The sequence below is a fragment of the Lathyrus oleraceus genome, chromosome 1 (genome assembly GCF_024323335.1).
Source record: "Lathyrus oleraceus cultivar Zhongwan6 chromosome 1, CAAS_Psat_ZW6_1.0, whole genome shotgun sequence".
NCBI lineage: Eukaryota > Viridiplantae > Streptophyta > Magnoliopsida > Fabales > Fabaceae > Lathyrus > Lathyrus oleraceus.
The window spans coordinates 449,416,628-449,472,695 of record NC_066579.1 but is presented as its reverse complement, the minus strand read 5'-3'; the positions used below and the strand labels follow the sequence as shown (position 1 = coordinate 449,472,695).

General features: G+C 36.0%; 2 protein-coding genes, 1 non-coding gene and 1 pseudogene across 4 annotated transcripts; 2 read left to right on the top strand and 2 right to left on the bottom strand.

Moving 5' to 3' along the window:
* Positions 1-10,976: 10,976 nt before the first annotated feature.
* LOC127116257 (uncharacterized) lies at positions 10,977-11,076 on the bottom strand (annotated as a pseudogene).
* Positions 11,077-24,275: 13,199 nt separating this feature from the next.
* On the top strand, positions 24,276-25,119 carry LOC127082892 (uncharacterized). Its single transcript, XM_051023120.1, has 2 exons — positions 24,276-24,608; positions 24,725-25,119. The coding sequence occupies exons 1-2, from the start codon at positions 24,351-24,353 to the stop codon at positions 24,890-24,892; spliced, it is 426 nt and encodes a 141-aa protein (XP_050879077.1). The 5' UTR covers positions 24,276-24,350; the 3' UTR covers positions 24,893-25,119.
* An 82-nt stretch (positions 25,120-25,201) lies between these two features.
* LOC127082873 (external alternative NAD(P)H-ubiquinone oxidoreductase B2, mitochondrial) lies at positions 25,202-31,175 on the bottom strand. Of its 2 annotated transcripts, XM_051023105.1 has the most exons (10): positions 30,957-31,175; positions 30,372-30,621; positions 27,397-27,603; positions 27,062-27,312; positions 26,743-26,965; positions 26,524-26,628; positions 26,017-26,289; positions 25,808-25,929; positions 25,560-25,679; positions 25,202-25,474 (listed from the first exon to the last, which is right to left on the bottom strand). In XM_051023105.1, exons 1-10 carry the CDS (start codon positions 31,046-31,048, stop codon positions 25,387-25,389), a joined length of 1,731 nt encoding a protein of 576 aa, XP_050879062.1. In that variant the 5' UTR covers positions 31,049-31,175; the 3' UTR covers positions 25,202-25,386. The 2 variants fall into 2 exon arrangements, with proteins under 2 accessions (XP_050879062.1, XP_050879069.1); XM_051023112.1 differs by lacking the exons at positions 30,372-30,621; positions 30,957-31,175 and adding an exon at positions 28,175-28,318.
* A 19,479-nt stretch (positions 31,176-50,654) lies between these two features.
* LOC127116276 (small nucleolar RNA R71) lies at positions 50,655-50,761 on the top strand. The gene has a single exon (XR_007801235.1). It is a non-coding gene; the product is annotated as a small nucleolar RNA R71 (small nucleolar RNA).
* Positions 50,762-56,068: the final 5,307 nt, after the last annotated feature.

The window sequence follows — 56,068 nt, the reverse complement described above, 5'->3', positions numbered from 1 at the left end:
GAGAAGCCAAGCTCATGCAATTATATTAAGAAGTGGAACGGAAGTGGAAGGACCGTCTGACCCAAGGATAGAAAACCAAAACCCTAAGAAATCAACTGAGGAAAGTGAACCTAAGGAAAAGGAAGAGAGTAATAAGGAAACCCTAGAAAAGAAGGAACCTTATGTACCTCCACCACCTTACAAACCACCCATACCCTACCCTCAAAGGCTTGTTAAAACCAAAGATGTAGGCCAATTTAGAAAATTTGTTGATCTCCTTAAACAATTAAACGTTACAATTCCGTTTACCGAAGCTATTACGCAGATGCCCTCATATGCTAAATTCTTAAAAGAAATTCTTTCTAATAAGAGGAAACTTGAGGATAGCGAAACCGTTACACTCCCTGCCGAATGTAGCGCTATAATCCAAAACATGCCCCCTAAACTCAAGGATCCGGGTAGTTTCTCTATACCCTGTCACATAGGAAAATTTGTCATCGACAAAGCCTTATGCGATTTAGGAGCCGGAATTAGCGTTATGCCTTTATCCATATGTAAGAAACTGGAAATGGGAGAATTAAGACCGACCAAAATGTCTGTGCAATTAGCAGATCGTTCCATCAAATATCCTGTAGGAATCCTTGAAAACGTTCCCGTACGCATAGGTCAGTTTTACATTCCCACTGACTTCACAATTATGGACATTAGAGAAGATGATACTACACCTATTATACTAGGAAGACCATTCTTAGCAACTGCCGGTGCAATCATAGACGTAAAACGAGGACGACTCACCTTCGAAGTAGGTGAAGAGAAAATTGAATTCATTCTTTCCCAATTCTTGAAAGCACCTGCAATAGAAGATACATGTTACTTCATGGATATCATCGATGAATGCATAAAAGAAGCAGAGTCAGGAGAAGACAAATCATCAGACTATCTTTTAGAAGACAAATCTAAACAATGCCTAGCAATAACACCGGATCCTACGCAGTGTCTTAACAAACCAACCCCTGATTTGAAAACACTTCCCAAAAATCTGAGATATGAATTCCTAGACTTAGAACTTGAACGACCTGTGATAGTTAATGCAGATCTAGGAAGACTCAAAACAGAAAAACTCCTACATATCTTAAGAAAATATCCAACCGCACTAGGATACCACATCACCGATCTTAAAGGAATAAGCCCTTCTATTTGTATGCACCGCATCATGTTAGAAGAAGACTGTAAAACCTCTAGGGAACACCAGAGAAGACTAAATCCGATCCTAAGTGAGGTAGTAAAGAAAGAAATAACCAAGTTATTGGAAGCAGGTATTATATATCCTATATCCGATAGCAAATGGGTCAGTCCTGTACACGTTGTACCAAAGAAAGGAGGCATAACCGTTATTGAAAACGAAAAAGGAGAAACTATAACTAAACGAATCGAATCGGGATGGAGAATGTGCATTGATTATAGGAAACTAAACAAAGCAACCCGAAAAGATCATTTCCATTTACCATTCATTGACCAAATGTTAGAACGATTAGCAAAACATTCACATTTCTGTTATCTAGACGGTTATTCAGGCTTCTTTCAAATACCAATTCACCCTGATGACCAAGAAAAGACAACATTCACATGCCCTTTTGGCACCTTCGCTTATAGACGAATGCCGTTTGGTCTGTGTAATGCCCCTGCAACTTTTCAAAGATGCATGATGGCAATATTCGCCGACTTTCTCGAAAACATCATGGAAGTATTTATGGATGACTTTTCTGTATACGGACAAAGTTTCGAAGAATGCCTTGAAAACCTAGAAAGAGTTCTTGAGCGATGTGTAAAAGTAAACTTAGTACTTAATTGGGAAAAGTGCCACTTTATGGTACAAGAAGGAATTGTTTTAGGACACATCATCTCGAACAGAGGAATTGAAGTAGACAAAGCCAAGATAGAGGTAATCTAAAATCTTCAACCCCCAAGAACCGTGAGAGAAGTACGAAGCTTTTTAGGACACGCCGGTTTTTACCGACGATTCATCAAAGACTTCTCTAAGATAACTAAACCCTTAACCGGACTGTTGATGAAAGATGCTGAATTCATATTCGACGATAACTGTTTAAAAGCATTTCAAACTCTTAAACAAGCATTGATCTCAGCACCCATTATGCAGACACCAGACTGGAATGAACCATTCGAAATAATGTGCGATGCTAGTGACTATGCTGTAGGTGCTGTTCTAGGACAAAGAAAGGATAAAAAGCTTCACGTTATATATTACGCTAGCAGAACCCTGGATGAAGCGCAAATGAATTATGCCACAACCGAGAAAGAACTCCTAGCAGTGGTATTTGCGCTAGATAAATTTCGTTCTTACTTGGTAGGAGCCAAAATAATAGTTTATACCGATCACGCTGCTATCAGGTACCTTTTAACAAAAAAAGATGCTAAACCTAGACTCCTAAGATGGATCTTGTTGCTACAAGAATTCGACTTAGAAATCAAGGACAAGAAAGGAACTGAAAACGTAGTAGCAGACCACCTCTCTAGACTTGAGAACCTTGAACCGGAAAGAACATCAATTAATGATGATTTCTCGTACGACAAACTTATAGCTACTTTGGAAGAGAACAACTCCGACATACAAGTAGAAACCACCTTAGCTATATCTGTCACACCATGGTACGCTGATCTAGTCAATTATTTAGCTGCCGGAATAGTTCCACCTACTTTATCTTACCAGCAGAAGAAACGATTCTTCCACGACATAAAACACTATTACTGGGATGATCCCTTACTTTTCAAAAGAGGCCCCGATGGTATTTTCCGTCGATGTATACCCGAAGAAGAGGTAGGAAATATAATCCAACACTGCCACTCCGCTCCTTATGGTGGACACACAAGTACATCCAAGACCTGCTCTAAAATCCTGCAAGCTGGCTTTTATTGGCCAACTATATGGAAGGACGTACATGCGGCTATTAAGGAGTGTGACAGATGTCAACGCACGGGAAACATATCTAGACGCGACGAGATGCCACAAAAAGGTATTTTGGAAGTAGAGATTTTCGACGTGTGGGGGATAGACTTTATGGGACCTTTCCCATCCTCTTTCGGTAACAAATACATACTCGTGGCAGTTGACTACGTATCAAAGTGGATCGAAGCTATAGCTTCTCCAACCAATGACACCCGAGTAGTAACTAGACTCTTTAAAAATATAATATTTCCGAGATTTGGCACCTCAAGAATAGTAGTCAGTGATGGTGGATCACACTTTATATCCAAGGTACTCGAAAAACTACTACTTAAATATGGAGTGAGACATAGGATAGCAACACCTTACCACCCTCAAACCAGTGGACAAGTGGAAGTATCTAACAGAGAAATCAAGCAAATACTAGAAAAAACGGTCGCCACTTCAAGGAAAGATTGGTCATTGAAATTACCAGAAGCCTTGTGGGCATACCGAACTGCTTATAAAACTCCCATAGGGACGACCCCATTTAAGCTCATTTATGGAAAATCCTGTCACCTCCCGGTAGAATTAGAACATAAAGCCTATTGGGCTATTAGAAATTTAAATTTGAATTATAAAGCCGCCGGTGAAAAGAGAATCCTTGACATAAACGAATTAGAAGAACTCAGAAGAGACGCCTATGAAAATGCCAAAATCTATAAAGAAAGAACAAAACAATGGCATGACAAGCGTACATCAAGGAAAATCTTCAAGCAAGGCGACGCAGTACTTTTATTTAACTCTAGACTAAAGTTATTCCCGGGAAAACTACGATCCAGATGGTCAGGACCTTTTCATATCACTAAAATCTTTCCCAGTGGAGCAGTAGAAATAAAAGGACAATCTACAGAACCGTTCACCGTAAACGGGCAACGTCTGAAACACTATCACTATGCGGAAACCAACGAGGATTCGCAAATTCTACACTTAGACGAAACGCCCCCAGGACTCATAGACTATATTTAACAGTTTCTTTGTCGAGCTTGCGACATTTAAACAAAGCGCTTAGTGGGAGACAACCCACAAATTAATTTGTTATTTTATTATTCTATTATTATCATTTCCCTATTTCTTTCTTAATTATTCTTTTAATTTCTGTTTAGTATTCATTCTTGATTTATTTAAAAAGAAAAAAAAAATTTATAATAATATTTTTTCCTTCTTTCGGCATTTGGCCAAATCCTGACTTAAACTCATGTTTTCTTTTCTCTAGCTAACACTAACCAGATGGGACATTTTGATCGTATGGGTATCAAGTTCAGAGGAATGGCTCAGAAACAAAAGTTTGAAGAATTAGCCGCTAGAGAGATGCTACCTAGTTTATATGCTGATGATTGGGCTATGACTGCCCTTGGACTGAGACAGAGTGTCCTGTATTTGCTGAGTCAGATAGGATGGGAGACATCCCCTATCCTGAGACATTTCACCACCTACCGGAGACTCACACTAGAATTCCTTAGTTCACTAATCTATCTACCCAGCCATGGAAAAGGAATTAGCAGAGGTTTTATCCAGTTCAGAATGTTCAATATGGAGTACCAATTTAATATTAGAGACTTTACCAACCTTTTGGGTTTTCCTACCTCCTTTGATACATTCACTGTAAGCCAGGAAGAACTTTTTGAATATAGAGAGCTTGAACACTTTTGGGGTAAGCTGACTGGAAATGATGAACCCGAAGAACATGAGTTTCTCTCTGGAAACATACACAACCCGGCTTTTCGCTATTTCCATAAGATCCTGACCCACACTTTATTTGGGAAGAAGCCAAATAGTACTTCAGTTTCACGTGATGAACTCTTCATCATATTTTGTGCTTCCCAGAACCGTCCAGTAAACGGTGCTACTTTTATGTTAGCTAATTTGGACCACCTTATCCAGGATGAGCGAGCACCCATTAGAATAGGCAGTTTGATAACTATGATAGGTAATGCTATTGGATTACGTCAGCCTATGCTTGACCTTAACCCTTTTTGTGGCATTACTACTATGAGTATACCTTTCCTCTTCAACACTATGTTTATAGCAAACATAGGGTCTGATGAGTTTGAGCTTATTATTGATAACCAGGTTCTCTGCCTATTCACCATGCCCGATCCTAGGACTAGTGTTCATAACCAAAGGAACTGGCTCTATAACCTGAATGAAACCCCAACTCCTGCTGGATCCACTGAATCCATCCAGGATTATGAGATTTGTGATGACTATGAGAATTATGTTGACCAGATCTCCCTTGCTGAGTCTGACCCTCAGACACCATCCGGCTATCATGATATTGACCCCCTCCTCAGCCTGTTCCGACCGAAGAATCAGCCATACCTGACCTCCGGCATCATATGCCCGGAACTGATTATAACACCGCCATTGAAGCTTTGATGTCAGAACAAGACGCCCTTAGAGGAGAATTTACTAACATGAGAGATGAAGTTCTAGGATACATGAGCAGCATGACGAATCAGTTTCACGAATTGCTACATCATGTTAACTCTTTTGCTCCTCCAGCCAGAGATCGTACAGAGGGATAGAGTTTAGTTATTTTCCTAAGTTATTTAGTTTTAAGTTAGATTTATTTATTAATGTTATTTGAATTCATGTTTATTTCTCTTTCATTTCATTGTTTTCCTTCCCTGTAATACATTATGATCATTTTTATTGAAGCTGTTTAGTTAATTTTATTATGCAATGGCTATTATGCTCTACTGTTGTTACCTATTATTATTATTATACAAAGCAAGTAAGCGTGCGCAATAAATTAAATTGCAGACTAAACTGATCATAAACAGAATGAAACATTAAAATACGCTACCAAAGTAATTCTGTGAAGCGCCACTAAGCCTTTCCAAAAAGGAAGTGTGACGAGCGTCACACTACCCATAACGGACGGCACGCCTATTGCCTGTTACGAGCGTCACAGCCCTGTGACGAGCGTAACACTCCTCAGACTAGTGAACGTTAAGGAGCCGTTGGAGACGAACGTTACACTTTAACTTTTTATCTTCCCCATTCACTTTTCATTTAACCACACTTAATTACTTTTCAACCACTTTTTCTTTCCACCTTCCAAATTCTTCTCCTATAAATACCCACCAAACCTTCCTTCATTCACCGCAAAACAATTCTCTCATATCAAATACATTTCTTTTTCTTTCCAAATCATCCCTTCAAAAATTCATCACAATGGCGGGAAATCAGAATTTCGGAAATATCATCTTCCGATCCGTAGATGACGATTATCAGAGGGAGCAATTCGAGCGTTTCCAACAGCGAGGCGTCGCCTCCACCAGGTACCCCGATTTACCTTGTTTACAACAATTAGGCCTACTCCAAGGTATCGAATGGATGCTCCGTCAAGCCAACTTAACCTTCCTTTGCACTCATAACCAACCCCACCTACCCATCCCTAACCTTAGAATTCTTAAGTTCATATGACTACACCACTCCCGCCGGTGAAGACGAATTTCTAACCGGTACGGCAACCTTCCGTATGTTTAACACCGAGTACTCTCTAACCCAACACCAATTGAGTACCATGCTACAATTTCTCACAGAAGGTCTGCTGCATGCCAGAATCCCTCCAACCTCAAACTGGAACACAGTTGGTGTTTTCGGCCTTTTTAAGAAAATTTCCGGTATAGAAACCTACAACTGGGAAGAGCTCCTTCTCTCCCATATACATAACCCCACTATCCGGTACTTTATCCGCATCTTGCAAAACACAATTTTTGGAAGGCCAAACAACAGCAAGGTCAACTCAAAGGAGCTATTTTTCCTCCAGTGCGTCTTCGCACCAGATACTCAGGTAAACGCCGCCTCCTTTCTCTTTCATCATATCCGCACCTTATGTGCTAGAGGCAGGCAACCTTTTATAATTGGTGGATTAATCACCACCATCGCACTTGGCCTAAACCTAGGGGATAAACTCCAAACTTTAGAATCTCTACCTCCCCTATCTATGGATATCAGCTACTGTCGATCCAGCCGCCTGATTAAGAACAGAGTAGGCGGAGGATATTATCTTATGGTGAACAACCAGGCAGTCCCAAGCGTTGTTCTACCAAATATCGCCCTCACTGATGTCACAAACCCCAACCGTCACCTCTATGATCTAAACGCTCCTGAAACCACCGAGCCTTCACAAACAAACCCGCAAACAGATGAGTTTGAAGAAATGGAACAAGGTGATCATCCGCCTACACAACAGTCAGTCCCGCTCAACCCTTCCGGCAATACAACTGGCCCATCCTCCCAACGTCGTCGACGAAGAAGGCCTGCAACCAACGACGACATTATGGATGCTATCGATGGAATGCAGGCACAGAATGTCGAGATGATGCAGATGATGCATCAAATGCAACAGCAACAGGACGCTAGGAATGCCATAGTCGACCAGCGGTTTACTGAGTTGTTCAGCAGGTTCGACAACTTAGACTTACGTCAGAGATCACCAGGTCCAAGAACCAGAGGCGGAAGACAACCTTAGTTGTAGTTTCTTTTTCCTTTCCATCTTGTATTTCATTTCCTTAAAACATTGGGGACAATGTTTAATTTAAGTATGGGGGGGTAAACTTGTTCCTTCCATTTCCATTTTTCAAGTATGTTACCTTCCCTTTCATTGTTATTTCCCTTTCTTATTATCTGAAAAAAAAAAAAATTTATTATAATTTTAAGTTAAGTCCCTAGTGTGAAATATTTCTATTATCTATTCCCCTCAATTTTCTTGAGCCATAACAAAAAAAAAATTTCAACACACCCAATAAGCATAAAGGTTGCTTACTTTATAAAACTTGAGTGAAATCAAGACAAAAAAAATCATTACCATAACAACGCTCTGAGAACCTCAACATGTTAGATCAGGATAAGTATCTATTATACAAATCCCTCGAACTTTTAGCTTTAGAGTAACCCCCGAGTAGTTTATACGAGAAGTCAGCACCATCTTAATAGCAAACTACGTGGAGAACCGATGAATATAAGTGAATGACTCCCAAAGTAACATAAAATATATGAATATATCAGGAAATGCACTGATTAAATTAGGTGATCCTTACCAGATCATTTAATCTAAAGGTTGCAGATCATGCAAAAACACAATATGAAAAATCCATTATGAGTTGGTTCAGTAGGTATCTGGTACTGAACTCGGTAGGGCGGACTACGGTTCGATCCCCCACAATTTGCAATGGACTGAATAACGAAGTTATCCGACTTATGTACCAGAACTTCTAGCTAAAAGCGGATCATAATCACTAACCGGTTACTCCACTATGTGCGCGAAAAGATAAAGGGCTTAATGTGATTTCGCTAGAATGAAAGCGGGTGAAATAAAAGTAAAGGAACTAGGATAGCTATAATGGCAGTACTTGAACTGATTTGCATAAGGTAGGGTTATCTAAGTTGTAACGGTAGTTGTTGATGTCAAGACTAAACTCAAAATTGCTTCTAAACAAAATCCATTTGCAACCTATTACGAATTGATGTGTGTTTTGAAACTTCGCCGGGCTAAATTTTTGAAAATGATTTCTATACTGAATTTTTGCTTGAGGACAAGCAAAGATCTAAGTATGGGGGAGTTTGATAACACGAAATTATATCATATTTTAGGACTTAATTCCATTAAATTCTATGACTATTTATTTCGGTTTACTGCATTTTATGAGATATTACGTGGTATTTTCTTCCTAATTGTCGCAGGTAGTCTATTTTGAAGAACAAGTGAAAATGGAAGAAAAGGAGGTGCAAAAAGGAGAGAAAAGGGACCAAATGCCAAAGCCCAGCCCAAAGCGCACAAGTCACCAACGATGTGCCTGTGACGGACGTCACAGGGTGCGTGACGAGCGTCACGCAAAACAGCCTTGTGACGGACGTCACACATAGTGTGACGAGCGTCACACAATTCCACTACCTTTTTGGCGCAAGTAACGCCCTCAGAAAGACTTGAAGAAGAACGTTGAGAAGTTGGTCTCCTATATCCACGCCGTGCATGTAGCCACGTTGAAGAATGGGAGAAACGGAAAGCAGTTACCAACACTATTATAAATAGCCATCTCAAAAACCTAAAAGTCTCTCCGGTTTTTCCACGCTCATATTGCCGAAGCTCTGCCAAATTTTCTTTTCACGCTTTTGCTTATTTTTTCCTTTCCAGCAACTTAACATTGTTTATTTTATTTATTTCTTTTGCAAGTTCTGCATTCTTTTTCCCTTGCAATTTATCTTTCCCTTTTTAGCATTTAGATATTTTTCGCATAATAGTTTCTACACCGGAAACTATTGTGCAACTTTTTATCGGATCTAACCTTACGTTAGATTCTAGTTCTATTTCCTTGGTTTAATTTATTATTTAATTGAAGAATCGAAGAACAAATCCTACCGGCTTGTGGTGGAGTGTTCAAGACTATTGTATTGCGCATTCAGGTTCTTTAATCATTATTTAATATTTTGTTTTATTATTTATCTATATTATCTACCTGGAATGAGTCTGTTTATGCATGATATGTATTCTTGTTTATTTAGCATGTCTGGCTAATTCGCCTAGGTATCGGTATGTAAAGTAAGCAGAATAAGGGATCAAGACTGAGTCGGTCTATCTAAACTTAAAATTAAAATCAATCTTTTTTACGGTCTCAACTTACAGGTTTAATAACAAGATTTTTTACAGAAGTAAAGGACATAAAGAAGTTAAAATCAATAGAGCGAGAGTTTGAGATTTTAACTGGACAGTGTAAGTTAGGCATTAATTCTAGATCAGGGCGAGAGCAAGTTTTAGAGTTAATTAAATTCTGACCTTTTCCAAAAAGTATTTTTAAAGATTGAATGTGAGGACGAGAGTTAAGCATTTGGATTTGATTATATAACCTAAGTCAACAGAGCGAGAGTTTGAGATAAGGGTGTTTAAAACGGTCAGTGTTTTCTTAAAAAGAGTTTCTGCAACTTTATTGTTTTCAAAATATGGTTTTTGACTTAATTATAAGTGACAACTACATTAATATAAAATCATGGTTTATTCAACAGAGCGAGAGTTTGAGATAAAACCTTTAACCAATAAAGTTAACTGAAACGATTCATTTTAAAACCAAGAAACCGACAAAGACTTGATTCCCTAGTTTTGACGAACTACACACCGATATCCGTTTTATTAATATTTAATCTAGATCTTAGTTTAGCTCTTAGTTTTTCCCCAAACAATCAAACATTTTCACCTTAGATTTACGTAGTAACCTTAGATAACGGTATATCGATTCATAAGTCCCTGTGGGATCGATATCTTTTAAAACTATGCGATAGAACTGTGCACTTGCAGTTTGTATCCCATTCTCGACGCACACAGTCGAGCGATCAAGTTTTTGGCGCCGTTGCCGGGGACTTCTATTTAATCGATATCGTAACTCTTCCGTTACGCTGTAGAGACTAAGGTTTCTTTTTCTTCTATTCTTTCTTTCGTTGATTTGTATGCCACGCACTCGCTCTCAAGGCAAACCGCTCTATTTACGAATCAACGATATCGAACTATATCTCCGAGTCTTACGACGAATTCGGGAATATCGTGCTAAAAACAATCTCCCTCCTATAGACCTTCCTGATTTCAAAAACATTTTTCCTTCGATACCCGAGATGGCAGAACCAGCTCGTGCTCTTAGAGATTACGCCGCTCCATCGCAAGATGAACCGCATTCAAGTATTGCTCCGCCCGCAATCGAAGCAAACAACTTCGAACTTAAACCTTCGCTGTTGCAAGCTGTGCAACAGAACCAATTCTCTGGAAATCTTACCGAAGATCCAAACCTTCATTTATCCGTATTTGTCCAATACGCTGATACTGTTAAAGCTAATGGTGTCACTTCAGAGGCAATTCGACTTCGTCTTTTTCCTTTCTCATTAAGAGATAGCGCTAGAAGATGGCTTCAATCACTTCCTTCCAACTCAGTCACCACATGGAACGAGTTGAAGAAAGTTTTTCTTGCCCGATATTTTCCGCCAAGCAAAACAGCTATGTTAAGAGCCCAGATAAACGAATTTAAACAGAAAGACAACGAATCTCTTTTCGAAGCATGGGAAAGATACAAAGACATGATGAGACTTTGCCCACACCATGGTTTGGAAGACTGGTTAGTAATTCACACATTTTATAATGGTCTCTTATACAACACAAGGTTAACAATAGACGCCGCTGCAGGTGGTGCACTAACCAACATAATTAACCAACATAATTTACTTTTAATTATAAGTTCAACAAGATAATTAAATTTGAAAGGTCCTAAGAAAAGCACTTAAAGTATGAAAAAAAGCAATAAATGGTGCAAGCTCTTACTTGTTTTCTGCTTTAGACTTTTCAATTTCTTCTTTCAACATACACTCTCTTGTTAGACGCTTACAAATTTCAGAGTTATAAGAAAAGTTCCTGTAACAATACAATATACATCTCACAAGTCATAACCATAAAGCTAAACTATAACATTACAATACAATAAGGACATGCCATTTTGAAACTGAGTAGAGTAAACAAAATATACTTTATAGAACAAAATTTAGGTAATTATACATGAATTAAAGGAAAAGCAAGTTGCAAAATTTAAAATAGAAATCAAGTAAAAATTGACTATTTGAAAAAAGTCATTAACAAATAAAATAACATGAAAATAGATGATAACTATTTGAGTTGAAAATGAAATGTACTGAATTTCTACAATGACTTAAGAATGTTTGGATTAACTTACTTCAGCTTATTAACCAGCATAATTTACTTTTAATTATAAGTTCAACAAGATAGTTAAATTTGAAAGGTCCTAAGAAAAGCAATAAAAGTATGAAAAAAAGCAATAAATGGTGCAAGCTCTTACTTGTTTTCTGCTTTAGACATTTCAATTTCTTCTTTCAACATACACTCTCTTGTTAGACGCTTACAAATTTCAGAGTTATAAGAAAAGTTCCTGTAACAATACAATATACATCTCACAAGTCATAACCATAAAGCTAAACTATAACATTACAATACAATAAGGACATGCCATTTTGAAACTGAGTAGAGTAAACAAAATATACTTTATAGAACAAAATTTAGGTAATTATACATGAATTAAAGGAAAAGCAAGTTGCAAAATTTAAAATAGAAATCAAGTAAAAATTGGCTATTTGAAAAAAGTCATTAACAGATAAAATAACATGAAAATAGATGATAACTATTTGAGTTGAAAATGAAATGTACTGAATTTCTACAATGACTTAAGAATGTTTGGATTAACTTACTTATGCTTATTAACCAGCATAATTTACTTTTAATTATAAGTTCAACAAGATAGTTAAATTTGAAAGGTCCTAAGAAAAGCAATAAAAGTATGAAAAAAAGCAATAAATGGTGCAAGCTCTTACTTGTTTTCTGCTTTAGACATTTCAATTTCTTCTTTCAACATACACTCTCTTGTTAGACGCTTGCAAGTTTCAGAGTTATAAGAAAAGTTCCTATAACAATATAATATACATCTCACAAATCATAACCATAAAGCTAAACTATAACATTACAATACAATAAGGACATGTCATTTTGAAACTGAGTAGAGTAAACATAATATACTTTATAGAACAAAATTTAGGTAATTATACATGAATTGAAGGAAAAGCAGGTTGCAAATTTTAAAATAGAAATCAAGTAAAAATTGGCTATTTGAAAAAAGTCATTAACAGATAAAATAACATGAAAATAGATGATAACTATTTGAGTTGAAAATGAAATGTACTGAATTTCTACAATTACTTAAGAATGTTTGGATTAACTTACTTCAGCTTATTAACCAGCATAATTTACTTTTAATTATAAGTTTAACAAGATAATTAAATTTGAAAGGTCCTAAGAAAAGCACTTAAAGTATGAAAAAAAGCAATAAATGGGGCAAGCTCTTACTTGTTTTCTGCTTTAGACTTTTCAATTTCTTCTTTCAACATACACTCTCTTGTTAGACGCTTGCAAATTTCAGAGTTATAAGAAAAGTTCTTATAACAATACAATATACATCTCACAAGTCATAACCATAAAGCTAAACTATAACATTACAATACAATAAGGACATGTCATTTTGAAACTGAGTAGAGTAAACATAATATACTTTATAGAACAAAATTTAGGTAATTATACATGAATTGAAGGAAAAGCAGGTTGCAAATTTTAAATTAGAAATCAAGTAAAAATTGGCTATTTGAAAAAAAGTCATTAACAGATAAAATAACATGAAAATAGATGATAACTATTTGAGTTGAAAATGAAATGTACTGAATTTCTACAATTACTTAAGAATGTTTGGATTAACTTACTTCAGCTTATTAACCAGCATAATTTACTTTTAATTATAAGTTTAACAAGATAATTAAATTTGAAAGGTCCTAAGAAAAACACTTAAAGTATGAAAAAAAGCAATAAATGGTGCAAACTCTTACTTGTTTTCTGCTTTAGACTTTTCAATTTCTTCTTTCAACATACACTCTCTTGTTAAACGCTTGCAAATTTCAGAGTTATAAGAAAAGTTCCTATAACAATGCAATATACATCTCACAAGTCATAGCCATAAAGCTAAACTATAACATTACAATACAATAAGGACATGTCATTTTGAAACTGAGTACAGTGAACAAAATGTATTTTATAGAACAAAATTTAGGGAATTTTGAAGGAAAAGCAGGTTGCAAAATTTAAAATAGAAATCAAGTAAAAATTAAAAAGTCATTAACAGATAAAATAACATGAAAATAGATGATAGCTATTTGAGTTGAAAATGAAATGTACTTAATTTCTACAATGACTTCAGAATATTTGGATTAACTTACTTCAGCTTATTAACCAGCATAATTTACTTTTAATTATTAGTTTAACAAGATAATTTATAAAAACAATTTGAAAGGTCCTAAGAAAAGCACTTAAAGTATGAAAAAAAGCAATAAATGGTGCAAGCTGTTACTTGTTTTCTGCTGTAGACTTTTCACTTTCTTCCCACGCTTTGACTAATGACAGTCTCTTTTCTATTGCAACTTTTTCAAGCACCGCATCTGAACAGGAATGAAATGTCATAACTTGTAATGTTAACATATGAAGCACATATAAAAGGAAGAATCGAAATCATATAACTGATCCTGATGGTGAAAAACCATAGAGCCCTCTTGTGGTTTCTCTTCAGCAGATTCTTCAGTTTCTGCCGCTGGTGCGGTTATCGTGAGTGATTGTTAAATCTAGGATTTCATGGTATTGAGAGTTGAAGGTGGTGGGTGGTGAATGATGGTGGTGGAACGATGTTGAGAATTGAAGCTAGAAGATTTTCATGGAGGTGCGGTTGTGAGTGATAGAACAAGAAAATGCTTACTGATATTGGATGTGAGTGAGAGAACAGGAAAAAAAGAATGAACTTTGACTGGAAAGAATTACTAATCCTAGGAGGGTATCTCAATTGGGCGGGTTAGGGTATCCGCGGTTCAGAATTTTGAACCCGACCCGCCCATATAAACCCAATTGAAACCGTTAAATTTAATCACTGACCCGATAGACTGTTTGAACCCGCCCATTTCGATTTTCTTTTTCGGTTACAGGTGGATTTGGCCGGGTGAACGGTTCCTGGCCACCCCTACACGGGGATCTCTCAAAATTATGAATATTAAAATATATTTTTTTCTCTAACCAACTACTGCCACGTGTCTCAATGGAGAAAGTAAAAATGATTTTTATGCTGATTCAAACGTGTCCCACCAGACTACTCTCTCATTGGCTATGAGAAAATGGGAGAAATCAACAAATTTTCTCTCTCACGTGAATTAAAAAACGACCCTCTCTCTCTCTCTGAGACTTTTTGAGAAATTGTTCTCCCTCTCCCAAAACCACTCACTGACATTACTCCTCCCTCATATCCATTTCATCTTTTTCCAGGAAATCACCAACAAAAACCTTCATCATCACCAACGAAGAACACATTGTCACCTTCCTCCAAAACCGTGGTTGCTTCATCGTGTTTCTTCCCACTGTTACACTCTCACCACCACCCATAAACAACCTTCCCATCCCTCTTCTGTACATTAGAACAAGAACCACCATTAAAACTTCATCAAACTCCATAACCCTCTCCGATATACACCCTTCCACGCTTAACTTTCAATCTTGTTGTGAATAATTCATCACCCACCACCAAATCCTACCCCTCTCTTGTCATACATACCAACCATGAACCACCACTTCACCTCTGTCACAAAAACAACAATCGACCTTCCATCACTAAAACAATGCTAAAAAGAATGGACGAAACTTGTCTGCACCATGAGATCTGCCATGTGCGGGTTTTAACAGCTTGAAGTATTTGTCATTGGAGGAATGAAGGTTGCTAGTATCATTATGTGTCATGCTACTAGAGAATGGCACAAACTGTTATCGATAGTACTTGAAAACTTAACCTTGAAAAGGAACTTACCGTTGTGATCATGTTGGATACACAAGAAAGTGAGATTCATATGATTGATCTTGCTAGATTTTTATTTTGCCAAAGACTGAAGGCGTCCAAATCTAGATTTTTGGTGATAAGGCATCTAATTCTTCGAAGTTCACTTTCCTTCCAACAACTCCGATTCCAAAACTTGCAGCAGCCTAGACGCATCGAATAGAGTCAAGATTCATTTTGCACGATGTTTCAGTAACTCTTCGACTTCGAGTAATTTGTTTAAGGTGTTGTTAGAATCTTAGTTCATTTGTCGCATTTAGTTTTCGATTCAATTTCATGGTGGTGTTAATGCTTCTTATTATTTGTGATTTGATTTCATGGCGGTGTTAATGCTTCTTATTGTTTGTGATTTGATTTCATGGTGGTGTTAATGTTTCTTGTTATTTTGATTTGACTTCATGGCGGTGTTAATGCTTATTGATGTTTGTGATTCGATTCCGTGGCGATGTTAATGCTTCTTACTGTTTGTGATTCAATTTCGTGGCAATGTTAATGTTTCTTGTTGTTTGTGTTTTGTATTGTAATGAACAGTGTTAATAAATCATGTATGTTGCTAATGTTTCTATTGATTATGCTGTGTTGTGATAAGTCGCATTTTGATCCGCGTTATGTTGCTGAAATTTCTATACATTTATAGGTTGTTTCGCTGCGTTATGATTTTTGCTTACGACATTTCACTCATGTTGTCATTACGCACAAAACGGTTTTGAGCATATTTCTATTTTATTTCAAATCTATTTCTATTTTCATTCCATTTCAAAATTCAATAAATCATTTTCAATTAAAATCACTTTATTTTAGTTAATAAAATTAAATGATTAATTTTTGTTAATTAATTAGTTTCGTTAATTATATTAAATTAACTCGGTTATGTTGATGGAATAACTCTTTTTTATCAACTAAATCTTGATAATTATTTTTAATTATCTTAATTAGTTAATTTGATTAAATCTAAATTGGTTAACTTGTTTGCTTTTTGTAGTCATGCATTTTTTTGTTAATCAAGGTTTAACCATGCATCTTTGAGATCAACTTTGCAATTAAGTAATAAGATGACTTAAAATAGATTTTTTCTTCAATAAGAACATAAGAACCATCATTTAAAAACGAGAAAAACTTGGTAAACCTAATTCACCTCCCCTTTTAGATTACAATGTATACCTTAGGCCTGACAGGACAAGTTGGGTAATGAGCCTCGTGTTATTTGGACATTTGACCGATACAGAGCAGTGAGTCTTGGGTCTTTGGCCGACACAGAACACTATTATAAATAAAATTAATGTTTTTTTATTTATTTAACAATTGATATATACAATAAATATTAAAAGAAACCAAGATCATTTACTTAAAATGTAATTATGAAATCTCTTGTTACTCTTAAAGATGACTTTGAATTTAGATTGGGGGATGAAAACTCATCTTTCTGATTTCAAATTAGTCTGGGATCAAGAAATTAGCGGATTGTGTTCTCTATATGGATATCCATAACCTAGAAATGCGAGTGAATGATGTTTACTTGAATGGTAAGTGGAACTTCAATTCATTATATACTAATTTTTCTCCGATTGTTTGTGAATATCTGAAAGCGCTTCCAATTTGTTTGAATTCTCGGGTGCCTGATCGGTTAATCTGGAAAGACAATTTAGATGATGTCTATATTGCTCTGGATGGTTATAACTAGCTCAACATGCTTATATTTGTTTAGAATGCAACTATAAATAACTCTTGGAAGTTGGTGTGACATATTTCTACTTCTGAGAATGTGAAAATCTTCCTTTGGACAATTTTACATAAGTCTCTTCCTCTGAGATATCTATTGTATCATTGTGGTATGCTCCAGACGGATTTCTCCCTCCTAGATGCAATCAAGACGTTGAAACGACTTTACACTTCCTGAAAGACTGTGAATTTGCTACTCATTTTTAGAAATCTATTGGTTTCTTGGACCCTCTATTCTTCCAAGGGGATAATTTATATGATTGGTTTAGACATGACATTGATTATGACTCTTTCTTTTTTACTATTTGCTGGTGGTTGTCGCATGCTAGGAACAAATAGTGGCTTGCGAATGAAATTGTGTCTTCTTATACTTTGAAACTCATCATAGTGAATTATGATAATTTGTTAGCTAAATATTTTCTCAAGCATAATTTGTCTCATCCAACAAGAACGATCACATAGAATACACACAAAAGTAGTAATATGAGTTTAAATATTGATGATAGTAGTCTCGGTAATCTCAAAATTTGATGGATTGATTAGAAATGCTGATGATGTTTGAGTTTACGAATTTGCGAATAATATTGGTCATTCTAACATCCTTCATGTTGAGCTAATTGTGTTATATCATGGATTGCATATGATTTAAGAACTTGACATCAAAGATCTGAAGTGTTATCCCAACTTCAACTCTACTATCAAACTTATTTTAGAATCTAATAATATTTGACATCAATATACCACGATTCTTCACAATATTAAAGAGATTCTCTGTAAAGAATGACGAGATCAACTATTTCATATTTTTAGGGAGAAGAATGTTTGATCAAACTATTTAACAAAATATAAAACTAATAATAAATCTAATAATATTTGACATCAATATACCACGATTCTTCACAATATTAAAGAGATTCTATGTAAAGAATGACGAGATCAACTATTTCATATTTTTAGGGAGAAGAATGTTTGATCAAACTATTTAGCAAAACATAAAACTAATAATAATACGATATACTGATACCTTGTGGAGCCTTATATTAAAATCATCACTCTTCTACTGGTTGGTGTTAGCAAAACTATTTTTTAAAATAATTTTCTATTTTTTTCTTTTCCTTTATTTCATTTGTACCAAAAATAAATAAATCAAATACATGGTCTAATAAACTAAAAAAGTCAAAAAGTCAAAGCAAAAGTCGACCAGTGTACACCTTATCCAAGTGGTTATGAATATGCTTGGTTAGAAATAGGATTAAAACCGTGAGCTGTATACGTACATAATACCTACCTGGATACAAAGCGATAAACACGTAGAGAAAACAATAGGAAAGATTCGTATACATCTACGTCTACATGTACATGGGTCATCATATACTATCAATCCCAACCCAAAAAAAAACCATAACTGCGTCATTGAACACGTAAGTTTCACAACCGACACGTGTCCTTCCTCCGCCCACAGGATTGAGTTACACCCATTGTTCTCAGCCGGTTGTTTCACCTTTTCCAACAGGTAGCCCCATGTTTTTTCCTTTTTATAAAACAAAACAATAACCCTTATCATTCCATTCTTACACACCGATTTTTCAGCAACAAAATCATCAAAACAAAAAGATTCTTCTTCACTTTCCATTTCATATAAAAAGAGTTGTTATTGTGATGAGTTTGAGGTACACAGGAAGAGTGTTGTACCAGACTGCAATGCGAACACTTCAGGGCATGAAAGATCAAACCTCTAAGTGTGATTCAACTCTCAAATCTCTAAGGGATTCTACTTCTTCTAAACAAGCTAAAGCTAGGCTTTTCTCTAACTCTTCTTCTTTTGATAATTCATCTTCTGCTTTCAAAGGTGGTAACGGTGACAAGATTAAACGTGCTGAAGAGTCTCTTAGGACTGTTATGTATTTGAGCTGTTGGGGTCCCAATTGATCTAACTAATGCATCCATCTACATGTTTCAAATTTCAATTAATATCTATTTTGTAAATCTATCTATCTCTTTGTATTTATGTATAAAACTTTGCAGATTATTGCATCAATCATTTATAATTGTATGAACCATGCCAGTTCTATTCAATCATTATGAATATATGTTTCCTAAGTTATTTCGAAGGAAAAAAAAGTGCTAAATGATTGAGCGAACTAGATTGGCAAGAAATTGATTCATACACCAAGATGTTGTGGATTTAGTTTTCGCCTTGTTAGTGGGACATTATAATTGGGTAATAGATAAGTATCTTTATAAATATCTTTGTAAACTCATTTCACTATTCATTTTGTAATATTTTGAATTTTTTTAAAAACACATTGTCTTATTGAATTTTTCGAGTTAATTATCAAAAAATTTGAAGAAAACAATTTTGCCTCGAATTTTAGCATTTTTATTAGATTTTTTTCTCAAAAATATGCACTTTTATTGGATTTTATTGGTTTTTTTTATTATGGAGCATTGCACATTGTGAAACTTCTTCTTTTAGAGCAACACCTTTGTGAGAGACATATCACATATTCATCCAAAATCTTAAGATGATAGGTGGGTGGATTCTCTAACTTCCCTCAAGAAAAAACTCTTTTTACTTCCAAAAACTCTTATACGACACAAAATATTCCTTATTCACCACACTGACGCCGTTGACACTCTTCAACAGAACTTTTCTCATTCACCACACTGACGTCGTTGACTTTCGATACAAGTAAGTTGATCCCTTTCTGAAATCAAATGCTCATGATACCATTGTTGGGGGAGCTTTTCACTAGAGAGCATTGAATATTGTGAGACCTATTCTTTTTTAGAACAATACCTTTTTGAGAGACACACTACATATTCACCAAAAACCTTAAGGTGATAGGTGGGTGAATTCTCTCACTTATAAATGCAAGTCTCCATATTTCTAACTAATGTGAGACTATTACTCACACTACTAACACTTGATACATTCTCAATATATTTTTTAATGTGTCTTATAAAATTTCATATTTTTCATGTATTTTTGTCGAAAATTTTACAATATTTGATAAAAACTCATATTTCTAATGTATTTTTATCGGATGTTTTAAAAAATTCAATAAAAATAAATATATTTTTATCGAATATTTCAAAAATCCAATAAAATTCACACGGCATACCTAGAAGAAAATGTTGAGATGTTTATCGAAAATTTCAAAAAATCCGAAAAAACCATGTTAATTTCTTGAGTTTTAAATTTTTTTATGGTTTATATTTCTTCGTTCTTTTTTCTTTCTTTTCATTGAAGATTAGAGGATCAGATGGGACGATCATTTCAAGGTAGCGTGATAAAGCTACAACGAGGGCTCGTAAAAGGACAAATGACGTCGAGGTTTCACATATCGTCGACAGATCTAGCAATTGTCATTTCAAACTCGACGAGTCCTTTTGTTGGTCTATGGTGATATGTTCTCCACATAATCTTCAAATCTTCATCAATCCTCAGCTCAATGTTGATGTATTTCACATTTTCTTTTAGTAACAATCCATAATTCATAAAACTCGATATTATCCACATTTTTGTTCTCGATGTGGGGTAGCAGATTATCCAAATAAGGATCCCAGAACAACGATACTGGTGGTGTCATTGGGTAGCCGAAAATCAACAAGAGGATTCACGTCGTTGAAGGACACAACTATGTTAAACGAATATTGAGACATTTTAACATGTACTTTTTTTAACAACACATAATCTCTATTTATACAAGTTTGGATTCATTATGAATCACACACAACCATCGATGCAATCACAACCATCGATACAATCACAACCATACAAAATTGATTTTACCAACAAGTATAGACTTCCACTATTGGAAATTATTGATTTTACCTCTACTGAGAAGACTTACTCAGTTGGGTTTCCATTTATAGAGAACGAAAAAAAGGAAAATGTTACTTGGGCTTTAGAGGTGTGTCAGACAATGTTGAAGGACCAAGAAGACATGCTGAAAGTAATTGTTACCGACCGCGATACCGCTTTGATAAATTTAGTGGCAAAAGTATTTCCTACTTCTAATGCATTACTTTGTAGGTATTACATAATAAATAATGTGAGAAGTTGTGTTAAACATGCGGTAGGGACGGAACAGATAAAGGCCGAATATGGAAAAATGGTCAAGGCGGGCTTGATAGTGGAAAAAATAATGGATGCATGGAATGCTATAATAAAATATTCTACAAAAGAGTTATATGTCGATGTTGTTATACATTTTAGGAAGGTGTGTGAGAAATATCCATGTTTGTTAAAATATATTGAAAGTACAATTTTGGATCAAGTGAAGGAGAACATTGTCTGAGCTTTGACCGATCAGGTTAGACACCTTGAAAATACAATTAAAAAATGAGTTAAGTCTTCCCATTCTACATTAAAAAGTTGGTTGAGAATAGTAATGGTGATTTGTGCAGAGATTGAGACTTTATGAATCAAATGGTCCAAAATCAGCATTATGAGATACAAATATCATTTGGTTGTAGCATCATAGTGTTGGAACATAGATTCAAAGACAAAAATATTTATTCTAAGTTGGCCGGCAACATATATCGAGCATGTCTGAATTATACTTTTCACGAAGCCAAACGGGTTGATAATGTAGGTTCCAATAGCTCAAAATGTGGTTGCACACTTGTGAGAACCTATGGTCTCTCATGTGTTTGTCTTATATCTAAGAAGGTGGAACTTAATAGTCTAATACGAATGGATGAAGTTTGCACTCAATGGAAAATCCTCAGGTTTGATGATGGTGGTGTCATGAAAGATAGTAAATCGAATATCTATATCTTGACCGAATGAGAATTGATACAAGAGAGATTTTTGAAAGTCGATGACAATATGAAACTCCACATAAAAGAGAAATTATGAAACATTGCTTATCCGAAAACCACTAACTTGAAACCATCCTCTCTATTGATAAAAACAAAAGGTGTTCCTAAGAAGGTAAAACCTACACCGAGTGACAATTCAACGATGTGGTATCCTTCATATTTTGAACATGACATTTTACGTATTCACCAACTCCAAAATCTCAAAAAAAAAAATTCAAAGGAGTTCGCATTAGCAAACCACCTCCTTCTTCATCGCCTCTACCAAAAGTTCCATTCATTGACGAAAATTGCGATTTTCTAGCCATTTCTGCTTTGATCGGTAAAGGAGAAGAGAATCACACACTTGTCCACCATCAACTTTTCCAAGAGTTGATGGGCCATAAAAAATCATACACACAACTATATGACAAAAAAGAAATTTTTGATTCAATTTATGAATCTCTTGTTCCATGCATTAGTGGACCAGCACCAGAGGATAAAATGGACGTGCTTCCCAGAAATGGGTCATATCATAGAAACTACGTATGAAAAAGTGTGTATTAATCTTACAAGATACGGTTTCTCAGAAACATTTTTTCCACTGCACATTGCCCCATCTCAAAATCCAAATGATCATATTATGTGTATCGGGTGACTTTCAAAAACGCGACACTTTGTTCAAGTTTATTTGAAACTGAGATGTACGAAATAAACAAAAGTAAAAGGACGTATCATCGATAGATTTAACTGACGACAAATATTTCAGTTCATTTTAGTTTTTTATTCAACAATGTGTTGTATATAATCTTGTGTTAATATTAATGATCTAATATATAGATTTTCAAATATATATGTTAAGATCTCAGTGAAATATATATGTCCATTGTGAATGTACTGTTCTGATGGAGTTGCTTTTCCCCTTGTGGAATGTCGGAATCTTAAGGACTTACCCTCTTCTCCCCATCTTGATTGCTAGAACATTTAAATTTTTTAAAACCGACTTGTAAGGTGTGGATTGCGTCCACTTATAAAGACATGTTCAGGCCATATGTTGTCCAATATGGAACTCTTAACACCCTCCCTCACGTCCATGACTGGACATCTGAAGCGTGAAAATAAATGGTGGGTGACTCAATAGCGAAAACCTAATAGTAGGTGGTCAATTGGATCTTAAACCAAACTCAGATACCATGTTAAGAAATGTGGTTAGACCTAACTCAACTCTACAAAACCGACTTGTAGGGTGAGGATTGCCCCCACTTATAAAGACATGTCTAAACTAGAATAGAATTATAAAATTTTGTTATGAGAGGTTTCAAAAATACATCTCCGAATTAAGATGATAGAGTGGTACCGAAGATGCATCTCCAGAACATTCCCTAATATAAGATAGAATTTTATAGGTTCATATTTGCCACAACTACTATAAGTATGACATCTTGTGTCATGTTTCATACCAATACACATTAGCCCAGAATAAACATCAATTGGCATATCACATATGTTTACTTCAACAACGCGAAATCCCCCATTGAATTTAAGTTCAATGAGTACATCCCTCTAGCAGATCTGAAACATATACTGCAGAAACTCCTACGTCACAGAGACAACCGAAAAATTATAAAGCTAGAGTCTTACTCATTGTCGATTGACAACAAAGGGAAAGTTGAGTTCAATAACTTTGAGCTGAAGGCGGATGCAGATGTATGAGTCACGTGGAATTCTTTTTTTCCCTTTTAGTAAAAAAGTTTTGATCGATGTGGATGTGACGATTTCGAAATCGATCAAAGATATTATGAATTTGAAACGTTCATTTGGATATTAAAATGTAATGTTTGATTTATGTTAACATCACCTACGTAGTAGTTATTTTATGTTATTAATGGTAATTTAATTTTGTCAACCCACACCTTATTGGTTTTTATGCTTTTCTGCTTGTACTTCAATATACTACGGAAATACATCTTTGTATGGTTTACGGAAATGTATCTCTAGATACAAAATAAACACAAATTTGGGACGTGACTCAAAATCAACTTTGATTATATGTGTTTGAAGCGTATCCGGAGATGCATCTTTAAAATCTGAGAGAAATTATTGTATTTTTACGAGATGTGCTATTAAAGCATAGAGTGTATTAAAAAATCCTTTTAACTTATTGACGAAGGTATTAAAGGCCCATATAGTATAATGGGCCAAATTGGGTTGAAGTTATTCGAAATATTGGTGGCCCAATTGTTTGAATTCCCATCACCCTCCTCCACACAAAGAATAACGGATAATCCACATAAAGCATTCCAATCTTTCAGATTAAATTAAATAAAAAATAAGAAATAGATAAGTCCCAATTGCATTGATATATTCTTCTCAGCAAGGAAATTATGATTTCTCTACAACCTTATAAATTTTGTCTTCAAACACCATTTTTGTGCTACCCTTCAAACGTTGGTATAAATCAACATAGACAAGCACAAACGAGCCTGGTAGCACAAAAGAAGATTAAAGTACATAGAAGAGAAATCAAATGCAGTGCAGGAGAAAAGAAAAGTGAGAGGAGAACGTTTTTGACACTTGAAGAAGCTGGTTTGGTTGAGATGTCTGGGTTGAGCACTCATGAACGCTTTCTATGCCGTTTAACGGTACTTAATACTTATTAGTTACCTTAACTCTGTTCTCTAGTCATATGATATCTCCGAGGATTGTGCTTTTTCATTGGTCAATTTTAATGAATGAATTTTCATGTTTGTGTTGGTAGATATCTTCATTGAATTTACTAAAAGTGATATCAGAACAAGAAGGTTGTCCAATAGAGGAGCTCAATGCTGGAAAGGTATGTGATTGGTTCCTAAAAGACAGGCTCAAAAGGGAACAGAACATTGATTCTGCTGTTCTTCAATGGGATGATTCCGACTTCCAATTTTAATTTGTTTCTCGTTAAAAGCTCCCTTTTTTCACTACAAAGTTATAATTGACTTGCAGCTTTAACTATATTTGAGGGGTCCTTACTGTATTGTTGCTCAATATTTCCATTTTTGTATGTGTGGGTTATAGGTATGTTATCTGTGGCTTTTTTGTTGCAAATTGTGCAAAATGTGGCTACAAAATTGCTACTCCCTTGTTTATAATAACAAGAGAATAAGCTTCCATCAATTGCACTTTCTCATGTTCTTCATATTTTTTTCTCTACACAATAGTTTATTCTTTTGTAGTACAAGAAAAGTGAGAGCATGTCTTGGAATAAGTATTTCTTTTGTTTTACTGGTTTAAAATTAAAGTGTGAGAAAAATGCAATAAACATGCTGAGTAAATATAATTTCCTACTTAACGTACCAAACTTTTTCTTATTTCAATTGAAATTCAAAACTAATGGCCTTCTTTGTGATGCCAATAAAGAGGCCAGAAAATGTTGGAACTGCCTCATATGCGACTTGAGTCCCTTCCAAAAATAAAACGTCGTGTCCAGTCTGTAACTACTAACGCCCTCGTACGCCAGCTTACTTGCTTGCTGTTCAAAAGATTGAATGAGAATCAGTAACTTGATGAGAAGAATGTCTCAAAATTCGAACAATTTTTGTGAGTGTGAACAATACCTTGCATAGACAGAATACCACAACCATTGACTGCTGTGACCAATTGAAACCCAATCCCCAGGAAGTTGAGCCGCTGTCTGCTCTCCTCCCAAAGGAGCGAACTGACCTAAGTGCTTGTACCTTAAGAAGCAAGCAACAACGACGTGCAATAATGAGTATATAGTTGGTTTAACTTATGAAAAAACCTGAAATTTGTATAGTGTAAATGAAATTGGGTTAAATATGAGAGGTTCTAAGATTTATTGTACCGGAAGGGATTGAAGTGATGACGACCTTCTCCCCTGAATCTGAGAGGACCCTCGGGATTTTTCTCACACTCTTCCATTCGGTTAAAACATTTGGCTAGGTAAATTCCTTGCTGAGATGCAACCTGACATAGATTTCAAATCAATGAGAAACATGCTTGATTTGAATACCATTACAGGGAATGCCACAAGCAAATAAGATTAACATGCACCTGCGCTGTTGCAGGGAGAAATTTCATCTGAGAATCCACTTTGGAAAGTGCTGTTTTGAGTTCTTCGATATTCAGTTCAATTGTTTCTTTTTTAACATCTCCTCTTGCTTCCTTCAATAAATCAGCAACGTTGCGCATCTGTTTACTTTTTAGATACTGCTCAACTTGAGGATATCGTACACGAATGTCATTCATGACGTCTTGAAATTCTTTGACCGTAAGTGTTCCTGAATTGTGTTTGTCAGCCTTCTTAAAGATTGCTGCAATATCTTCCTGAAATGCGAAAGCCAAGCCCATAAAAATCGACAGTAAAAAGAGTATATTTGAATTGAAATACAGGTCAAGTAATACATCATATATTAATTGGTAACCAAGCAAATGTGCATTATTTGATAGTTAAGGAATCATAGATGCTTCTATTTCTCCAAAATTATATGCACGCCTTCAATGAAAAACACAACAAAGAAACTCATGTAACAAAAAGTCTGATGATGAAACAGTGTTTACCATGACTTTTCGCTGATTTATCGTAGCACAATCACCCAGTGCATATACATTCTTGCACCCTTCAACTCTCAACCATTCATCAGTAGCAAGAGCACGCCTGCTAGCCTGTTTAGAAGAGAGAATGCTTAAAGAATAGTAAATAAAATGGAATTTTGAAATGTGTAAAGAGAAATTTCTCAACAATTTGTGAAGATAAATTCATCGGTAGCTAGAACACACCTGACCAATTTGTGACATGAAATCTTTGATAAATGGACGAGTGCCAATTCCAGTAGACCAGACAGCCATTCCATATGGAATTGTAGTAATATTTCCTCCATTTTTCAGCTCTTTAGTGGAAATTTCTTTCTCAGATACTTTCACAACCATGGATCCTGTTTTCACATCAATCCCAGTTCTATGAAACTTGTCTTCAGCGAAAGCAGTTATCCTTTTGTCAAACCTATTAAAAGAGTAAAGAAAGCACATCAAATGTGACAAACTATTTGACCAGATATCATCGAAAGAACAAATAATCACAGAGTGTGGTTAATCTCACATGCTCAAAATATGATCTCCAGCTTCCAGAAGTGTAATTTTTACTAAATTTTTTATCCCGGGATATAAACGGATTAAATCCTCATTGACAAAGTCATGAAGTGAGGCTGCAAATTCTACTCCAGTTGGTCCACCTCCAACAATAGCAAAATGAAGAATTCTTTTCTTTTCTTCCTCGCTTACTTCAGGCAAGTTTGCTCTCTCAAAGCAGTCAATAACTGTTCTTCTAATCTTCTGCGCATCTTCAACTTCCTACAATTTACCGGAATAAACAGGATCCAGTTAACATCTTTAGTCACCATCCTAACTACGGATTATGGACATGATGGTAGGTACCTTCAAAAAATGACAATTCTCCACCACTCCTGGTGTGTTAAATGTGTTGACATTAGCGCCCACACCAATGATTAGGTAATCGTAGTCCACAACAAATTCTTCTTTCCCATCCAAACTATTGTTTGCATTAGATCGACAATAAACTTTTCTATTTTCAGCATCAATCTTGAAACATTCTGCTTCACTGAATTGCACGTCCACCTTTTTCTGCTCCAATGAAAACAGGTAAAAAGGAACTAATTATATAGCCATCATCTGCAGAATCTACTTGACCACCAATGAAATATTGGCATAAATAAAATATATTCACTAGAAATCTAAAAACTAAAATCTGCATATCCAAATGGTAACTTGTTGATTCTGGCTGGTATCACCATAGAAATGGTATCTAGCTAACAAGAACAAAGACAAATTTCAGACAAATCTTTCCTCAAGACATCACATGTAAAATTACAGCCTTTACACTTTCAATTCCTCTAATCTTAACTGTATATGACGTTGGCCCCCCATTAATTCTTTAGTTAATCACATCCTTACTTTTAAACCTTTAAGGAAGAATTGAAGAAATATTTATGTATGGTCGGTTCAGAAATTAATAGCTTTAGTAAAAGGTGCAATTGAGTCAAAACAGAGAGCTCTTCAATTGGCAATGATGGAAAAAAATTCATGGGAAATTAAACAACTTAGGAACCACATTCATATTTCTTAATTATTAAATGTGAGCATAAAATAGTTTGCCAACGGCAGCTTATAGTGGTACATATAGTATATTATTAACCATTGATAACTAAGCATATTCAGGATTGGGTTAGAACCCAGAACTTCTGATTAAAGAGACTCTTATCATCTTAATTAAGTGTCTCTTTGGTAATAATAGTCTAAGACAGTTGAAAAAATTAAATGTCGAATAAATTTTTAAAATGTAATGCATGACAGCAGAAAATGTGATATTCTTTTTAAATCGGGAAATCCAAATCCAACCTTTAAAACCTACCAAATAAATGAAAATATGCTCATACGGTACAAACTTGAGACAAATTTTACTACATTTGGTTGTCACAATTCCATTTTTAGGTTGGTCATAATTGATTTTAGAATTAAAAAAAAAACATACAAATGATACAAAATAAAATAAAGACAAATTTTACAACATTTGGTTGTCATAATTCCTTTTTTTGGTTAGTTGAACTTTTTTTAACAAAATGTTGGACATACTTTTGAATTAGGGAGGGCAATGGTAGGGTTTGGGATTGGAAATACTCATACTCGAGACCATGTATGTGGACACTAATTAAGACACCCGTGTCCGTATTTTATGAATATTTAAATATTTATATCCGGATCCGTTATTTATAGTTTTAATAAATATAAATTAATAAATTAAAAGAATATTATATTATTTTATATTTTTAATAACATAACTGAAAATTTTAATATTTTTATTATTGAGTTATGAAACAATCCGAACATATTAAAATGTATAATAATTTAATATTAATGTATTTTTTTAAAAATAATAAATATATATTTTATAATAATAATATATGAAAATATTTAAATATATATTACACGGAGATAGAACAGATTAAATATTAAAATACTCATATTGACACCTATATCCATTTATACTAATGGATAATTACTTATGTTCGTGTAACTCCTCTTTTTATGGATTTTTAGGTATTTTTTTCCGAATAGCAATTGAGTGAGTACGAAGACAATTACAATCCAACTTTGAATATACTGAATTAAAATAAAGCAGGCAATTGGTTTCCATAAATGTTTATTGACTATAATGATTAACATTTTTCTTTATTTTAATGAGCTTAATATATATACATTGTAAAATAGTTTTACGTTTAATAACAAATTATTACTCAATCTTAGGGTAAAAATAAGTTAGGTTAAATTAGGTTTAAGATAAATTTATAAGACCATTTATAGTATATTATAGACTCTTTTTTGATTTGGCATGACCTCTTTAAAGCGGAGGGAGGGAGGGAGAGAGAGACCTATTTAACTTATTTATCATTTTTTTTATTATATATGAATATATGTCCGTCTATTTAGACTATTTTTATTATATATGAAAATGTAGGTCGGTCTATAAAATTTCATAGATTTTTTTAATAGCCTAAGTTTGACTTATTTAATTAAATAGACTTTTTTAAAAGTTTAAATCTGACTTTTTTTTATTAAATATAGACTAGGCTATAGGCTCATATAGATCGGTCTCATCTATTTTTATTCCTACTCAATCTTATATCAATAATTTAAAAATATTAAAAATTTTGGTATCCAAGAGTTTAAAATTTTAATTTATTTAAAAAATAATGTTTGATTGGTTGAGAGTTCTAGTGTCCACCTTTAAAATTTCAAAGTCTGTTTTGACTAAATACACAATAATTGTTATTCGTTACACTTCCATATCCTATTTTCTCTATTTTAATTTATATTAGTTATTTATTTTATTATTTTATTGTTGTCTCTGTTAAATTAATAATAACCCATAAATGTCTTTTGCATCTTATGTTATAAAAATAATATATTTTAGATTGTTCATGCACGTGTAGCATATTCATTAAAATAATTTTATCCTAAATTCTCTGAATTAGATGTACATATTCATTAAAATAATTTTATCCTAAATTCTCTGAATTACATGTACATATTCATTAAAATAATTTAAATAATCTAATGTAGAATATATATAAAATAATTGGTAAAGGGCTTAACTATACACTAAAAGTGTATAAAACATTTATATTTCAATTTATTGTAGAGATGCATAAAGTGACCTAGCAAACTGACATCATGGTGGCATTTTATTTGATTTATGTTTAAAAAATTTAGACTATAATACATTGCAATTAATTTCAATGTAAGAATTATATTTTAGAAATATTACTAATTAATCATGTTTATTACTAATAATATTATATATGTACTAAATATATATCATTTAAACCCTTTACCTTCCTAAAAATATTGCGAACAGGTTCAACAATGCTGCGCGCTTCGACTGTTCCACACGTCACGCTAGGCAGCAAAGGAGTGAATGCAAAATAATTACGAGGCGAAACCACTTGAACTTCATACTTCGGATTATCCAGATTCTTCATAAAACTTGTTGCCGCCCAACCAGTTCCGAGCACCACCACCTTTTTCCTATCGGTAACCGCTTCCGATGGAGCCAACTCACCATATGCCACAATACCACCACCACTGCATCAACCACACACAAAATCAATCACATATCACAGATCTACAGTTCTACATCTACACAATGTATTCAAATTCATGAACTAAAACAGAGTAAATTCTCAAGTAAATTGTCAAGTAGAGGATTATTAGCATTTTAACATGAAAATTTTATTGCTAAAATAAATTATAGATCTAACATTTTCTGCTTTGATGATAACTGTAACATTAACCGTAAAGTAAACACAAAATTGAAGCAAACACGATCGCTATGCGTGAAAAATAAACAATGAATAATGATAATAAATGAATGAATAAATAAAACTGTAAGGAATGAAGTTGAAGATATTGAACTATACCTTACGGCGGTGCAAAGAAGAACAAGCTTCACGGTTCTGTGATTGTCAAGGAAAGTTCTAGAGAGACGTTGGAAGAAAGAGAAACTCGTCATTTTTTTCTCTGTTTATGATTTGTTTGGTAAGGTTATGGTAGCGAGAATGTGTATCCGAGTTTGTGGGAGAAGAAAACAGAGAGAAAAGTAAAAGAAAAGAGGCACGCAAGAAAATTGGAAAAACAGTGCGAGGGTTTTAGGGTACCGAGTTTGAAGTCATAAATAACGGTTTCAGGGTTTATGAGTTGATTTGACAAATTTGCCATTTCTTGACTTGGGGGTTAAGTCAGGATTTTATCAGATCTACAATTCTATATCTACACAATGTATAATGTATTCTTTATACTCAATTTTAATTTAATTTTTTGAGCGTCACTTTGATTTGTCATGATAACCCACTTAAATGTAAACTTTATATTAAATTAATATAAGTAATATTAAGCTCTATTTTGGAATTTAACTAAACATAAAAAAAGACTTTATATGATAATTTATTTTAATACATTTAAAATTTTAAATATGATTTTAATATCTGCCTTTAGAGTGTTTTTAAGCTTTAGTTTTAGTAAGTTTTTGTTGAGATTTAATTCTTACAAATACTTTTTTTTGGAAAAACAAATATATTTTTGAATGCTCAATAATATATTAATAAAGAAAGACAATTGTTATATCTAGTTCGCTCATTATATTACATGTGACTCAATACAATTACTGTATGTGATCAATAGCACATCATGATTCAAAACAATAAATTTTGAATTTACAAGGATTGATTTTTAGAGAAATTTTATTTTAGAGATTTTTAAAAATATTTTAAGAGATTAAAGGTAATCCACCATCGTGTAAATAAGTATTACACTAATATTCAATCAAAATATTTTATATTATCAAATTATAAGCATTATAAAAATAAAAGTGTGATCTGACAGAATACACGGATCTACGGTATTGAAATATTTTACATTATGAATGCATATTTCTTTTTCTCATAATTTAATGGTGAATACTAAAATTATAATTAAAACTGTTTATAATAATACAAGCTAATTATACAAAGTAAGTTGGTTTCCCTAAATTAACAAAAAAAAAATTGCACAAATCTAAAAACATGTAATATAAAATATAAAATCTAATAATAATATTGGTGCCTCTGTCCTTCTCTTTCTGATGTTTTTTTCCTAGACAGATATATATATATATATATATATATATATATATATATATATATATATATATATATATATATATATATATATATATATATATATATATATATATATATATATATATATATATATATATATTATATATATATATATATATATATATATATATATATATATATATATATATATATATATATATATATATATATATATATATATATATATATATATATATATATATATATATATATATATATATATATATATATATATATATATATAAAACTCATTATCGCATATCTGTATAACAAAATCAATCTTTGGATTGAAAGTTATTATCATATAAATCATGTCTATTAAATTTAACACCAATCGAAAATCATTTGGTATGTCAACGAGATACTTGAAAACTAACGTCTTAGAAAACTTCAACAAAACCATTAATTTTGATAATTCTCTTTAACATATCAAATAATTTTTTATTGATGTTAAATTTTATAGACTTGATCTATATGATAATAGTTTTCATTCCAACATTGAATTTTGTTATACGGATATCCAATAAAAAATTCTCGAAGGTGTCATGTTATTAAGTTTGACACATTTGTGTCATTTGATCTTGACCTATATATATATATATATATATATATATATATATATATATATATATATATATATATATATATATATATATATAAGAAGGATGATAAAAAAGGGGCATCCATCAAAACCCTTTAGGTAAACCTGGAGCAAAAAGAAAGAAAACTAGATTTGTTGGCTAAGAAATCATCCAACAAAGGAGGAAGAATGATATCCGACCAATGCAAACCACTAAAATAACTCCCAACTGTTTACTGAGAAATTTGATAAATAATTGTTAGTCTTTTATTAAAGGTTAATTGCATGACCAAATAGGGAATCATATGGCATAGTACTAAACCTTTTGTTTATAGTTTGTGTAATATTTGTCAATGATTTCGATGTGGTAAAATAGTTAAGAAAAGTAGTGATTTCGATAATGTAGAAAAAAGGAAAAAGGTTTGTAAAGTGAAGGTAGAATAATAATGCAGTTAAAAGAGAACTGATAGTAAATCGAAAAAGATCATAAACTGAAATGAAATACTTGCATTTGAATGAAAAATGGTGTTTCAAGATTCGTACATTTCTCAGTGAACTCGTTTCTCTCTAATGCTGGTACTTTGAGTATTTGTGAGATTTTGTAATGAAATCAAATTAACACACTAAATTCTAACACTAGAATACCTATTTATACAAGTGTAAAAAAAATTGTTCCTAACGTTCATTTCTCCCGCCTTCGCCATGTAGATTCTTGCATGCGTCTTGTTTCTGAATGGTGTCCACGTGTTTCTTGGATAAGACTAACAAGTAGCTATTTATTTGAACAAAACGCTTCTACATGCCCAAATAACTGCTATTCGACACAGCCGAAAAACCTAAATCTTCATGTTATCGAACTATTTGGAAAAATGTTCCTTTTTCCTGAAAAATCCTAAGACCCATTAGCACATCTCCTCTTGAAACTTCGACCTTTGCACCATAACATTTCAAAAAATTTCTAACTGACCTTAACTTGCTCCAAGTTTTCTAACTGTACTAAGATTTGTGCCCTTTCGAAAATTCACCTAACAAACTTTCCCCTATAAAGGTTTTTTTCGATGAAAAGGAGATATGGGCATTTTTTTACTTTCTCAAACACTATTTCAGCTAGTGGACTTACGTTATGGACATCATGACCTTTTCATCAACCATCACCTCGAAAACATGTGTTTCCCACTAACCCATAACTCCTTAGCATGATTCCATCTTCGTAGTGTGGTGTAGTTAAGTGTACGAAATTGTTTCAATTTCGCCTCTGAGATGGTGTACTAAAGATCTACTATATTTGGTGACTCGTCAAACTCATGCATTATACTAAAAAGCAAAATAAACAACTAAAAGGAAATAACAATAAATAAACTATCTAAGAACAGCAAAGAAAAAGCGATAAAGGAAAAACGAGAAAAGTAATAAAGAAAAGACGATAGAGTCTCCTCCCACACTTAAAACGAACATTGTCCTCAATGTTTCGAAATAAGATAAGGGAAGAGTTACCTGACAACCTATTGTTGACCACTAGTGCCCTCGCCATCCTGAGGTGGACGACGGGATCGGGTACGACGACGGTCTCTCTGATCCATCCTCGCCTGCAGAGCATCGTGAGTGGTCCTCACCTCTCGAAGGTTACCCATAACGGAACCTTGAGTGGCTTCAATGAGTGTCATGTGTCTCTGGTGGTAGTGTTGCTGACGGGCTTGTGTATTGGTAATCGTAAGCAGAGACTGTAAAACAGTGTCGTAGGACCTGTTTGTCCTCCGCTGCGACTCTTGCATGAAGCTCATGTTATCCGTCATTTGTTGCTGGATGGTAGAGAGTAGGTCGTCACGCCTTTGCTCTCTAGCCATATGATCACGCCACATCTCCTCTGTAATATAGAAGCCAGGAGTGGTACCTGCAGAAGAAGAAGATGGTGCGGTGTGTGGTGGTGAAGGATGATGGGGGGACACATTGGGTACGAGAGATCTCTCTCTCCGATCATATTCATCATCAGTGTCATGTCCCGCCTCATCAGGAATGTTAGGAGGAAGAGGACCTAAAACAGGTGGGGCATCTAAAGCGTAGGTCCAATTCCTTTCATCTCGTACGTTTGTACGTCTAGTGCACGGTAAAACAACAGACGAGATGGCTACACCATGAACCATAAGCATATAGCCTCCTTCTCTCCTTGAACGACACAATTTCATGTCTCTCATAAATTTCAGGTTAATTGTGCGAGGAGGTAAGGGGTCTAGGGTAGCCATCTCATTGTTCAGGTTAAGTGCCCGAGCAATAGATGTAATCAATCCACCAAAAGAAATCGGTCCCGCTTTATTCAAAGTTAAAGTCATATGAGCAAGCATGAACGGGACCGAATTAATACGTCTATTTGTGAGGCTTCCTTGTAAAAATAGAAGCTCTCTAGCATTAACCTTATTTGGATTCTCCAGGCCAAAAATAGTGCATGCCAACAGATATCTAAAAACTCTGATGGCCGGGTTATGGATAGTTGAGGCAAGAACTCCTTCAAAAGAGTTTATGGAAGTGTTTGATAGACGCTTCCAGAAGGAAAATACCTCAACAGACCATTCAGAATCCAAAGGGGTCTCACAAATAGCACCGTCCCCATGAGGGATTCCTAACAAGCTGACTAGTTCGTCGGTACTGAATTGGTATTCAACAGCAAACATTCTAAATTTGACAGTACCAACTGTGCTAGCAGTGTTAGGGTTGACAATATAAATTAAGGAACTCAAAAATTCAATTGTCAACCGCTCATAGGTAGGTTCTTTATTGGAAAAGAAATTATGCAAACCTAAATTATCTAATAAATGAAATATGCTATGATAGATACCTAACGTGTAGAGACAGTTTTCGTCAACATACCTTGTCGGGAGGATTTCCCGATTTTGCAACCGTTCAATAATTTTTCTTTGTCTATCCCCCGGTTTCCCTCCTCGAAGAATGAATCCGTTAAACTCCATTTGAAAGCTCTTGAGAAGTGATGAAGAAGATGAAGTGGTTTGTGAAAAGGTTGGATTTTTACGAAATCCGACGGATGAAAATGAAAATGGAATTCGGAAAGATGATTTGTACGGTGTGGTGGTTAGAAAAGTATGAGCTTTTTGTGGGTTCAAGGATGTTTTTCCAAGGTGAAAAAATGGGTTTGGAAGGTTGTAAGTTGCAAAAATGGTGAAGAAAGGGGTTCTGCCCCGACCTTTTACAGACGCTGTGGCGGGCGCCACAGGGTCTATGGCGGGCGCCACAAGGCAAAATCTGGCTGGGTCGGATTTTGGTCCTTCGGCTTGGGCTTCTCTTGTCTTTTGGCTTTGAGGGGTCCGGATAGCATTTGTTTTGTGATTTTCCTAGCATCATTGACTTGCATAATTTTATAAAGGTAAAAAAAAAATGAAACAAAAATTAAATATTAAACTAATAAATAAATAAATAACTGAAAAATAAAAATGCAAATAAAACGAAAAATAAGACATATATAGATAAAAGTAGAAATATCAGTGTATAGATGTAGTTTATATAATATTCCAAATGCGATAATATAAGATGAGTTATGTAAATACGAGAAAAATAAAATAAAAGAAAGATGAAATAAGATGGAATGGTGAGATCATATAGTGGGGATGTCATCTTCCTGAGAGGAACCACGGAGCATGGCTACTTCTTGCTTGAGCTCTGCGATCTCCTGATATAGACAGTCGGCTTCAGTAGCATGGATGAGATCAGACACTCCTGTAACACCCCTCTACCCAAACGACATATTTAAATAGATTATCAGAGTACAACATGTAGAAGAGTTTACATTTCTTACAACATAATACTTTTATCACATCACAACAAAAAAACATATTATTTATTTTATTAAAACTTCGCAGCGGACAACAACACCAATATTATCATTCATCATATAACAATTAATAATAATGTTTCAACATTATCTCAACAAAACATCTCAACATATTAGTCATCATAAACAACGTAAATAATAACCAATTATCTATCGAATCCCATAACCCCGGTGTCACATGACCAGAGCATTTGACTCGACTCTGCAGAATAACTCTACACTTATTCTTCAACCTCAACAATAGCTACTCTTCTTTATCTGCACATTGCTCATCATAGATGAACATAAACACATGCAGAAGGGGTGAGAATTACATTATTAAATAATAATATAACGACAGAAATATAAACATAAATATATTTCACATATGCCAACACAGCTCATCAGAATCATCATAATCATCATACTCATGAACATCAACAAAACAACATATCAAATGCAATGCACACACCCATGCATGACTCAACACGACTCGGTATACCCATTTTGTGACCAACTATAGGATCACCACTCCCAGATTCATCACCATAGAATCCGAGTTCCCCGCAAGGAACCAAGCCTCTCAACAAGCCCGGAGTCAACAACATCATTGGAACTCAGTCCGTTCATCACTAGGCATCGGCCTTTCATGAATGCATGCACATCAAACATGCATCATAATCAACATAGCAACAACAACATCATATAGTCATGTTATCATCATCATTAATAACATGACACACACTCAACAAAACAACAACAATATTACAACGATATCACATCGTTACATAACACATTTATAACTAAACACGTAAATTCAACATCTCATCATCATAAACACCTCATACACAATCATATAATCACTATTAATTGTTTATAACACAAGTACAGCGACTTACTAAGAGTCTCACAACTCAACGTACCCAAAACTCGCCAACATCAACTTCTGCACAGCACAGTTCGCGCCGCGCAGCAGGGTTCGCGCCGCGAACGGTGCGTTCCAGAACTCCTCTGGATTCTGCCCAGTTCGCGCCGCGAACTGGGCTTCGCGCCGCGAATCGCGCGCGAACAGAAGCCCTCTGCTACAGAACCTAGCGCAGCTTTGCTTCTCTACTTGCCATAACTCATACTCCACAGCTAACAACCCAATATCAACATTTAACAGTCATACATACACAACATACCTCGGTTATAAAGCATATAACTCAACGAAACTCACAAATCGGGGATTTCCATCAAAACCCCAACTTTCCCAATCTCCCTAAAATCCCCAAAATCCATCAACAATCCAACATATATCATGAATTTGCTCGCATATTATCGTTTAATAAGGTTCAGACCCCTTACCTCTTTGGATTGAAGGAAGCTCTGAGCAATCTTTGGCCTTTCCCTCTTCCTTCTCTTTCTCTTCAGCGTTTCTCCCTTTTTCTGACTCTGAGGCAACAATACGTGAAAACACCCTAAGTTCTCACTTTGGCCTCTTTTTATCCCAATTCCACTTTTACCCTTCCACTCTTCATATTCCATTTATTTATTTAATTGTTATTAAATAATTAACATCTATAATAATAATAATAATTCCCAATATTATTTAATAAATCATTTTACCTTCCAATAATCATATTAAAATAATATTTGAATTAGTCCAACAATATTCGGGGTGTTACAACTCTCCCCCACTTTAGAAGTTTTCGTCCTCGAAAACATACCTCAAGCAAATAGAGCCGGATACGACTCCTTCATCTGATCTTCACGCTCCCAAGTCAAGCTCTCACCAGCTGGACCTCCCCAAACAACTTTCACTAGAGCAATCTTCTTACCTCTCAGGGTCTTCTCTTCTCGGTCATCTATCCGAATTGGCAACACCTCAACGGTCAAATTATCCCTCACCTGGATATCATCCAACTGAACAACCTGCGAAGGATCTGCAATATATTTTCTCAACTGAGATACATGAAACACATCATGCAGATTAGAAAGCGACGGCGGTAAAGCTATCTGATACGCCACTTCCCCAACCCTCTTCAAAATCTGATACGGACCCACAAACCTCGGAGTAAGCTTTTTAGACTTTAAAGCTCTACCCACACCTGTCGTCGGAGTAACCCTCAAGAACACATGATCTCCCTCTTGGAACTCAAGTGCCTTTCTCCTCTTATCATGATAACTCTTCTGACGACCCTGAGAAATCTTCATTTTCTCTTGAATCATCTTAACCCTTTCAGTCGTCTGCTGCACAATCTCAGGTCCGAGTACAACCCTCTCACCTGATTCATACCAACACAATGGAGTTCTACACCTCCTACCATACAATGCTTCATACGGAGCCATACCGATACTAGCATGAAAACTATTATTATAAGTAAACTCCACCAACGGCAAATAACTATCCCAAGAACCACTCTGCTCCAACACACAAGCTCTCAACAAATCCTCCAAGGATTGGATAGTTCTTTCAGTCTGACCATCAGTCTGAGGATGATAAGCTGAACTCAACCTCAACTTAGTCCCCAACGCTTTCTGCAAACTTTCCCAAAATCTAGAAGTAAATCTGGGATCTCTATCAGACACAATACTGGATGGAATACCATGCAGCCTCACTATCTCCTCAATATACAACCCTGCCAACTTCTCTAAAGAGTGATTAATCTTCATCGGCAAGAAATGCGCCGACTTAGTCAATCGATCCACAATCACCCAAATAGAATCATTACCTTTCACCGTCCTCGGCAATCCCGTCACAAAATCCATGGAAATGCTATCCCACTTCCATTCCGGAATCTTCAAAGGTTGCATCATACCTGCCGGTTTCTGATGCTCAATCTTTGACTTCTGACAAGTCAAACAGGCATACACAAACTTAGCAACATCTCTTTTCATACCAGCCCACCAAAACAACTTCTTCAAATCTTGATACATTTTAGTTGCACCTGGATGGATACTCAATCCACTCCTATGGCCCTCTTCAAGAATACTCTTTTTCAATTCAGACACCTCAGGAACACAAACTCTACCTTTAAATCGCAGGATGCCATTCTCATCAATCTCAAAATTACCACCATTACCCTGGTTAACCATAGTAATATGATCAACTAGAGCGACATCAACTTGCTGACCATTCCGAATATCTTCCAGAATTCCACTAGTCAACTTCAGCATACCCAACTTTACACTATCAGCGGAAACTTCACAACCCAAACTCATATCACGGAACTGTTCAATTAACTCAAGCTCCCGAACCATCATCATAGACATATGTAGAGACTTTCTACTCAGTGCATCTGCAACTACATTAGCCTTACCGGGATGATAACTCAATTCAAAGTCAAAATCCTTCAGTAATTCTAACCACCTTCTCTGCCTCATATTTAACTCTTTCTGATCAAACAGATACTTCAGACTCTTGTGATCACTGAACACTTCGAATCTGGAACCATACAGATAATGCCTCCACATTTTCAACACAAATACAACAGCTGCAAGTTCTAGATCATGCGTAGGATAATTCCTCTCATGAACTTTCAACTGTCTAGAAGCATAAGCTACAACTTTACCATTCTGCATCAAAACACCACCAAGACCCATCAAAGAAGCATCACAATAAACAACGAAGGACTCACCAGGATTAGGCAAGATCAACACTGGAGCACTGGTCAACCGCCTCTTCAACTCAACAAAACTCGCTTCACAAGCTGCATCCCATACATACACTTGACCCTTCTTAGTCAACTGCGTCAACGGCAATGCCAACTTAGAGAAGCCCTCAATAAATCTGCGATAATAACCAGCTAACCCCAGAAAACTGCGTATCTCAGTAGCAGACTTCGGAGTCTCCCACTGTAATACAGCACCAACTTTAGCAGGATCAACAGAAATCCCACCACTCGAAATCACATGGCCAAGGAAACTCACTTCCTTCAACCAGAACTCACATTTAGATAACTTTGCATATAATTTCTTTTCTCTTAACACCTGCAAAACAATTCTCAGATGTCCTGCATGCTCTTCTTCCGTCTTAGAATATATCAATATATCATCTATGAACACCACAACAAACTTATCAAGGTACGGGTGAAATATACGATTCATATACTCCATAAACACGCCTGGAGCATTAGACACACCGAACGGCATCACAGTGTATTCATAATGACCATACCTCGTACGGAAAGCAGTCTTCGCAATATCATCTGACTTCACTCGGATCTGATGATAACCCGACCGCAAATCAATCTTACTGAAAACATGAGCTCCAACCAACTGGTCCATCAAATCATCAATCCTCGGCAATGGATACCGATTCTTGATAGTCACCTTATTCAACTGCCGATAATCGACACACAACCTCATCGTACCTTCTTTCTTCTTCACTAACAATACTGGTGCACCCCAAGGAGAAACACTTGGACGCACAAACTTCTTCTCAAGCAATTCTTCAAGTTGCTTCTTCAATTCAACTAATTCAGTTGCCGACATTCTATAAGGAGACATCGACACTGGACTCGTACCTGGTACTAAGTCAATGGCAAATTCGACTTCCCGTTCTGGAGGTAATTCACTTACATCCTCCGGAAACACATCCTGAAATTCACAGACAACAGGCAAATCTACACTCACCACTTTCTTATCCGATTGCAGAGACGCAAATAAAGCGAATATCTGAGCTTCATCTTTCACAAAATCCCCCACCTGCCTAGCAGATAGAAATCTTGCCTCATCATTCTCACCAACTTCAGAAAACTGCACCGTCTTTCTATAGCAGTTGATAGACACGCCATAGAATTCTAGCCAATTCATTCCCAAAATAATATCAATTTGGTGCAAGGGTAAGCACACCAAATCAACCACGAACTCTCTCTCAAAGATCGTCAACTGACAACCTCGACAGACAACAGAAGTCTCCACAGAACCATTAGCAGGAGTATCTATCACCATACTTCCGCCTAGGGACGACATAATCACACCAATCCTAGTCACACACTCATACGAAATAAACGAATGAGTAGCACCAGTGTCAACAATAGCAAGCAATTCAACATTATTAATCAAGCAAGTACCTTTAATCAGATTATCTTCTTTAGGAGCTTCAGCCCCACTCAGAGCAAACACCCTACCAGTAGTATGAGCTGCAGTAGCCGCCTTCTTCGGTTTCGAGCACTGCGAACTGATATGGCCTTTCTCGCCACAATTAAAACATGTCGGACCAGCATCCTTACATTCAGTAACTCTATGACCAGCCTGACCGCATCGGAAACATCTCAGCACTTTCTTGGTACAGCTGTCAGCACGGTGGCCTGGCTCGCCACACTTGAAACATTTACCAGCTATGAGAGATCCTCCCCCACTTGGCTTCTTCTCATCTACCACTTTCTGCTTACCTTTACCATTCGGAGATGCATAAGGACCACCACGATCCTTATTCTTCTTCTCACTAAGACTCTTGTAATGGGCAGTCCTAGCCTTGCTATCTTCCTCAAATATCCTGCACTTATTAACCAGTGTAGGAAACCTACGAATCTCCTGGTAACCAATGCCTTGTTTGATCTCGGGACGCAACCCGTTCTCAAACTTGACACACTTGGATCCCTCAGCACCAGCGTCATTATAATGAGGACAATACTGCACCAGCTCCTCAAACTTCGAAGCGTAATCAGCAACAGACATGTTACCCTGCTTCAGTTCTAGAAATTCCATCTCCTTCTTACATCGCACATCGGCAGGAAAATATTTCTCCAGAAAGACCGTCTTGAACCTTTCCCAAGTCATCTCAGCACCTGGTACTTCGATTCTCTGGCGAGTGTTATCCCACCAGTTCTCAGCCTCTTCAGATAACATATGCGTACCAAACTGCACCTTCTGCGCTTCAGTACACGTCATCACCCGGAAAATCTTCTCAATTTCCCTCAGCCAAATCTGAGCACCATCTGGATCATAGCGCCCTTTGAATGTAGGAGGGTTATTCTTCAGAAACCTTCCCAAATTCTTAAACTCGTCGACCGGCGGATTCTGCTGCGCCTGCATAGCCTGCGCCATAGCAGCCAAAGCCTCAGCAATCGCACGGTCATTTTCTCCAGCCATACTCTGCACAACACCACTACAACCGTTAAATATCGACAGTGTCATTTACACTAATCGACCAACAGGGAAAACATCACATTATGACTCGACTGGACTGACCATGCTCTGATACCACTAATGTAACACCCCTCTACCCAAACGACATATTTAAATAGATTATCAGAGTACAACATGTAGAAGAGTTTACATTTCTTACAACATAATACTTTTATCACATCACAACAAAAAAACATATTATTTATTTTATTAAAACTTCGCAGCGGACAACAACACCAATATTATCATTCATCATATAACAATTAATAATAATGTTTCAACATTATCTCAACAAAACATCTCAACATATTAGTCATCATAAACAACGTAAATAATAACCAATTATCTATCGAATCCCATAACCCCGGTGTCACATGACCAGAGCATTTGACTCGACTCTGCAGAATAACTCTACACTTATTCTTCAACCTCAACAATAGCTACTCTTCTTTATCTGCACATTGCTCATCATAGATGAACATAAACACATGCAGAAGGGGTGAGAATTACATTATTAAATAATAATATAACGACAGAAATATAAACATAAATATATTTCACATATGCCAACACAGCTCATCAGAATCATCATAATCATCATACTCATGAACATCAACAAAACAACATATCAAATGCAATGCACACACCCATGCATGACTCAACACGACTCGGTATACCCATTTTGTGACCAACTATAGGATCACCACTCCCAGATTCATCACCATAGAATCCGAGTTCCCCGCAAGGAACCAAGCCTCTCAACAAGCCCGGAGTCAACAACATCATTGGAACTCAGTCCGTTCATCACTAGGCATCGGCCTTTCATGAATGCATGCACATCAAACATGCATCATAATCAACATAGCAACAACAACATCATATAGTCATGTTATCATCATCATTAATAACATGACACACACTCAACAAAACAACAACAATATTACAACGATATCACATCGTTACATAACACATTTATAACTAAACACGTAAATTCAACATCTCATCATCATAAACACCTCATACACAATCATATAATCACTATTAATTGTTTATAACACAAGTACAGCGACTTACTAAGAGTCTCGCAACTCAACGTACCCAAAACTCGCCAACATCAACTTCTGCACAGCACAGTTCGCGCCGCGCAGCAGGGTTCGCGCCGCGAACGGTGCGTTCCAGAACTCCTCTGGATTCTGCCCAGTTCGCGTCGCGAACTGGGCTTCGCGCCGCGAATCGCGCGCGAACAGAAGCCCTCTGCTACAGAACCTAGCGCAGCTTTGCTTCTCTACTTGCCATAACTCATACTCCACAGCTAACAACCCAATATCAACATTTAACAGTCATACATACACAACATACCTCGGTTATAAAGCATATAACTCAACGAAACTCACAAATCGGGGATTTCCATCAAAACCCCAACTTTCCCAATCTCCCTAAAATCCCCAAAATCCATCAACAATCCAACATATATCATGAATTTGCTCGCATATTATCGTTTAATAAGGTTCAGACCCCTTACCTCTTTGGATTGAAGGAAGCTCTGAGCAATCTTTGGCCTTTCCCTCTTCCTTCTCTTTCTCTTCAGCGTTTCTCCCTTTTTCTGACTCTGAGGCAACAATACGTGAAAACACCCTAAGTTCTCACTTTGGCCTCTTTTTATCCCAATTCCACTTTTACCCTTCCACTCTTCATATTCCATTTATTTATTTAATTGTTATTAAATAATTAACATCTATAATAATAATAATAATAATTCCCAATATTATTTAATAAATCATTTTACCTTCCAATAATCATATTAAAATAATATTTGAATTAGTCCAACAATATTCGGGGTGTTACAACTCCCATCTGTAAAGTGAGGTCAGCCACCTCCTGTCTAAGCTCTGCGATCTCTCTACGACACTCAGCAATCTGAGTGCGGATGTCGGGTGTCTGCAATGAAAGATTATTAGAGAAAACATTGATTCTGGGAGATGGTGGTGTAGGCGTGTATTCAACAATGGGTGGTGATCTCGGTTCCTCAACGGTCTCTCCCTGACCCTCTAGAGCATAACTCCAATTTGCTGGATTATGCACACTGGTCATCATAGGATCTGGCAATGTGAAATAATGGATAGCCTCACTGTCGACTAGCAATCGGAACTGACATGGGTGGAAAGAGGCTCTCCTCATCAACCCCCTGGTCAAACAGAAGTCGATGTCCATGGTAGTGTACCTACAGTAAATCCGGAGATGTAACATCTTGCGAGACAGACCTAAAGCGACAGCAATCTGCGTGATGATTCCGCCCACATGGATGACTCCTTCGGTAGATCTGGAGATACCGCTGAGACTATATAACAAGAAGTTCCCACATGCTACTGGGCGAGACTGGGATGCACAAAATAATAGGAAGATCTCCTCTTCACTCAGTAGTGTCTCTGCATCCGGTCTTCCTAGGAAGGAATGTGCTAATATCATCTGAAAGTATCTAAAGGCGGGGTTATGTATGACATGAGACAACTGCATAGATGGATCCTGGCTTCCGCCACCTGATATATCACTCCAAAATTTCTCAACCTCCTTACCCAGAAAATATCTCATAGGTGTCTCCGGGATAGCATCAGGAGTGGTCTGGAAACCCAATAAGTCGTCGAACTCTTACTGGCTGAAGGAGTACTCAACTCCAAAGAGCCTGAAAGCAGCATACCCATCTGGTCTAGAATATGGGTCATAGTCGAATGAACTCAGGAACTCTAAAGTCAGATTCCTGTAGGTGTTACTCAAGTCATCAGCAAACTCGTCCCAGTGAAGCTGGTGGCTAAGGAATCGGATACTCGGCTCGATACCCAGTGCCTCCATACAGTGCTGATCGGGATAACGTGTGGGTGCCATAGGACGCTGATACAGAGCGATGTAGCGCTCCCTCTGAGCATTATCTCTATAGGCCACGTGCATGTCATCGAAATCCTGCATCCTGTAAAAGTTAAGAAAGTGATTCTGAAAATACAAACCATTCAAATCTTAGTCTCAATGCAAAATATGATAAGATAAAATAAAATTAAAATTAAATAAATGCGAAAAAGTAAAATGAAAGAAAAACCATGGGTTGCCTCCCACGCAGCGCTTGTTTAACGTCATTAGCTTGACGATTAGAATTTATACACCTGTAGTAGTAGGAATCGGTGGATCAATCAGGGTGTGGCTTGAGTAGTATGCTGGAATGTCTCCTCCTTCGTAGAGCTTCAGTCTTTGTCCATTTACAATGAATGGACTACATGTATCGTTCTTGATTTCTACGACCCCGGATCTCAGAATCTTGGATACTTCGAAAGGACCAGTCCATCTTGAACGTAGCTTTCCAGGGAAGAGTCGTAACCTAGAGTTGAAAAGGAGAACAGGATCGCCTATATTGAAATTTTTCTTTACTATTCTTTTGTCGTGATAGGCTTTTGTCCTCTCTTTATATATTTTTGCATTCTCGTAGGCCGATTGCCTAAGTTCTTCTAATTTATGAATGTCTAGGGTACGCTTTTCTCCAGCGGCTAGGTAGTCTAAATTCAAAGTTTTAATGGCCCAATAGGCCTTATGCTCTAATTCGAACGGTAAGTGACAGGATTTTCCATAAACTAGTTGATAAGGAGTAGTTCCTATAGGGGTTTTGAAAGCGGTTCTATAGGCCCATAATGCTTCTTGAAGCTTCTGAGACCAGTCTCTCCTAGAAATAGAAACAGTTTTCTCTAGGATTTGTTTTATCTCCCTATTAGATACTTCTACTTGGCCACTAGTCTGTGGGTGGTATGGTGTTGCTACTCTATGCCTAACTCCATATTTTCTTAAAAGTTTGTCAAATATTCTCGATATAAAGTGTGATCCTCCATCGCTTATGACTAAACGTGGTGTTCCAAATCTAGGGAATATATAGTTTTTAAATAATTTGATTACTACCCTAGTGTCGTTTGTGGGTGCAGCTATAGCTTCAATCCACTTAGACACATAGTCTACAGCTACTAAGATATACCTGTTTCCTAAGGATGGTGGAAAAGGTCCCATGAAATCTATACCCCATACGTCAAAGAGTTCTACTTCCTGGATGTTTCTTAGAGGCATTTCATCACGCCTTGAAATGTTTCCAGTGCGTTGGCATCTATCACATTTGACAATGCAAGCATAGACATCACGCCACATGGTAGGCCAGAATAGGCCAGCTTGAAGAATCTTGGCGTATGTCTTAGAGGTGCTCGCATGTCCACCATAAGGTGCAGAATGACAATGCTTGATAATATTATTTACCTCTTCTTCTGGAACGCAACAGCGAAAAATGCCATCTTTACCCCTTTTGAAAAGGAGCGGTTCGTCCCAATAGAAGTTTCTCACATCGTGGAAGAATTTCTTCTTGCGGTGGTAGTCAAGATCAGGGGGTACTATATCAGCAGCTAGGTAATTAACGAAATATGCATACCAGGGTACGTTACTTATTGCTAAGGAATTTTGAGGGTGCTCATAAGGATCTAGGTTATTATCTTCAATGGTTTCTACTCTAGCGATCAGTCTATCATAGGCGAAATCATCATTTATGGGTACTAGTTCAGGTTTTAGATGTCCTAGCCTAGAAAGGTGATCGGCTACTACATTTTCAGTGCCTTTTTTATCTCTTATGTCTAAATCAAACTCTTGTAGTAATAGAATCCATCGGAGTAACCTGGGCTTGGCATCTTTTTTACTTAATAGGTAATGAATGGCAGCATGATCGGTGTAAACTATAATTTTTGCTCCTACTAGATAAGATCTAAATTTGTCTATAGCGAAAACTACAGCGAGTAATTCTTTTTCAGTTGTTGCGTAGTTAAGTTGGACAGCATCTAGGGTTCTACTGGCATAATAAATGGCATGTAATTTTTTATCTTTCCTTTGTCCTAGAACGGCTCCAACTGCATAATCACTAGCATCGCACATTATCTCAAAAGGTTCCGACCAATCAGGTGGTTTCATAATGGGTGCCGATACTAACGCTTGCTTTAAAAGATTAAATGCGTCATTACATTTTTCATCTAAAATGAATTCAACATCTTTCATTAAAAGTCCAGTTAAAGGTTTAGTTATTTTGGAGAAGTCCTTAATAAAACGCTGGTAGAATCCAGCGTGTCCAAGAAAGCTTCGGACTTCTCTGATGGTTTTTGGTGGTTTTAGGTTTTCTATAACTTCTATTTTAGCTCTATCTACCTCTATACCCTTTTCAGAAACTATATGTCCTAAAACTATTCCTTCGGTCACCATGAAATGACACTTTTCCCAGTTTAGCACGAGGTTCACCTCCACACATCTCTCCAGGATTTTCTCAAGGTTAGCAAGACAATTATGGAAATCAAATCCGCAAACCGAGAAATCGTCCATAAACACTTCCATGATACCATCTAGGTAGTCTGCGAAGATTGACATCATGCAGCGTTGGAAAGTAGCTGGGGCATTACGGAGGCCGAATGGCATTCGTCTGTAGGCAAAAGTTCCATAAGGGCATGTAAAGGTAGTTTTTTCTTGATCTTCGGGGTGGATAGGTATTTGGAAGAATCCAGAGTATCCATCTAGATAACAGAAGTAAGAGTGTCTGGCTAGACGCTCCAACATTTGGTCTATAAATGGTAAAGGAAATTGATCCTTCCTAGTTGCTTTATTTAATTTTCTATAATCTATAGACATCCGCCATCCTCCTTCTAAACGTTTTGCTACATGTTCGCCTTTATCGTTTTGCACGATTGTGATGCCTCCCTTTTTAGGTACTACATGCACAGGGCTCACCCACTTACTATCTGAGATCTGGTAGATGATTCCTGCCTCAAGTAACTTAAGAACTTCCTTTTTAACAACATCACTCATTATAGGGTTTATTCTTCTCTGATGTTCCCTAGGGGGTTTTGAATCTTCTTCGAGCGAAATCCGATGCATTCATACAGATGGGCTTATACCTTTCAGGTCAGAGATATTATATCCTAAGGCTGAGGGATATCTTCGTAAAACGTCTAAAAGTTGGTTCGTTTCCTCTAGGCTCAAGGTAGCACTGACTATAACTGGACAGTTCATCTTTTTATCGAGGAACTCATATCTCAGGTTCTTAGGCAGTTCCTTAAGTTCTAAGGTTGGTTTCTTAGGGCATGGCATAGGATCTAGAGTAAGGGATAAACATTCGTAAAGGTTATCATCGATGTAGGGTTTCTTAAAGTCATCATATTCCCTTATGAGAGTTGATGGTAACTTAATTGTTTTTATAATTTCTTTTTGTTCTAATTCTCTAACACATTTATCAATGATATCTAAGGCATAACATGAATCTCCCATCACAGGTGCCATAAGAAATTTTGAAAGTATAAATTCTATTTTCTCGTCACCTACCTCAAATGTCAACTTTCCTTTCTTGACATCTATTATGGCTCCTGCAGTCGATAAGAATGGTCTACCTAGAAGGATTGGTATATCATTGTCCTCTTTGATGTCCATGACAACAAAATCAGTAGGGATAAATAACTGACCTATCCTAATAGGAACATCTTCTAAAATGCCTATCGGATACTTAACAGATCTATCGGCTAACTGAAGTGACATCTTAGTGGGCTGTAGTTCTCCTAAGTTTAACCTCTCACAAATTGCTAAAGGCATTAGGCTCACACTAGCTCCTAAGTCTAGAAAAGCTTTTTCGATGACATGATTACCCAAAAGGCAAGGAATGGAGAAATTTCCAGGATCTTTATCTTTCTTTGCTAATTTATCCTTGGAAATATCATTACATTCCAAAGGCTTCAGATCGTCAAGTCTACGTTTGTTGGTAAGGATGTCTTTGAGAAACTTTGCATAAGAAGGTATTTTGGTGATGACTTCTGTGAAAGGGATTTCTACATGAAGTTTTTCTATAACTTTAATAAATTTTTGATACTGTTTATTAATCTGGGTTTGTTTGAGTCTTTGCGGATATGGTATAGGTGGTTTATATGGCGGGGGTGGTACGTAAGTTTTATCTTTAGGTTCTTCTCCTTTTTCTCGACCTTCCTGGTTTTCAGATTCCTCTGATTCCTTTACTTCGTCCGTGGGTTTGGTACATTCCTTAGAAGTTTCGGGTTCACTCAATCTAGGGTTTGGTGGCTCATCATAAGCGTTCCCACTTCGTAGGGTAATGGCATTGGCTTGTCCTCTCGGATTTTGTTGAGGTTGTCCAGGAAATTGTCCTCCAGGAGTAGTCTGAGGGGCTTGGTTTAAAGCTACCTGAGAGATCTGGGTTTCAAGCATCTTAGTATGAGTAACTATTTGGTCAACCTTGATTCCTAACTGAGTAATCAATTCGTTAACATGAATGTTTTGGTTCATGAACTCCTTGTTTTGTTGGGTTTGAGCGGTGATAAAATTTTCCATAATTTTCTCAAGGCTCGGCTTTGGTGGTACAGGTTGCATAGGTTGATTTGATCTAGGGGCTTGATAACTAGGTCTCGGAGGTGCATTATTTTGGATTGGGTTATTGTTTTTATAGGAGAAGTTCGGATGATTCCTCCATCCAGGGTTATAGGTATTCGAGTATGGGTTCCCTTGGGTGTAGTTCACTTGCTCATAGTGGGTTTCGTTTAATAAACTGCATTTTGCGGATTGGTGTCCTTTGGTTCCACATATCTCACAATCCGACGAAACTGCAGCTACAGTATTCAGGTTTATGCACATATGCTCGACTTTAAGGGCTAACGCGTCCATTTTAGCTTGCATCATGTCTATAGAGCTTAGTTCATGCACTCCTCCTTGGGCTTCCTTCTTCTCAACTGTCGCTCGTTCGACTCCCCATGATTGATGGTTTTGAGCCATATCTTCGATGAGGGCACTAGCTTCAGGGTAAGGTTTGTTCATCAGAGCACCGCCTGCGGCAGCGTCGATGGTCATCTTTGTGTTGTAATGAAGTCCATTATAGAAGGTTTGAATGATTAACCAATTTTCTAAGCCATGATGTAGGCATGCTCGTAACAACTCTTTATATCTCTCCCAAGCTTCGAACAACGATTCTCCTTGGTTTTGGGTAAATCTAGTTATATGGTTTCGAAGAACGACGGTTTTACTCGGGGGGAAATATCTATCAAGAAAAACTCTTCTAAGGTTATCCCAAGTCGTAATGGAATTGAGTGGAAGGGAATCTAACCATGATAGGGCTTTATCTCTGAGGGAAAAAGGAAATAATCTTAAACGTATTGGCTCAGGAGAAGCTCCATTGGGTTTAAAAGTGTCTGCTAATTGAAAAAATATTTTTAAATGTTGGTTTGGGTTCTCAGTAGTGAGACCTGTGAATTGTCTCTGTTGCACTAGTTGCAACAAGGATGGTTTAAGTTCAAAATTATTAGCTGGGATGGTTGGGTTTACTATACTAGAACTAGGTTCTTCATTAGATGGTTGAGTGAAATCCTTAAGAGGTCTTTGGTTTTGATATTCGGCCATAGCTCTCTTAATTCTATGAAAGAATAAACGTGCGCGAGCGTAACGTTCAGGTTCCGCCAGAGGGTATACTAAGCTTAAACTTCCGGTGCTGCGAGTTCTTCGCATTGACCGGCGGGAAATAGCCTAAGTCTAAATGATATAACAACAGGGAAATGAAATTTGACGAAATTGGTCCCCGGAAACGGCGCCAAAAACTTGATGCGGTGTTTCGCAAGTATACGAACGCGTCAGAGTAATATAAAAGATTATCGAATCCACAGAGACCAAGTGTCAATCTATCGTTATCTGTCGTTATGGTGTTTATCAAAGACAATCAAAATAAGTGTTTTTGGAGTGTGCAATGAAAATTAAATTGTTGAATAAAGATTAATTAATAAAGACAGGGTCGAATGTAATTCACGTAATCAATTAATAATCCAAGTACTTGCTAATAGAATTACTTATGGGCAATGTTTCCTACTTTGAAAAGAACTAATTTAACAGGAACTGTCGCTTTCGCGTATTCAGAACCGAGTTGTACTCCCTAATCAAACCCTCATATTCTCACTTATAAAAAGACGCGCATTGCGTTAGAGTAGTAAACCTATTTTTAAGAAATATAGTATCTTGACTAAGTTGAAAAGTATTATAACCTGGATTTCTTAACCAAAAGAGGTTCTTACGAACCAGACTCTAAACTTATAAACGCGTCCAAAAATAGTTTTAAAATCTCTTTTCTTCTTAATGTTAAAATCTCCTAATGAACTAAACAAAGCGCTTTCGCTGTTTTTAAAATAGTTAAAAACAATTAAGTTTAAAAAGACGTTGGACGACTTTCGATCTTAACCAACGGAATTGAAGTGCGGGGAAACTTAAGTTGAAAGTTAAAATAGCCCTTAAGTGCTTCTACGAACAATTGTACGGATTATCGGTTCAATTACGATCCTTACATTCTAACCTTATAGATTTAGTTAGACATGGTAAAGTAAAAGTGCATTAATTTAAATAAAAGTAGTGCGAGTGCGGAAAATAAATAATTTAAAGCGAGTGCGAGGAAATAAATAATTTAAAGCGAGTGCGGGAAAATAAATAAGATAAAGACAAGTAATAAAAACCTGCTCCAATCGGAGGGTTGAATAAATTGCAAAGCGGAAATGAAAATGGCGGCAGGATTAACTTCCTCCCAAAGTGCTCCAAACTCGATTACAGACTCTGTCACAGACTCGATTACACGATTGTGGTAACACTCCAATACGAAGCGATTACCACTTTATAATACTGAATATATGCCTAAGTGAAACAAAATTGCTTTGAGTTTGCCTCTGCTCTAAGTTTGGATGATTGTAAAAGTGATTTCGAGTTTCTATTTATAAGCAAGTAAAAAGATGAAAATGACAAGGATGCCCTTCAACTTGAAAATGGGAGGGAAAAACTTTCCTCTTGTGGCGCCCGCCACAAGGCCATAGCGTCCGCCACAAGCACAAAATGAGGCGCCTTAGTGGAAGTAGTGGGGAACATGGAAGTTGAGGGAAGTTGAGCTTGGACACGTCATGGTAGGGTTTATGGCGCCAACCATGGGGTAGGCCGCAAGTACAAAATGCTGAATTTTAGGGTTTTTTAGCTCTTTTTCACTCCTTTTCTCGATCGGGGCTCCGATTAAAGTAAAAACCTGAAAACAAAGGAAAACATAGCAATAACACAACAAAATGATAATAAAACAACTAGAATGCATGTGGAATCAGAGTCAAAAATATGGTAAATTTCAGTGTTATCAGAAAACCATAATCCACAAAAATGGATGATTGATTTTGACGATCACTTGATCAAGCTTTGATCCAATTTGGGTGTGATCTATCTTGTCTTCTTCTTTTTCATCCCCTTCTCTCTTTTCTATCTTGTAATCAATTGGATGGTTTGTGTCCAGCTTGATCATGATGTGTGGATTGGTGCTTGATGAACTTTCATCATTTCAAATCACCTCCTAATTAGTCATGGTTCATTTAAGGTACTTTTGATTGATACATAAGTTTGCTCTGAGTACCATGAAATATGGATTGATGTAATGGACCACTCTCATAGCCCTTGTGCTTGATCAGTTTTTTTTTCTGGCATAGCTTCAAGATAATGATTTACATATCATTTTCTAGCATGTATTAACACAATTATTATTATTGATCGGCCTCAGATAGTTGTGACTTTTACATAAGTCCAATTACGATTGCTTAACATAGCACTAAATTTTCTCCGAAAGCAAGTCATTTTCATAAGTGAGATTGTAAGTCTCCTATTCCTCATGGTATTGTGTGAAAAATATTGTCTCCTTTTCACTTATGAGAGCTAGCGACATACTTTGTTGATTTTATCCAAGTTTGAGCCCTTCTCATGGTGATATAAAGGTTCATATTTTCATACTTGTGGGTGAATAGTTGAGTGTTCTCCAAAAAATGACAAACCACCTTTCTCTTTTTGATCACTAACATCACTTACTAACATTTTATTGGATTTGACTTTACTTTAATGTCATTTATCTTATGTTCTTTATCCTTTTGTCATTTACTTTATGCTTTTATTTTAGCATCTCATATCATATTATTTATGTTTATGCTCTTTTTCCTTTGTCCATTTGGATTTATCTTTCTTTTAAAAACATTAATAAAGGGGAAAAAACTCTAAAAAAATGGTTCTCTTGATTCATGGGCGTATGGTTACTATCATTAGCATTGTTGTGGAGTTATGGACTTAGAACTAAGATTTTGACCCTTGCTTTGGGATTTTCTGACTTGAGACCTTGGGATTCATCTGGTACCTTTGAATTTGGACTCCTTTTGAAGACTTGGCTTGGTTACTCTGATTTCATCTTATGCATGGTTTACTCTTTGCTTATTTGACTTGCTTGAGGCATCCAAATAAGGGTATTCTTGATTGGCTTATGTCATAAAACTTACAATCTCTTGGTTATATCTTTCCTCCATAGCTTTTAATTTATGCTCTAGGATAGTCTCTTCTTCTCATCTCCTTCTTTAATTTTAAAAATCTCCTCTCTCTTTTCAAAAACTTTCTTATTTTTCAAACTTGAATCACTTTCTCAATAAAATCTTGACTTTTGTCAAGTGATTTTTAAAACCTTTTCTTAATAAATGCTAATACATCTTAAGCATGTTCAAACCAATTTTAAAAAGACTAAAAAATGCATAACTCATTTAAATCATTTTGTGCCCTTTGTGAACTTTTTCTTTTAAACTTTTCTCAAAGTTTAGACATGAGTCATTTCCATAGTTGAGATGTAATTCTCCTATCCCCATAGTATTGATGATAATTCTTTTCCACCCAAGAGAGCAAGTGGCATACTTGTTGATCTTTATCCAAGTTGGGGTCATTCTCTATGGTGATGCAAATTTCTCATACTTCTAGGTGACTAGTTGAGTATTCTCCTTAAAATGATAAAATGCCTTTCCATTAAAAATGAATCAAAATAAACATCTTCATTATTTTTACCATGAACTACTAGGTTTTGATCCTCCATTGCACTTTGTTGGTACGTAGGCATGAGACTCGGAAAGTCTTGGCAAACACAAAAATCATAAAAAAACATTTCTTTTCTCATCTCTCCAATCTTTTGCAAACAACATCATTTTAAAGTCAAAATGCACATATTTTCAAAGAGATTCCCATATAGTACTATAGATGTTTATGGTGCTAATACATTCCTTTTGCATAACTAACCCCCAGACCCTTATCTCTTTTTACTAGTTTTGTTTTAAAACTTCTTTGGGTTTTGTTCGTGCTTTTTCCATTTCCTTTAGAAATAATAAAAACGTGGCGATGACTTTTGCTTTGTTATTTAAGTTAATCAATAGATTAATCTCAATTTTTTTACCGCTACACCATTCTGGCGAAATTATTAAAAATAGGCATGTTAAAGGAGTTCGACTGGCCCAAATTACCATGATCGATAAGAACAGATCAGATCGAGATGCATTTTGACCTATTTTCTAATGCTCGTCGAGCTCTATCACGTCAACCCAAACAATGGTTTCTTTTGCAAAAAGAACTCACAAACCTGAATGGCCTACCTGGAAGGTCCCTGCTACTGGCAAACAAGGGTCTGAGTCGAAGAAAATATGGGAAGCTTTCCTTACTCCGTAGCTGCTTTCAACCAGACTTGGAACTTCCAAAAAGAATATGAAGATCCTCTGTTATTAACCTAACTTGGTGTCGCGTCAATTTAGGATCAGTCAAATCATGCCCAAGCCCTTCTTCAACTAAAAAAGTGAGTTATGTCTTTCTACAGTCAACTACTCCGAAGAAGAATACCTTCGACGAATGGCCCGACATGCTACTGATCATCTTGTGCTTGCTCCATTTGCTTTCGAACCATATTTCTATTGCACCTAAGACTTTGACACTTGGTGGAAAGCTTATCACGCCAAAGAATTTTCAAATGCTAGAACATTAACTCAATATCTAATTGAAGTTTTCTCTTATCTGCAACAAAAATTCATCAAAGGTAGAGCCAAACACATCAAAGATATCCAAGCTTTCCAGAAGTTCTTTGGAACTATGTGTAATCCTAATGACCTTAATCAGAAGATTAGTCAAGCAATCGTAACCCTTAAAGATAAAATGATGGAGAAACTTCCAAACTTGAGCATTCCTGATTATGTGAAGGACAAACACACTTTTTCATTTAATTTTTATCCTCTTAAACTTCCCCCATTATCCACCAGCAAGATATCTTTGGCTTTCACCCCTTCATTTCCAAGGTGGTTTATTCGTGGGGAAAATATAAAGGTGCTAAAAAACGAAAGCCTGAAACCTACCAAGCAAGTGACTTTGACTAAGCATGATATATACTGTTTCAAGGCCGCCTTCATGTCAATATAAATCATGTCAGGGTCGAAACCCTCGTACATGAAGGTGAGGAAAACAAAGGGTCTCTTCAAA

Excerpts from the sequence above, each read along its gene's own strand:
- LOC127082873 (XM_051023105.1), bottom strand. The coding sequence starts at position 31,048 with ATGACGAGTTTCTCTTTCTTCCAACGTCTCTCTAGAACTTTCCTTGAC. Across the intron at positions 26,966-27,061 it reads GGAGATCATATTTTGAGCAT|GTTTGACAAAAGGATAACTG; the intron begins GTGAGATTAACC and ends CTCTTTTAATAG. Across the intron at positions 26,290-26,523 it reads TAAATCAGCGAAAAGTCATG|GAAGATATTGCAGCAATCTT; the intron begins GTAAACACTGTT and ends TTCGCATTTCAG.
- LOC127082892 (XM_051023120.1), top strand. The coding sequence starts at position 24,351 with ATGATTTCTCTACAACCTTATAAATTTTGTCTTCAAACACCATTTTTG. Across the intron at positions 24,609-24,724 it reads GCTTTCTATGCCGTTTAACG|ATATCTTCATTGAATTTACT; the intron begins GTACTTAATACT and ends TTGTGTTGGTAG.